This window comes from Papaver somniferum, chromosome 1, assembly GCF_003573695.1.
Source record: "Papaver somniferum cultivar HN1 chromosome 1, ASM357369v1, whole genome shotgun sequence".
NCBI classification, from domain to species: domain Eukaryota; kingdom Viridiplantae; phylum Streptophyta; class Magnoliopsida; order Ranunculales; family Papaveraceae; genus Papaver; species Papaver somniferum.
The window spans coordinates 242,729,436-242,801,524 of record NC_039358.1 but is presented as its reverse complement, the minus strand read 5'-3'; the positions used below and the strand labels follow the sequence as shown (position 1 = coordinate 242,801,524).

General features: G+C 37.5%; 5 protein-coding genes and 1 long non-coding RNA gene across 6 annotated transcripts; 5 read left to right on the top strand and 1 right to left on the bottom strand.

Annotated features, from left to right (window-relative positions):
* Positions 1-9,031: 9,031 nt before the first annotated feature.
* On the top strand, positions 9,032-11,572 carry LOC113274987 (glycine-rich RNA-binding protein-like). The gene is made up of 4 exons (XM_026524413.1): positions 9,032-9,043; positions 9,422-9,577; positions 10,801-10,850; positions 11,392-11,572. The coding sequence occupies exons 1-4, from the start codon at positions 9,032-9,034 to the stop codon at positions 11,570-11,572; spliced, it is 399 nt and encodes a 132-aa protein (XP_026380198.1).
* A 7,424-nt stretch (positions 11,573-18,996) lies between these two features.
* LOC113339593 lies at positions 18,997-19,721 on the top strand. The gene is made up of 2 exons (XM_026584835.1): positions 18,997-19,150; positions 19,295-19,721. Exons 1-2 carry the CDS (start codon positions 19,083-19,085, stop codon positions 19,596-19,598), a joined length of 372 nt encoding a protein of 123 aa, XP_026440620.1. The 5' UTR covers positions 18,997-19,082; the 3' UTR covers positions 19,599-19,721.
* Positions 19,722-29,644: 9,923 nt separating this feature from the next.
* Positions 29,645-30,251, top strand: LOC113339587. The gene is made up of 2 exons (XM_026584829.1): positions 29,645-29,783; positions 29,917-30,251. The coding sequence occupies exons 1-2, from the start codon at positions 29,719-29,721 to the stop codon at positions 30,197-30,199; spliced, it is 348 nt and encodes a 115-aa protein (XP_026440614.1). The 5' UTR covers positions 29,645-29,718; the 3' UTR covers positions 30,200-30,251.
* Positions 30,252-36,052: 5,801 nt separating this feature from the next.
* On the top strand, positions 36,053-38,807 carry LOC113339579. The gene is made up of 6 exons (XR_003355094.1): positions 36,053-36,177; positions 36,328-36,451; positions 36,905-37,001; positions 37,610-37,733; positions 38,266-38,380; positions 38,613-38,807. It is a non-coding gene; the product is annotated as an uncharacterized LOC113339579 (long non-coding RNA).
* Positions 38,808-44,333: 5,526 nt separating this feature from the next.
* Positions 44,334-47,182, bottom strand: LOC113274975. The gene is made up of 4 exons (XM_026524403.1): positions 47,176-47,182; positions 46,725-47,092; positions 45,673-46,418; positions 44,334-45,438 (listed from the first exon to the last, which is right to left on the bottom strand). Exons 1-4 carry the CDS (start codon positions 47,180-47,182, stop codon positions 44,334-44,336), a joined length of 2,226 nt encoding a protein of 741 aa, XP_026380188.1.
* A 16,258-nt stretch (positions 47,183-63,440) lies between these two features.
* Positions 63,441-65,567, top strand: LOC113274951. Its single transcript, XM_026524378.1, has one exon. It carries the CDS (start codon positions 63,441-63,443, stop codon positions 65,565-65,567), a length of 2,127 nt encoding a protein of 708 aa, XP_026380163.1.
* Positions 65,568-72,089: the final 6,522 nt, after the last annotated feature.

The window sequence follows — 72,089 nt, the reverse complement described above, 5'->3', positions numbered from 1 at the left end:
ACCATAAAACAGATTATAATAAATCATGATTAACTTAAAATAAACAGGAATTACTTTAACCATATGGGATTTGTTGCGCAAAACACAAAAATTCTAACATCTCCCACTTGTTTAAGCAACAAAACTTTTGTAAAAAACTTTTATAAATTTTTTTTTATGCTAGCCGCACACTCGAGTCAAGTACGCTCGCCTTCGACTATAGAGACCTACACGTCATATTTAAGAAGCGTAAGCCATTTATACAATTAGAAAATTAGACGGCCTATTATTACCAAGTAAAAAATTTTATTTTCAAAAAATAAATGCATTTTATTGGCTTAGTTTTACGCCAAAACCAAACTAAACTTGAAAACTTTATTTGGCTTAGCCTTATGCCAACTGAATTGCACTTGTAACCTTATTGGCTTAGCTTAAAGCCATACAAGAAGCACTACATATGCTCTTACGCCACCCGCTTTTTCTCTTATTGATATCCCTATTGTCTTGCTCGAATTAAGTACTATGCTCGTATTCATAATGAGACCAAAAACTTTAGGATATTGACGATATCACATGAGAACCATATTTCATACCAGATATTACTTTATGAGCATATAGACCTTACAAAAGTAAGGAAACAAACATGATGATAAAGCCATAAACATCATATTCCCATTGACTTCAAGCACAACACATAACACACATGCTTTATCTTAAAACTAGAGATTATTTTATAAGCATACAAACCTTACAAGAATAAGAGAATGATGATAAACAAGCTACAAGCATCACTCTCACTGAATTTCATATTCAAACACAACATGAAATAAACTTGATGATAAACCATGAACACAATTCCACTGAAATTCAGATTCAAACGACATACACATGCTTATTATTATACAGTTATAACATAAACCAAGTAAATAGCATGTGAATAAGCAAAATAATAACATCTTAAACTCAAAAACAAGACTCCATATCATCGCAAATCACCTTTGGGCAGAAATTATGACATACAATGAGTCCTAATAAGTTTAAAACTAAATTCTCATATGAAAAGCTTCCACACATAGGAGACTTGATTCACATCAAATTTCATAAACACAAAACACCTTTGGGAAAGATTCGTATTTATAATTTCTGAATGAATCATACAAACCACCACAATCACATGTATTCTCATTAAAACACTTCCACATACTCTCAAAGTATCACTTTGGCAAAACTTAGTCGAGTAATGAACGCTACGAACTATTATAAGTTACAATTTCAAAATAGAAAAATTCAGACTTACACTTACGGTAAAACCACCATGTTGAGAAGTCCATATCTAATGCAGATGTGTACATACCTTGATTGTGATACACAAACCTTTTTACAACTGTTCAAATACTTGTTGTCCTGAATTTTCAGTCCCATACCATCAAGCATGAAGTAACAAACCACCATACATGTGAAGAACTACAACCTTATAAAGAAAACAACCCAAAATTTCATCTTTCCAATCAGCATAGCTGCTGAATATGTAATAACTAGGTGAAATAGAAGTTGAATGTTAGAATTTTAGCATCTTAACTATCACTTATTAGACCTAAACACATGATAGAGAAAAACCATATGCCGAAAACAGAACTTAACACTACTATTAGCATACTCAACAACACACAAAAACAGTACCAATGCAGCACGAACACTACATACAGTTCACACTAAAATATATTGTCGTACAAGGAAATAGAACACACAAGACATTTAAACTTTCATGACTTATTATCAACTTTTATTTCCTCACATTACTTTATGATGGATGAAAACAAATTTCCGAAGAATTATTCTTGATTATATTTCTACTTGGCTAATTATACTTTAGATGTCCTGCTACTTGGAGACTCCTTTGAGTAATTATCCATATGTGCATAAAGTGACCGATCATTGAGACGTGCCCACAATAATAAAATTCGATTACCAATTAACTAAACTTAGTCAATTATTTTTTTTATCGGTGAATTGAACCAAATAGTCTTTGGTATTTGGCGTTATAAATATAGCTTACCATCTCCTATGAATCATCACAACTCAAACAAATAAATAGGAGTGAATCATAGCAAAAAGTTCTTCTCTCATTTGCATCTTCTTCTTTGTTGTGCTAGTGGTTCTCCAATTCGCGTAAGTACTGCTTATCAAAAATATCCATGTTTTTATGTCCTCCTTTCCATAGCTTGCTTACGTACATAGAGATGTGGGTTCGTTCAATGAAGTTTCATTGGGAACCACAAGTTAGCACAATAAGCCATTGTATTTTTGGAACAAAATGCAGCTAACTTTTGCTAAAAAAACCTAAACCTTGAATGCAGTTTCGTCAGTGGTGTTGATTCTACATGAGATTCTGGACAATGTGATCCCGGCATGAAAGTATGTGTCTACGTCTCGTCATGTGATAGGTGTGAATCTACATGTGGCGTATTAACTACTTCAATATGTGAATCTGATTCAGCTAAAGGAGCCGTCTGCGAGTGTTTCCCACGAACTAGCCTGGATGAGCACGAGGAGGAGCACAAAAGTGTGGACATAGAAGCAGCAACATCAACAGAAACAGCAGCAGCTGCAGCAGCAGTAACATCAACTTCCCTTCCTTCCCTTTATCTTTCCTTGTTTTTGAGTTTGATATTGAACAAGTTATTTAACTAGTTGGTTTAATCTGGCATTGATTGTTGTTTGAAATAATAAAATAGCAGTAACACTACACCTCGGGGTTAAACCATTTTATTAATATGTGGCTTCCACAACTCACCACATCCGCTAGATCCAGTAAATAATGATATACTATGTCAGCATTTTATTATACATGCAATGATCGACTTACATTCCATTTTAGACTTTCAATAGATTAAAGGAAAAAATTGTATGTGAATTTATTTTGTATGAATATACGTCAAGCAGGCGAATTGAAGTACACAATAACCACCAATAAATCCGATGAGCAACTCCTACCCAGATACAATCTATTACTCTCGAGGAAGGGTAATTTAGACCGGCAACATTGTTGAAGGTTAAACCAAGATACAATGTGAAGCAAATAGTTGAAGTTTATTTGTTTAGGAATTTCTTGAGTTTTGGTTGTTCTAGAAATCAAGTCCAGCCGTTTTTAAACGGAAACTGTCGGGTAAGAAAGTTCAGCCGTTTTATAAAACAAACGGCTGGGTAAATTTAACGTTGTCATCGTCTTAATGTTTAAAAGTTTGAGTTTCTACAAGAGTTCTATTTTTAGAGTTTGGTTTATGTTAGGAAAGTTTGTTTGCTTAGTCGTGAAGATTTTTTATCTACAAGTAGGTTGTTGAGCCATGAGAATATACACATCAATAGAGAGAATTTTTTTGAGTATTCGTTTGTTTCATTAAGTCTTTGATATCATATTTTATACATCTAGTATCAGAGAAATGATATCAAATTCTAGGGCTGTGGGTATGAGCTTTTGAGAATAAGAAGATGACGACAAGTTTGAGTTCAATCAAGGTACCGGTGTTTGAAGGTAAAAACTTTGAACACTGGAGGTTACAGATGAAGAATATTTTTATATATCAAGAAGTATGGGATGTTGTTAATGCAGGTTACGTAGAACCAGCAGCAGGAGCTGTACTTACAGGAGCTCAGCAAACTGTATTAACAGCAACCAGGAAAAATAATTCTAAAGAAACCTATATTCTTCATCAAGGTATTCATGAATCTCTCACGGATAGAGTTATTTATATCAAGAAATCTAAAAGAGAATGGGATGGTTTAATAAACTATTACAAAGGATCTTACAAGGTCAAGAAGGTGAAGTTACATACTTTGAAGTGCAAATATGAATTTTTACAGATGGAATCATCAGAGACAATATCAGAGTTCTTCTTAAAGACGTTAAATCTTGTCAATGAGATGAAAGTTAATGGTGAAACTATAGAAGACTCTGCAATTGTAAAGAAGAATCTTACCTGAGAAGTTTGAATCAAAAGTTACTGCTATAGAAGAGTGTAATACAGTTGCAACTATGACTCTTGATGAGTTGTTAGGTTCTTTACAAGCTTATGAACAAAGACTACTAGAATAAACAGCTGCTGCAAAATCAGTTGAAAAAGCACTACAGAGTCAAGTCAGATGGACTAACAATCAAGGAAGTTCTAACACAGGAGGAAGACCTAATAATTGAGGTTATCAAGGAAGATATAACACTGGAGGAAGATCAAATAATGAAGATTATCAAAGAAGAAGACCAGTAGATAGAACAATACTACAGTGTTATAATTGTGGAGATTTTGGACACTTTGCTACTGAGTATTCAAAACCTAAAAAGATAACTATTAATAACTATAAAGCAAATTTCAAATCAAACATAGCATAGAATCAAGAAGAAAAAGAATAAGAAGAAAAAAAGAAAGCTGAAAACATGCTACTTGAATGTCATACAACAGATTAACAACCTCATCTAAAATGGTACTTAGATACAGGCCGTAGTAATCGTATGTGTGGCAAAAAAGATTTATTTGATAACCTTGATAAGTTTGTGCGTTCAACTGTGAAGTTTGGTAATAATTCTACCATTATAGTTATAAGAAAAGGGAGAATAGGAATTGTTCTCAAGAATGGTTCAAAGACATACATCATGGATGTATTTTATGTACCAGGTTTGCATCAAAATTTATTAAGCATGGGTCAACTGTCTGAAAGAGGATATGCTATAAATATCTACAATGGTGTTCGCTTCATTAGAGATAAAAGAAGAAGACTGATAACAAAGGTACAAATGACTAAAAACATATAATTTCCTTTGAATATTCAGCATAAAAAAGAAATTTGTTTTAGTACTCATGTACATAATGATAGTTGGTTATGGCACAAGAGAATGGGTCATGTAAACTTTAATAGTTTACAAGTTTTATCTAAGAATGAGATGGTGTCAGGTTTATCAATTATAGAGCTTCCAGAATCAAGGTGTGAGAATTGTATCTTTGGCAAGCAACACAGAGATCCATTCCCAGTGAACAAAGCTAGAAGAGCTGAGCAACAGTTGTTGATAGTTTCATGGAAGAACATGGTATTCAACATCAGTTAACTGCTAGATATACACCTCAACTGAATGATGTTGCTGAAAGAAAGAATATGACCATAATGGAGATGGTAAGAACTATAAGAAGAGAAAAAAATCTACCAAAGAATTTTTGGCGTTATGCAGTTGATTGTGCATTTTATTTACTTAACAGATGTCCTACAAATAATTTGAATAATAAGGCAAAAGAATCTTGGAGTGATACAAGACCAAGTATAAGACATTTGAGAATATTTGGATGCATTTCATATGCACATGTGCCTAAATAAATCATAAAGAAATTGGATGATAAGAGTGAGAAGTGTATTCTTGTTGGTTATAGTTCAGTAACCAAAGGATCTAAACTGTTCAATCCAGAAACAGGGAAAGTATTTACAAGTAGAGATGTCATTTTTGATGAAGATTCCCAGTGGATTGGAATGCTACCAGTTCAAGAAGGGAAACTGTCATAAAAGTACCAGTTAAAGTAGAACAAGAAGTAAGAACTCTGGATGATGTTGTAGAACATCATGAAGAAGTAAGAATTTATGCTGCACCACAACGAGAAGAAACCACAAGACCAAGAAGAAATTATGTCATACCAGCACGTATGAATGATTATGTGTTAAAAAGGGATGATGATGATACTGATGATGATGTTATAAATTTTGCACTATTGGAGATTATGATCCTGTAGCTTATGAAGAAGCTTTAAAAAATGATGGATGGGTACAATCTATGGAAGCTGAGATACACTCAATTGAGAAGAATAATACATGGGAACTTACTGAACTTCCACAATGTAAGTAAGGAATATGTGTTAAGTGGGTTTACAAGACAAAGTACAATTTAGATGGTGAAGTAGACAGATTGAAAGCAAGATTAGTTGCTAAGGGATATAGAAAGAAACAAGGAATAGATTATTCAGAAATGTTTGCACCAGTTGCAAGACTTGATACGATACGTATGATTATTGTTTTAGCTGCTCAGAAGCATTGGAAGATTTTTCAGATGGATGTGAAGGGTGCATTCTTGAATGGTGTACTAGAACAAGAAGTTTTTGTTGAACAACCAGCAGGTTATGTTATGGAGGGAAAGGAGAATCAAGTATACAAGGTAAATAATGCTTTGTATGGTTTAAAACAAGCACCACGTGCTTGGCATACAAGAATAGATTCATACTTCATTGAGAAAGGTTTTACAAGATGTCCACATGAGCATACTCTATATTTGAAATATGATTCACTTGACAATCATATTATAGTTTTTTTATATGTGGATGATCTTATATTCACTGGTAATAGCTCAGAAATGAACAAAGAATTCAGGAAGGATACGGTGAAGGAGTTTGAGATGACAGACCTTGGATTAATGTCATATTTTCTTGGCATTGAAGTACAACAAACATAAAGAGGTATCTTTATTAATCAACAGAGATATACAGATGGAATACTTAAGCGTTTCAAGATGTATAATTACAATCCAATTTTAACACCAGTAGAGGAGAGGTTGAAATTGATAAAAGATGGATCAGGAGAACTTGTGAATTCAACACACTTTAAGTGTCTTGTTGGATGTCTCAAATACTTAACTGCTACAAGACCTGATATTATGTATGCAGTTGGATTGGTTAGTAGGTTTATGGAATCACCAAGACAGTCACACTTACAAGCTGCAAAACGTATTTTAAAATATGTTAAAGGAACAACTAGTTTGGGAATTCTTTACACAGTTTCAGAAGATCCAAAGTTAGTTGGATATACAGACAGTGATTGGGCTGGAGATACAGAAGGAAGAAAGAGTACTTCAGGTTATGCATTCCATTTCTTTGTCTACAACAGAAGCTGAATATATTGCTTCTGGAAATTGTGCTACACAAGCTGTATGGTTGAGAATGATGCTGAAATATCTTTTTCGCCCGCCTAAGACGAATACCACAACGCTTTTTATCATTAGCGACAAGATTAACATCATAGTGTTTAAAAAAATTCTCAACTGTATATTCCGCCTTATTGTAAGGTTCAACATATTTCTTATAAAGAAACTCCATACCAGCAGCGCGTCGTGAATACTCTACCATGATCCTGATAGCATCTCCACTCAACTGATATATCGCGCGGTGAATCTCGAGATTTGAAAAAATCTCATAAAAGAGAGGATCTCTGAGTTAAAAATAGGAATAGGAAGACCAGCAAAAAGTTGTCCAAGCGTAATAATCACCTTTCTATCGCTCCATTGCTTAAGAGCGAACCAGTCAGGATCAAGCTCACAACGTGGGTCGATTGAGGAACTTTCGGAGTAATTCCTTTAAAGATGAGTTAATTCGTAAGCCTTTTGATCTCCTCAAGTTGTTTCTTACCTGTTGTTGGAGCCATTATAGTATGAGAATAGAGATTGAAGAAAACCCAAGCAGAGGGGAAGAGCCAATCAGAAATACAGGTCAAAATTTCTGAAAATTAAGATGATCAAGATTTTGATCAGAACAATGAGAAGAAAAAATATAAGAAAGAGAAAGATGATGTCGGAATCAGGAAGCAAATTGACAAGTCTGAGAAGAAAGACGATAATCAGAGAGGTGAAAAAATCAACAGTAGAAGACAAAAAAAATTATAGAGGATGAAAGAGAAGACAGTAAAAGAAAAAGAGAAAACTGAAGGGGTGATAAAACAGATAAAAGATATTATTCCTATTCCCGAAAAATGTTATTCCTCAGGTGCATTTATTAGGATACCAACAGGAAGAAACGGTTATCGGTAAAAAGGGAAAAGAATCAAAGGCGTGTTAATCAGTAAATAGCAGGGTCAACACGTGTAGACGGTCATGCGTAAAATCCGGAATAATGTCGGTACATATGGAGAATATGAGAAGACGAGGTTAATGCGATAGATCAAGACTTATCTTATCGCCCTTTCTCCGAAAGATCAATGCGAGAAGAAGCAAAATGTGGATACAAAATACCGCTCAACCAATAAGAACGCGAGAAGATCAATGCTCAAAGGCGAAAATAACAAGTCTACTACGTCACTACTGACGAATGCAATGACGTCACAAGAATCACATTTAACATGTGAAGTCCAATGCGATAATAATACAGGCGCGATAGTATCGCCCTCTCATATCCGAATTAAGGGGTTTTATTATCTGTCCTCCAGTATGCAACCTGCTATAAAAGGGGCCAGAAGCCATTGTAAGAGAGAGACCTCTTTGAGAGTTTATGCGAGGAATTCAAGAGAGAAAAAGTTATTTGTTCTCCAAATTAGGGTTTTCTCATATTACATTTGTATTTGTTCATGTTCTTAATAAAATTAACTTAGAGATTTATTCACCATGTCTTAGATTCATTTGATAGTATAACTTGGGTGTAGCTTGTAGGGTTTCCTGCAACTACGGTCTATTTGGTAAAAAACACAAAGGCCTGTTGGTAAAGAATTTCACCCTTCCATTATTGGTTTTGGTATTTCCACGAGGCTTTATCTTCTTTTAAGATATACATAACTAGTCATAAAACACCAAGGTGAACAAACTTGTGGTACAAAAACTCCATCCATATGTTAAGAGTTATAAGAGCTCCATTTCCCCCAAAAGTGATACAAAAACCCCAAATTCAAAATTAATCTAATTTTTTTTCCTGTTTCAGAAATACCAATCTTACCCTTTCTTTGTATGAGATATTAATTCCCCAATCTCTCTTGAACTCTCAAACTCCCACCGAAACCAGTACCACATCTAGATCTGTCATTAAAACCATCGCCACCTGCTTCACCAGCAGCAACACCTCATCCTCCTACTCTCGCACCACCACTAAACCCACTATAATATCCGGGTCCTCCATTAAAAGCACCTACACAACTCCTCTTCCTACCATTACACCTCAATCAAACCCACTTCCATGGCCTTATCCTCAACCAAATTCGAAATAGAAATCTTGATTCAACGGAGATTGGGTATTAATGTTTTGAGTTAAATCAATTTGTATCAATGATGATGGCGACGGTGGTACTTGAAATCATATAATTTTACTAAACCTCCTACTCCTCCTTTTCCGATCCAACCTTTAATTCCTGAGTATGTCCGAGAATCACTGTAAAAAAAGTTGAATTACAATGATGATATATCATTATCATCATCATCTATTGTTTGATTTGAAGAAATTTCACCTCAACCTCAATTATTACAAGAGGTGTGTGTTTCATATTAGGGTTTTTTGTATAATTAGAATATGATTTCTAAAGAATTTGTTTTTAATTTTATGAATATCAGTTTTCAAAAGATTAACAGAAATGGAAGTTTTGAATAATCCGTCTTTTTATGTTTTTGCTGAACCTCAGTTCTTATGTAATTGTTATTCATGGATGTAAAGTGCTATTGTGGTAGCTTTTGCTGGTCTTTCATGGAAAGAAAACAGTAAGGTGGAGGATATTTTCTTTGAAGGAATCACATTCAGCTGCAAACAATTTTAATTATGATAATAAGCTTGGTGAAGGTGGATTTGGTAGTGTTTATTGGAGACAATTATGGGATGGATCTCAGGTATTTTTTTGTGCAAATTTTCTCTATTTATTAAATGCTTTTGGAAATTACTGATTATTGATTACAATAGGAATTAAGTGTACAATAGGAAATTCTAGTTACCCTTATGGAGGTGTATCATGTGTAGTGCGTCAAAGGTAGCAGTACTGTCATTATCCACCCTTGCAATGTGATATATACCTCACAAAGAAATGAGATCGAGTGGTCCTAGTATTGTTTGTACGCAATCACTATTTACAGAAAATGATGCTTCACATTTGTGTTTGTGTGGGAAATTGTGTTTGAATATAGGTGAAAATGAAAATAGTAGGGGCATGTGGTGATGTAGTGCATGTGCCCAGCAACTGTTTCACTAGGACAACTAGCATATTGATGTACTTGATTAGATAACGTACGATGGCTGATTACATATTTGTTTTCTTACTGCGATGGTTAAAAGACGTAATTAAGAGTTGAAGCATGGAAGGTGTAACTTACATTAGTTGAGAAAATAATAATAATTTTCAATACCTTTATTCTTTATGTGACTTGAGTATAAGAGTTCATCATGTCAATGGTCTAAATATGAAATTACCAAGTTCTTCTATTTAATTAGCTTTGTACTGGAGACGTATTAGCGATTTACTTCTTATTGTGTAGCTTCTTATGTGTGCAACATTTTAAATCAGAGTTCTGATTATGTTTTACGAGCAAAGTGAATAGAACTACTGGTAGGCATTTAATTGTGGGCATCATTTGGCCGCCTTTGTGCTGGTTAAAGTAATAATCGAGTTTTATGTCATCATCTATCTTTCTAGAAGGACTTTGCTTGCACATTGCCACAGAAGCATTGATTCGAGGGTTCTAGTCTAGTCCTTTTTAGTGTCTTTTAGCTGTTTAATATAATTGCATTCAGGCCAGGTAGAGATCTTAGTGTGTAAAGTCTTCTTAGAAGTATTGTCAGAATGGGGAAGTGATAGATTAGTCATCGACGGCTTTGATGGCAAAACCGGTTTGGACCTTCAAGATTATTTACGTTCATGATACCTTATGAACAACAACATAAGTGGTCTTGTAGCACGTGTTTCATTTGTTTAACTTAAACCAATTTTGGTTTCATCTGTTTTTTCCTTTGTTTTGCTGAAACCAATTTTGGTTTCATCTAATTTTTGGTAATTTTTTTAGTTTATGTCAATGAAACCAATCTTGTTGGTCATATGATAAATTTTCTTTTGTTGAAACAGGTGGTGGTCGGCGACGGCGGCGCTGGTGATGGTGGTCGTTGGCGGAGGTGGTAATTTTAATTTACTTTTGAGTAAGAATATTATAAGTCTGTGATGGAAATGTATACACCATCACAATAGTTTTAGAAAAAAAAATTGAGCCCAGAAAGTGTTGGAAAAGGAATATTAAAACAGTCAAGAGGAAATTCGTGATGAAACCAATTTCAGTTTCATCTAATTTGGTGAAACCGATTTTGGTTTCATCTAATTTTGCCTTATTTTTTTTGAAATTTTTCGGTGAAACCAACTTCGTTGGTGATAAATAGTATTCTATTGAAACAAGTATTGGTTTCATATGCATTTGATCAATATTTTGAGTTTTTATCGACCAATCTAAACTCAGATGAAACCAAAAGCAGTTAAACCAGTTTTAGTTTCATTAATTACCTTTTTTTTAGTGATATAGAGATAGATTGTTTTTTGATGAAATCAAACCGTTTTTTGATGAAACCAAAAAACAATCCATCTCTATATCAGAAAAACAATCCATCTCTATATCACTAATTTTTTTTTTTTTTTGATGAAACCAGTTTAAGTTTCATCAATTTTTAGTTACGAAGGTGATGGTATTGATGGTTATGGTGCTACTAGGGGTGGTAATGGCGGCGGTGGTTGGGGTTGGTGGCGGCTAATGGTGGTTGGATTTGTTGGAGGCGGAGGCGGTGGTGGTTTTATGAATATTTCGTGGTGGTGGGTGGTGGATGATGTTGCTTTAAGTTGCTGGTTGTGGTAGTGGCTTTGGGTGCTGGTTGGTGGTGTGGTGGTATGTGTGTTGGTTGGTGGTGGTGGTGGTGGCGGTGATGGCGACGGTGGGGGTCGACGGTGCTGGTTGGTGGTGGTCGACGGTGCTGGTTGGTGGTGGTGGTGGTCGGCGGTGTTGGGTTCTGGCTGGTGGCGGTGGTGGTCGGAGACAGTGGTGGCAACGACGGTGGTGGCGCGTCAGTGGTGGTGGTAGGAGGCGGCGACAGTGGTGGGTGGTGGTTGGTGGTGGTGGGAGGCGGCGACGGTGGTGGGTGGTGGTTGGTGGTGGTGGGAGGCGGCGGCAGTGGTGGTGGTAGGAGGCGGCGACGGTGGTGGGTGGCGGTGGTGGTTGCCGACGATGGTCGGTGGTGTTGCTAGTTGATGGTGGTGGGTTGTTGTTGGTGATAATATAATAAAAATTAAAAGTGGGGTTGATTTTTGTTTCTGTTGGGGTGATTTAAAACCAAAAGGATAATATAGACAGTTTATGTTAAATGAGGTTTTTGTGAACAATTTATTTTGTTGGAGTTTTTATATTTGGATAGTGACATCTTTGGGGTTGTAACTCGCCGACTATAAAATATATGCAATTAGGACTTGAGTCTATATATTTACACTTCCCTACAGTCGTATATCTTCATGGAAATCTTGAAATAGACAATCTTTTTTTTCCGAATGACATATCGGTTGGTTTGTTGGAGAACAAAAGGCGTTCCTTAAAATGTACCGGATATATTTGTACTTCTAAACAGTAGTGTCCTTCAGGCTAATCTCGGACATACATTTATTTCTCCAAAAGACATACTGGTTGGTATATTGGTCAACAGAAACTGTCTGTTGAAATGGATGCTTATGTGGCGCTCAAACTTGTCAGGTTTTTCTGAAAATGAACAATGATGCACAACTACATGAAATTAGTTTACATTGATACAGTTGTTGTTCACAGCACCACAATAACAATAATGTTATTTTCATATCATAACAATACTACTGTTTGTCCCCATTTTTGCATTTAGAAATGGTGGTGTGAGTATTGACTTATTTTTACTGGCAATAAGCTAAAAATATGACCAAAAGAAACTCTCAAAATTGACAGTCTACTCCACCAATAGGACCTTTGTAAAACCTGGTAGACCCTACAATATTTTTGCGAAGTCAATAAGGTTTCTCGTGGTTGGAGATACTGAACCTTCGTTAGCTCTTGCTTGGCAAGAAATTTCTCGTGGTTGGAGATACTGAACCTTCGTTAGCTCTTGCTTGGCAAGAGAATGGCAGTGGCGTTCATTGATCTCTCTGTCCACAGGACCACAGATGATTGCTATGAAGAACCCATACAACAACGCCAAAAGGATGGCTAAACCTGAAGAAATTACCAAAAAAAAAGTTAGGATTCCAGATAAGTGATAAGTATCAAAGAACATGACATGCATGCTTATCAGAGGTCTTTCTGAGTTCCTACTGGATAAAATATTTCCTACTGCGGTCACGTCAGAATCCATCCTCTTCTTTCTACATTGCCAAAACTCATACCTTAACGATAATAAGCAATGCAGTATCTCTTTTTGAGTTGTTGCAAAGAAGAGTAGTAAGATAACATTTTCAGCTGAGGAGATTAATACCTGGGTGTAGAGAAAGAGTTTCCTAATGGTTGTGATGTCCAAACATTTTCTATCCAGCACCAAAGCAAATTTACATATAAGATGAGCACCTTGATGTAACAATAAAGTACAAACAGCAAATGATGTTGATTCCCTTACTTAAAACATGTTGGATAAATTTTTCCAAATCATTTGACCCATCCACTGGAGCTATCATGCCAGGAACTAGGTAACCAAAATTGGCCAGTTATGGAGTGTCAGGCTAGCTCCAGCTAAGCGATCCCCATTGAATCCAGGTTGTGAGGAATTGACAGGCATTGGGATCCCACCCCTTGACTTGACTGCAGCAGCAACCATTATAAGAGATTGTTGATGCGCTATCATAGCAAGTTGCTGCTGATAAAGGGAAATGGTAACACCATATATTCTGTATAAGTACATGAGTTTCTCTTTGATAATGTTTACACAATTAGGCATTATTGAGTTGTTGTTTGATTATAGGATTGCACAATTACGCATTTACACAAACAGTGAGGGGTCAGAAACTTCACTCAAACTGAAACTTTATTTAAGCCCAAAAACTTAAACTGAAATAAATATCGGGCAAGTTCCTAACTTTCAGCATTAGAGTTCACCAACTGTAATTTAATCACGGATTGAAGCTCATCTAAAATTAAAAATCAAGAGGAACAAAAAATAAACGAAATAATTACCTAAATTTATTATTATCATTGTTGAATGATGGTTTCATAATTGAGAAGCACAGATAGAGTTCTACGAAGAAGAAGAGAAAATAAGAATGTGTTTTGCGAGGTTAACGAATGGGTTTATGATGTTTTGATGTCTCGCTACTTTGTCAACAACAGAGACTGAAGAAGAGAAATGAAGAATAAACTCACGGAAAGGAAGTGGGTAAAGTTAAAAACTTGGGTTGAAGTTTTCTCTACTTTGATTCAATAATACTCTCATTATGGTTGTCCACGTCAAATTATCGTGGGGTTAGAATGAAAGATGATTGAGATTTACGACTCAATTAGGTCATAAGTAGATAGATAGATTAGTATGTTAGCAAAAACGCGGGTAAGCTCAAACTTGGAGAAAACTAATTTTATTTTAAGCTTAAATTATGTTTAATCATGCTGCTGCTTGGCGACTCCTTTGGGTAAGTATCCATACGTGCTAGCACACTACTTATGACCTAATTATGTATTCGGTATAAATATCGCTAAAACCATCTGATTAGATGTATATCTTCGCAAACCAAACTACTGTCCATATCAAATAAATATAGGAAGTTAATTAATCATGGCGAAAAATTCTTTACGTGTGATTGGTCTTCTTGTAAGTACTGCCTATAAATATTCCAAGTGTAAGTTGAAGATCAAGAGGGTTTATGATTTTTCGTTTCTAACCATTAGTTAGCTGATTTGTGAAGGTTATCGAAGAGAACGACTTACGGGTTGGAGGAAAATAAGCCAGTATTCGTTAGTGCTGATAAATTCTCTGATTTTGGTAACTTTGTAAAACAATACAAGATACGGTACGTAAACTTTTGGTTGTTTTTCTTTTTGAAGCATAATTTGATTGTTCAGTCCGATGCTTGGATAAATTTTTTTCTACTTGAGTTTGTATTCAAGATTTAATTTTAAACCGAACCAATTAACAATGTCCTGTTTTCCAATTTGCTTGTTTTTTGTTGGGTTCATTTGCATGTGGTTGATGAGACTCGTGTAATAAAGTCTCCTTGGTTGTTTCTTTCTCATAATGGCATGCAGTTATCTCAGTAGGGGAGTTGATACAGGCACGAACAGGGATTATAATGATTATGGACCGGGTAATGTTGTGATAGACGGCGTTAAAATGTCATCCTGTTATCATTGTATGGTTGCTTGGGCCAGCATATTTACTAAGCCATTGTGCGTGTATGATATAGTCAATAGAGGAGCATACCTCTGTTCATGTTGCAGATGATATATATAATTGATGGTAACAGGGCCGGCAACACCACCACATGCGTGTTGCAGTAGCAATAAATTCCCTTCCTTTGGTATTCGATTTGCTTGTTTTTGAATTAGATGTTGGACAAATTGTACCCTCTTCTCAATTCTCGATGATTCCGTACGTGAAGTTAACTGAGGAACTACTCAATCTGGATTGTGAGACAAAGTAGTAAAACTGCCTCTCCCCAGTAATGCTGAAAGAAAGATTCTTCGGGTCACATACCCCCGTGGAAGGAAATCAATTAGTTCATGAGATGTTTGTTTTTTTGTTTGTAAAATGAGACAACTCATGCTTCACATTTAAAAAAAAAATGGTTCCAGACCCAAACTTTTTTTTTTTTGGGTACATTCCTCATAAAAAAAAGAAAAAAACTGAAACAGGGGTTGTACTATAAATATGACCAGGTTGTTGCTGCTAGTCTAGATCCAGAGAATTGATTTCAAGGCCCTCTATAGCCCCAATTCCTCCCCATCTTCACTTGTCTGCGCTCTTTAGCCCTTAGTCCTGACTTCTCAACACAAGCCAATGTCATTTCTTAGAATCAACCAGACTTAAATCAAAACAATGCGACAGTGGGAGGGTCCAAGTTGTTCTTCCTTTTCAGATATTCTGACTTTACATACCGGAATTTGACGTAATTTTTACCCATGAGATATTCTAGGTGTTTATTGAAAAATGCATAATTGCCACATCATATGTTTGACAAATGCCGGCCGACCCAGTTTACTGTACGACTAAGTACCAACCACCAACAAATAAAAAAAAATTATATGACAACTAAATTATTGCAATAGGCGCATGATGTGGGAGTTATCAGGTTTGGACTTTGCACATCGCCGGGGAGATGGATGATATTTTATGTAGTTCGTGTATGCATGTATGATGATGCGACAGATATTTATCCTATTGGCCCGGCCGGGTATCACAGGAGCAACAAATTGATCCAAGAGAATAAAATACCTGTACAGATACTTTGGGTAAACTCAAACTCGTAAACGACCAAGTTGATTTTAAGCTTAAATATGATGCTACTTGGTGACTCCTTTGAGTAAGCACCCCATACGTGCATGCTATTACCGGAACTAAACAATCGAAATAAAAGCAAATTGGTATATTAGTATGTTTTCAATCGTCATAAATAATAAGTACCGGCTTCACAAATCAAACCAACCTATTCATATCAAATCAATCAATCATGGAAAAAAGTTCTGTTGTAGTTGTTGGTTTACTCTGTGTTATGCTGGTGGTTATCCAATCCGGGTAAGTACTACTAATCCAAACAACATCCACCGCTTATAGCTTTCTTATATTTAATAGCTTGCGGGCATATGGTAAATGTTTCTTCTCATGTAGTAATGCTACATTTCTAGATAGGTTTACATATCGTTACATTTAACACAATTTTGGATGCTGATTTGTGAAGCTTATTTAGGAGGACGCCATATGGATTGAGGAAAATCAAACCAGAATTTGTTAAGGTTAATAATGGTGGTGATGAATTCTATGATATCGGTAGCTTTATACAAAAATACAGAAAACAGTATGTACCATTCTAATTAAGCTTTTTACTTCCATATAAGTCGACTCAAGAAGGGGTTTTGATCATATGTTTTATTTTTCTTTTTATTAATCATTGACTGGTGATCTGTGAAGGTTATCGAGAAGATTTTTGAAGAAGGGGACATATGAATCGAACAAAAATAAAGCAGAGTTCATTAGTGATGCTTTCTTTGACAATGGTAACTTTATAGAAGAAGAGAAACAACAGCGGTATGTACAACTTTGGTTTCAGTGCTTGATATTTGGTTCATCTTTCTTTACGGGCACAACGAAAACCAAAATGTAACCTTCATATAATTGAAATTTTGAATTTTCTTTAATATTTCTTATAATTGCATATATGTGCAGTTACGCCCGTGGTACTGGAGGAGGTAGTGCAGGTGCGAATGGGGATTATTATGATTATGGATCGTGTATTGGCGTGAGAGACAACGTTCCAATGACGTCCTGTGATCAGTGTATTGCTGCTTGCGCTAACATTTTTACTAAGCCTTTGTGCACATATGATTCTGTCAATAAAGGAGCATATGTCTGCACATGTTGCATATGAAATTTACAGAATTAATGGAAGGCCACACCACACAAAGTGTCATATATAGCAACACAAAGTGTCATATATAGCAACAACAGAACATCCACAACTTCCTTCCCTTTTCTCTTCAGTTGCTTAGATTAGAAGAAAATTTATTTGCGTATGGAGTGAATTGTACAACGAAGATGTTTTCAAAGGAACAACTGAAGGTAACAAAGCCGACGAGCAACTCCTGCGCAAGACAATCTACAACACTCATGCAAGGGGAATCTATAGCGCACCGTTTGGAGCGGGGAGCACCCTTTTATCACATTTACTGATCTATCGATCAGATCAAAAAAAAAAAAATGTAAATGTTTCTTTAGTTGAGTGATAAAATCGTTCAAACTAATAACACCTCCAAGATTCAAAAATCTTCTGCATTTTGATTTACACAGATCGATCAAAGAAAAACAAACCAAAAATGCTATTTATCACTGCACCCTATATATGCATCACTCAAAATTCTATTAACTTTTAGATTTGACATTCAAAAGAGCCCAAGAATCTTCATAACTTGGGACTTCATACATGTGGATGATATTACTTAGATGGTAAGTTAGACAGTGGCTAAGACGGACAATAGCATCAGACTTGGAGAACTAATTAAGCAGATACAGGTGATTTCCAGACTAACATGGCTCAAATCCAAAGCATGGCCTGCTTATCCAGAAAACAAACAACTTAAAAGAAAATGGCCGAAAATGTCAAACTTCTAGTATGTTTCAAGCTTAGTTATGCTCCACTTTGTAGAATTTTCTGGGTAAACATTGAGACGTGCGATCCAAAATGCAACTTCATGTTCAAAAGGTCGACTTACTACTTCGGTATGGCTTTCCCTTATCATCAATTGTTTTTGCCACACTCTTTCCGTATTGTTATTACATTTTTATGGCAACTGTTTCATTTCGCAGCAGTAAGTTATGTTTTTTAGCTGCCCTTGAGAATTATCGCGACAATGTTTTTTCTTTTGCAACATATATATATCGAAGATGTGACAATATATTGGAATCACTTCAATTAGCGCTTTTATATGTGACTATATCTATTATTCCAATCTCTGACTTCCACAACTCACCATGGGTGCTTATACCATCAAAACTGCTGATATATTAGTTGTTATCCTAACCAACGATTTGACTTCCATCCATTCCATGTAGGCTTTCTTTTCTATAGTTGACAGAAAAATTTAGGTGAAGTTATTTTCCACGAATTTAAGCTCGAGTACTTGACCATTTGATCTGAAAATTTCTAAGTATGCTTTCACATTATTGATATGTATTCTTCAATTGCTACCTAATTAATAATTCCATATTGTAACTATGGGTGTTGAAGGGATTCTAATACCTGGTGTACCTGGAATCTGTCCAAAGAGATTGTTTTGGCTTGTACGACCAGGAAAACAACCCGACGGGCATGAGTCAAATTTCTGAAATATAAAAGCATATCTCACAGTAATTGAGACGTACACGCAATAAAGCAAATCAACCGATAAATAACGATAGTCAATTTTAAGAAATAAATTAATGGTGATTAAATTTAGGAAAATGATAGAAATAAAACCAGATCACTAGAACAGGTCACTGGACCACCTCAGCATGCGGGTAATAAGCGAGCAACTAGCGATGCGCCAAGCGCGACCGTTTTTTAAATTTAACCAAAAATATATCGGTATTTGTCGCTATAAATGTAGCTTACCATCTAACATGAATCTTCACAAATCAAACCACAAATTATATTAATCAAATCAATAAAAGCAATAGAATTTCATCATGGCAAAAAGTTCTCCTTCAGTTTTCGGTAGCTTCTGCTTTGTTGTGTTGGTGGTTCTACAAACCACGTAAGTACTGCTTATCGAAAATCCCATAGTTTTTATCTCTGGTTTTCTTTCTCATTTTCCTAGTTTGCTCCAGAAAATAATGAGCTACTGTACTTCTTTCTTCTTTTATTTAAGTGTTTTTACTCATTTTTTTGTTGAATACAGTTATGTCAGTGGTGAAGGACCTGCAAGTTCTCCAAGAGATTATGGAGAGTGTGATCCTAGACGACAAGTAGATATAGGAAACTTCACGTCATGTGAGATGTGCTTTGCTGGTTGCAGGAGTTCATACACTGCTTCATTGTGCTTGAATTCTAACACCACAGGACCACATCCTTGTAGATGTTGCGCACCAAAGAAACCGATAGGCCAGCCGAGTGTCGGAGGAACAACAGCAACATCAACTTCTCTTCCTTTTCTCTACTTATCCTTGTTTTCATGTTTCGTGTTGATCGGGTTGTTTATCTAGTTTAATCGGCCCTGATAACCGACTGTTGTTTGAACAGATAAAAAAGCATCAACACTACTGGTGTTTCGATAATTTATTGATCTTAATTAAGTTTAAAAGTAATAATTTAGTTTCAGAACTGAATATCATGATGGCAAAAGCAAGAAAAGTAAACAATCTTTCCTCCTGACTCCTATGTATGATTACTGCCTCTGGTTACCAAACAAGTTCTACAGCTCGTGTTTAAGTCATTTTGCAAATTCCTGACTTGCATACCTGTCTGTAACACCAGTAAAAATATTGATATCTAGGTTGTAAAAACCGCCCTGGGCGCTCACCTAAGAGCAACTGCAGTGGACGACTAAACCCAAATTTGGTGTCGAGTGGGCTGGCGTAGTGGGACGGACCATCGATCAAAATTTGATCAAAGAGTAAAACTCGGACCAAATTTGGTCGGCGATTAAGACCAAATCCAAATATAGTCGGGCGTTTATATAATGTCCGCCTACCCGACGGGCGTTGGTATAATGTCCGCCTGTAGCCGCGCGTTCGTAAAGTTAACGCCTGATGCAGGGCGTTGGTATAATGTCCGCCTGCATGGGGCGTTGGTATAATCAACGCCTGGCATGGGGCGTTGGTATAATGTCCGCCTGGATGGGGCGTTGGTATAATCAACACCGGACACCAAATTTGAATGGGGCGTTGATATAGTCATGAACCCAAATTTGAAAAGTTTTGAAAACTTTGCTTGGGGCGTTGTCTTTATCAACGCCCCATTTTTTGTTTTTTTTTTTAATTTTTGAACCCGGGCGAACGTATAATCTCCGTCCCACACACCAGGCGTTGCTATAGTTCACGCCCCATACAGGCGTTGTCTTTATCAACGCCCCATACCAGGCGTTATCTTTATCAACGCCCCATGCCAGGCGTAATCTTTATCTACGCTGGACGATGAAGCGGACTTTATATCAACGCGCGACCAAATTTACTCGTCACCCGCTACGCCACAGGACGGACTAAACCCAAATTTGATCTTTTTTTTTAGTCTTTGGTCTTTAGTTATGCTCGCACCACTGTGGACGCTCTAAGGCGCCAAAGTGTGACCAAAGTTTGTATTTTCTAATTTTTCCTTAGGCATCGGGTTTGGTGCCTCGCCTCGTATAGCGCCTAATACAACATAGGTTGATATACTACTATGTTGTAATTTCTTGTTGGGGCGGAAAATTGCCCAATCTTTTTTTTTTCTTTTTTTTTTTGACGACAATGACCACTGTCGCTAATGTATGCCAACTAGCCCCAAACAAGAAAAACTAACCAATAAATGCTGATATGCTATGTCGTTATGGCATCTTAAACAGAGATTAACTTCCACTTTTTTTCTTCTTCTTTTTTTATCATCAAATCACAAGTATTTCATTCTATAAGAAACGTTTACATGATGGTTTAAAAAAAAAAAGTACATCATAACATGAAAAAAATACAAAGAAAGATACAAAACGTAAATAAATCGCGAAGAGAAAGAGCGATCTACCACGATAGTACCCAAATCTTGTACTATGAGATTGGAGAAGGAATGGTATACGAAACTATAATTCGACCATTTTGATAGATTTTTCTTCTTAGAAAAGAGTTGCTCCCATGACAGAGGAGTGATATGCTCAAAAATTCTTCATGTGCAACTAACCCGAACTCAAGATCTATTTTTCTGATGAAGAAGAAATTGATCTTCCCCCTTGCTGAATCGCCGATATACTTTTATCAAAAAACCAAACATGAACAAATCGTTAGAAAGAAACACTATAAAAGTGTATATAAAATCGCCCAAATGGCGAAGATAAAAATCGCTCTAATAGCGAATAAATTATTGAAAACAACAAAAATAACTAAAAACAAGAAAGCTTTGCTCAGATCTAGCCCTTAAGGACTAAATCTGAGTAAAGAAAGAAGAAGAAGAAGTTAATGGGTTTTTCTCTAGTTTTTTTTGAGAGGTGAGAGATGAGAGTTTTTATAGTTTTGCGGCTTTTTATCATTTTTAATTTTTCTATGGTTCAAAGTAAAATTTACGTGAAGTTATTTTGTATGAATTACATTACAGAGGAGTATTAAAGCGTATTAAGGTGGGCATTGGCCACTAATTAATAAAGCCAGTAAACAGTCTATAACACATTGGCAAAAAAAAAAAAACACTGAAAGATTAGTCACCAACTTCTACGAATAAAACATGTACCATTTCAATTTGCAAAGATTAAAATTAATCAAAACATTATTCACGTGGTCTCAACTGAGTTACGTACAAAAATAATCACTAATTGCTAGGATTAACGCTTTACATATTTGGAATTCACTAGGATTAACTCGTTACATATTTGTGCACTTTAGAGACTCGTTCTATCTTGTACTAATATCTCAAGCAATCCATATGTCAAATTATATATATATATATACCTGTTATACGTATAACAAAAGCAAGCTTAGCAATGGGATATCTGAAGCAATACTTAATTCTAATATTTCTCATTTGGAACAAAAATATATATATCCGTAACATATTCAACATAGGATGAAGGAATATTAATAAGTCGTCGTGAAACATTCAACAACGAATTAAGTAGGCTTGCGGAAGATACAAAGAAAGTATGGCAGGTTAAAGACATTAGCGTACGAAAACAAAGATTATGCATATGGCAATGCTGAAATATTGACTAAAGAATTTTGGATAAGGTAAAAACACCGGAAGATATTGACAGAGATTGAACTATGCCCATAAAATCCTTGTATAATCTTTGTATAGCTAGTTGATTTATTCATGTCTTCAATCTTTTTATATTGTTAAGCTTGAGTGCTTGACCATATTGATCTGAAAATTTCTAAGTTTGCATACTTTATTAAGCTATATTTGCAGCAACCTTAACATCTGGCTTGTTCAATGCAGAAAAAAAACTGTCGTATGTCAGATTTCTGAAATATGCATATCTCACAGAGTTTTAGCTAAGAGGCAATGGTGGCCTACACGCAAAAAGAAAATTCGCCGACAAATATTTTAAAAAAAGATAATGACAGTGTAAGTTTTGACCATAAAATCATGAGTAGTTGTCGCTATAAATATAGCTCAATTACCATTGTAGGAATGAAATATCGCATATATCAATAAGTATGCGAAGTGAAGATTATCTAACATGAGCGAGAGCTATCGCACATGGCAAAGTTGAGGTGACGTATTGGATAATGTCAGCAAAGTCACGAGTAAAGTATGATGTTCTATGTGAAATATAGTTTGTGCGAGAATGAGTGAGTATACATGAGCGAATGTAACGCACAGTGATTCCGAAAATAATGGGTATCTTAACTGTCATCCACTATAAGGAATCCTATATAAAGGAAAGAAGTCATCACATAGAGGGAAAGATCTTTTAGTGTGTTAGACAAGAAACTAGGAGTGAGAAATTTTATTTGGAGAGCAAGTAAAGTCATTGTAATCCTTTGTATCCAATTAAAACCTTGATAATTAATAAAAGAATTCATTATGATTACTTAGGTTATTGTTTAGATACATTGGGGTGTGGTTGTAGGTTTTCCTGCAACTACAACCATCTAATATGTAACTTTTGAAATCAAACAACTAACTATATCAATCAAATCAATAGGAGTTGATCATGGAAAAAGGTTCTTCTTTAGTTTCTGGCGTCGCCTTTGTTACGTTGGTGGTTCTCCAATTCGTGTAAGTACTGCTTATCGAAAATCCTAGGGTTTTTTCCCCGTAGAGCTGAAGTTTAATAACAGTTTTGTTAAATGCAGTTATGTCAATGGCATAGATCCTCCAGAAGGTTTTCGACAGTGTGATGCCAAACAGCAGGTAGATATTGGAAGCATGTCGTCCTGTGCTACATGTGAGGCTGCTTGCAGGAGCGCATCATTTACTTCAATATGCATAACTAATTCTACCAACACAGGTGCATTGGCCTGCAAATGTTGCTTACCAGATCATTTGAAACCTATCAGCAAAAGTGCCGCAGCAACAACAACGACGTCCCTTCCATTCCTTTTCTTCTCCTTGTTTTTGAGTTTCATGGTGAACAGGTTAATTAACTAGTTTAATTGGCAATCTTTGGTCATCATTTGTTGGTTCAACGAATAAAAAACAATTGACACTGCACTTCGGGTTCAAAACATGTTGATATACTATGTTGTTATTTAAACGTATACTATGTTGTTATTCTAAACTTCTATTCCATTTTAAGCTTTATGTAGATTGAAAGTGTGTTAATTTATTTTTGTATGAACTACATTGCAAGGGCTTATCAAGTGCCTGCAACAAAGCCGATCATTTGTCCCCGCACCTGCCAGACAGCCGGTAAGCATAATCTGAAACAAAATAACACCATTATCTATCACTTTGAAAATCAACCATAAAAAATTAATGGTTGATTTTTACACTGATAGATTATGAGGTTTGCTATTTCGGGATGTGCTAATTTTTAGCATTAATGTAAAGTTTTGTAAGAGGAATATATAACTAAACTAACCTCTAAACTCATTATCATTTGATGGTATGAGAAAATTATCATGTCAACGGATCCTCTCCTTTCTAAATTGAGCTGGTAAAACTGAAAAATTAGTTGAGAGTCTGTAATCCAAGGGTGGGCAATTGACCATCCATACCTAGTACATGGGAGAAAAAACACTAAATGATCAATCAGCAACCAATGATGAAGTGGCTCACCCTTAACTCTAGTTGCATTTATGTCAACCCAAAATACGATTTGCATCCAAATTTACAGCCCAAAAAGGTACTCCATACATCTGATATCTGGCAAAGCAGCAGCTAACAGAACCCCTAGAAAGACCCCCCCCCCCCCCCCCCCTTTTTTTTTTTGCTTGGAATTCGAGGAGGAATTGCCGCTGTTCTTCACACACCCATGTTAAAATGTTGCTTATCTGAACAGTAAGGTGTAGAAAGCGCCATCAATATCATTCATCGTTGAACAATAATATTAAATAATGGGTCATGTTATCCTATGCACCCATGCATAGGATATGACCTAATTATTAATTATACCTTATATAGAGTTCGGTGGAGTTTGTATTGGAATTTTAACAAAACACGTTTTTGATTTCATAAATAAACAGGTTCCATTTCTACCCTTCATTCTACTAAATCCTACGATTAACTTTTTATCTTCCTTCTTCGTTTTTATAATCTTGTTGGTTCACGTGAAATTTAGAATTTTAAAACCAGAAACAAATCTAACTGTCATATTTTTATTTGTTTTAATCTTTTCTCCTATTCGATTTTAAAACTCTTTGATGTTTTTTTTTTTGGTAAAAATCTCCATTGTAGAGATTAAAAGCAGAGATTTAAACAGCGTGAGAATGTCGAATCATTTTTATTGTTCGTCTAATGGAGGGGGAAACTTCGGAGTATACAGGGTTTAAAATTTCAAAAGGAAATTAACAGAGCTAAAAAAATCAAGAAATATAAATTATAATACCAGTTCAAAAAGATACGGATGGAAACTTTAGACTGAAACAAAATTTATGTTTAAAAGAAAAAATAATAAAAGCAAATATTTAGACAGAGAAATAAAATCAAAATGTATTAAATGTAAGGGCAATAAAAATGTTTAGAGAGAGAAATAAAAATGTTAATTAGCCATAAATTTTCTCAAACACCAAAGCGAATGATGGGCATTAACTGCTCCTTAACCTTTGCATATACGCAGAGGTTAACATTTGCCTTAAATAATTAATAATAAAAAGTTGGGGCTCCCAAGATAAGCTCAAATTTGTAGACGACCAAGCAAGTTTTGTTTAGTTTAACAACGATTCTATACAGACCGCCATTTGATAATCTTTAAGGCAATTCAGAAGCGCACATAATAATGCAAATTCACCAATAAACAACCTTAGTCAAATAATAACTTTTAATTGATAAATTTAACCAAATAATCATGGTACCTGTCATTATTTATAAATATAGCTTACCATCTAGTTTGAATCAAATCAAACTACTAATTATATCCATCAAATAAATAGGAGTTCTTCATCATGGAAAAAAGTTACTTTCTAGATTTCAGCAGCTTCTTCTTTGTTGTGTTGGTGGTTCTTCATTCTGCGTAAGTACTTCTTACCGAAGTTTTTTTCTTTCTTTCTTTCACACGCGCTGTTGGGTACGTTCAATGCGTCTCACCACCGCAAATCAATAAATCTAAAACAGAGTTGTAGTTTGATGAATTTTCTGTTGAATACAATTATATGTCAGTGGTACAGGTTTCCCAGGAGATTATGGACTGTGCTATGCCAACCAGCAGGTTGAAACCAGAAACTTTTCATCCTGTGATATTTGTCGTGATGCTTGCAAATCTTCTTCAGAATACATACATGATTCTAAAAACACGAGCATACTTTTGCAATGGTTGCGTTAAAAAATATTAGGCCACACAAGTGGCACATGCATCAGCAACAACAAAAACAACAACTTCGTTTCCTTTTCCTTGTTTGTGAGTTTGATGTTGAGCATGTTGTTTATCTAGTTTAATCGGCCTGATCATCAGTTGTTGTTTGAACAAAATAAGAAAATATTAATACCATGTGCATTTGGATATCATGTAAATAGTAACTTTTTGATTTAACCAAGTCGGAATGTCTATATACTTGAAACACATATTTGCGTTTCTAAAATATTAGCAACACATATTTTCCACCAATTTAGGAACGCCTATACTTGCAGTGGATACAGTATTTTGGCCACGGTGCAGCAACATCTATAGGCGTCGTATTTTTAAAAGTATGTCTAACGGAAATGTTCCTGTAATTGAAGAGGCGGGACGCTGATCTTTCAAAATTCAGGTAATCTTAATTAATGTTTTCCTCGTATATAGGAAAAAAGTCAGCGTCAAATACTCAACCACTAAGTAAGGAATGCTAAATCGTCGTTAGATATTTAACAACGAATTAAATAAGGTTGCGGAAGGTACAAAGAAATTACATGTTAAAGACATTAGCGTACAAAAACAAAGGTTATGCATGTCGTCGTTGCTGAAATACACGCCTAATAATAAATTATGCACTTTGGACAAGGTAGATGCCGGCAGCCATTGACAGTGATTACTGATTGAACTAAGCCCACGAAGAATCCTTGTATATAATGTCGATCTTCAATCTTTTTATATTATTAAGCTTGTGTGCTTGACCATCTTGTTTTACCAATTGCCACCTAATTAATAAACACGTATGACAGTTGTGGGTGTTGAAGTGATTTTAATACCCGGTGTACACACAAGTTCACCTATAAATAACCTTAGTCAATTATAATTTTCTTAATGATATTAATGTAATTTAACCAAAAAACATCGGTGTTTGTCACTATAAATATAACTTACAATCTAACGTGAATGTTCACAAATCAAACCACTAATTATATCAATCAAATCTATATTTAGGAGTTAATGGCAAAAAGTTCTTCACTGGTTTTTGGCTCTGCTTTGTTGTGTTGATGGTTCTCCGATCAGCGTAAGTAGAGGTGTAAATTGGGACGGACCAGCACGTTAAAGGCACAACAGAGCACGTTAAAATTTGAGCACAGCACGTGACCGGTCCAGCACGGACACATCACGTTTGTTTAATGTGTTGTGTTGTGCCTGACAAATAGGCACATCGGCATAGCACAACACGCGGCACAGCACAGCACAACACGCGAAGAAATCACGCCACGTCATGCGTAAAATACTACACAATACATCACATTTGATGCATATTTCACAAAAAAATCATTATTTTAGTCAATTTATGACATTTTATTTTCGTTATGCTAATTTATTTTAATAATAACACATATAGTAACTAAAATATCTCAAAAATATTTATTTTGGAGAACATAAAATAAGTGTGCTAGCACAGCCAGCACGGCACAACACGTTTATTTTTCTGGCACAGCACAGCACGGCACACCATTTAGCACAGCACAGCACGTCTGAATCTCTGGCACAGCACGCAGCACGCTAAGCACGTGACTTCGTGGGCCGACACGTTTTACACCTCTACGCGTAAGTACTATTTATCGAAAACCCGAGAGGTTGTTTAACTTTATTTTTACATAAACTTGAAGTTTAAGTACATTTTTGGTTAAATGCAGCTATGTCAATGGCATAGATTCCTCAGGACTGTGTGCTGCCGACCAGCAGGTACCTATCGGAAAATATTTGTCTTGTAAATCCTGCGAATTTGCTTGCAAGAGCGCATCATTTACTCTTACTTCAATATGCGTATCTGATACTACCAACACAACATTATACACCTGCAAATGTTGCGTATCTGGCCGCAGAAATGCCGCAGCAGCAACAAGAAGTTCCCTTATTCTTGTATCCTTCTCCTTGTTTTTGAGTTTCATGATGAACAGGTTGATTTATTAGTTTAATTGCTCGTCCCAGATCATCGATTGTTATTTGAACCAATAAAACCCCATTAACACTCCACCTCGGGTTTAATTTAATTTATATAAACCATGTTTTTGCTATACTATGTTGTTGTTGTTTATGTAAATTAGAATCATGTCGGTATACTTTGTTGTAATCCTAACAAAAGGCTGTATTCCATTCCATTTAAGGCTTTGAGTAGATATGTGAATTTATTTTTGAATGAATTAGATCACAAGGGCATGTCAAAGTGCCAACAAAAAAACCCGATGAACAGTCGTCGTACACCGCACACTCTCAACCGGTGCCGACCTAGGATTTCACGGAATAGTGGACAAAAAGAACCAACTTATTTTGAGCTTGAGCTTTTTATGGAGATACTACATGAGCATTTTTAATCTAGTTAGTATAACTAGACCGACAGAACGAAGCGAGGGAGGACTCCATATATGGTGATTTTGTATCCAAAGGCGGGAATTGACCATCCATGCCTAACATACGTAAAAAAAACACTGATTGATTAATCATCAACGAGTATGAACTCTATGTATTCACAAACCGAAATAGACGTCAGAAACTGAAATTTAGAAACCGTTGGCATTAAAACATTGAATGATTAATCATCAACAAATGATGAACTCTTGGCTCTAGTTAAATAGACGTCAACACAAAATACCAGAAATTCGAAAAGCGTTTGCATTAATACTGAATACTCCACAAATATTTACAAAGAACAAAGCTAAAAGAACGACAAATTAATAATATTCACAACTTTATTCACGGTCTACATACTATTAACCTTTAGTTCTTCTGTTCACTACTTGAGTAATGAAATGCGTATCATTCAGATGGATGGCCAGCTCTACTTCGACCCCAAGGCCAAGAGAGTAAGCCTCTGCCTCTCATTCATCGTAAAAGTAGTCTGAGAACAAGAAGAGTTACGGCCCAAAAAGGTTCCATATGTGTGATCTCTGGCAGTAGCAGAAGCAAGCAGAACCCTTACAAAGTGAGGAAGCCACCTCTACATTAAACTTAATTGACACTTGAAGATTGACGAGGAACTTGCCGCTGCTCTTCACTTATTCTTATCGAATTCTGTGTTATATATAGATGTATTGATTGAAGGTTTTAATCTTATCAAAATCACACCTTTCTTTTGGCAGCACCCTTAGGCTAGTAAACGTAGGTAACACAGCCACGCAAAATGTTGCTTGTCTGCAGGATAGGTGTTCAACCACACATCCATGCTCTAAGCTGGCTTCGCCTCTCCTTGTCCGTGGATAATAGATATCATTGATTATCCAAAGAAAGTTAGCTCGGCATATCAACATTCAAAGAATAAATGTTTTACATTACTACTATCTTTTGACAAAGATCGTTACCGGCGGACTATTGCGAAGATGGCGCCCATCAGTATCATTGATCGTTGAATGGTGGTATTAAAGAATAAATTTAATAAAAAATTGGGGCGCCTAAGATAAGGTAAAATTTGTGGAAGGCCAAGTATATATGTTTTTAGTTTAATCATGTTGTTCTTTGGGGAATCTTTAAGGCCATTGGAGACGGTAATGCAAATTCACCAATAAAATAGTCAATTAAATTTTGTTGAATGGTAAAGTTAACCAAAATAGTTGTTGATGTTTGCCGCTATGAATATAGCTAACTTTCTTATATCAATCTTCACAAATCAAACCACTATATTGTACCAATCAAATCAATAGGATTTAATCATGGCAAAGAGTTGTTATCTAGTTATCAACTTCTTCTTTGTTGTGTCGGTGGTTCTCCAATCTGCGTAAGTATTGCTTATCGAAGCTCCATTTTCTTTCGTTTTACACACGCTGATGGGTACGTTCTATGGCGTCTCACCACCATAACCTAACAAGTTTGAAACAGAAGTGTAATTTTCATTTTTCTGTTGAATGCAGTTATGTCAGTGCTGCAGATCCACCATCAGGTTATGGACTGTGTAATGCTGACCAGCGGGTAGAAACTGGAAACTTTTCGTCTTGTGAAAGATGTCATGCTGTTTGCAAATCTTCTTCAGAATGCATATCTGAATCTACAAACACAAGAGCATACATTTGCAATTGCTGCGTTAAAATAAAAGGCCACCCGAGTGGCACAGGAGCAACAACAACAACAACTTCCTTTGCTTTGCTTTCTTGTTTCCTGATTTTTAGTTTCATGTTGAACAATTTGTTCATCTAGCTTAGCCCCTTGATAGGTCCGTCAGTCTCAGACAATATTTTGGCAATTACATAATTTACATTCCAGTCCAACTGCCAGACCATTGTAAAGAAAGCGCCATATGAATGTCATCCTACATTGACCGTTGAAGGATAATGTTAAACAAAAATAATATTGAAAACTGGAGAGCCCAAGATAAGCTCAAATTTGTATATTTTAAGGTTACGTATGCTGTTCTTTGGGGAATATTTAAAGTAATTGAGAAGTGCACACAATGATGCAAATTCATCAATTAAATAACGTTAGTCAATCTAATTTTGTTTATTGATAAATTTGACCAAATAATCGTTGGTACTATCTAACATGAATCTTCACAAATCAAACCGCTAATTATATTAATCAAATCAAATCAGTAGGAACTAATAATGGCAAGAAGTTCTTTTCCAGTTTTCCGCTTCTTCTTTGTTGTGTTGGTAGTTCCCAAATCCGCGTAAGTATTGCTCATGAATAATCCCAATAAGCCACTGTACTTTTTGAAACAAAAATGAATTAGTCTAATTAATTTTTTGGTTGAATGCAGTTATGTCAGTGGTGCAGGACCTGCGGCTTCTCCAGAAGATCATGGACTGTGTGATGCCGACCGGCAGTTAGATATCGGTACCTTTTCGTCGTGTGAGATGTGCCATGCTGCTTGCCCATCAACTATACTTTCAATATGCTTATCTGATTCTGTAAACACATGACCATACACTTGCAAATGCTGTGTGCGAAATAAAATAAAAGGCCGCACGAGTGTCCCAGCAACAGCAACAAAGCTTTCAATAGCTTTGCTTCCTTTCTTTTCTTTTTCCTTGTTTCTGAGTTTCATTTAAATATATGTTGTTTGTCTTGTTTAATTAATCGGCCATGATCACCAATTGTTTTTTTTTTTTTTTTTTATGAAACCAATTGTTGTTGAACAAACAAAAAAAAAACAATGATACTACGTACGAGTGTTTAAATACCATAAAAGAAGTAAGTTTTTGAATTAAAGGCCATTTACAAACCTGCGTTTTTAGGGGCCACTCAAAAGGAATTAGGGGTCACCTTTTTATTCTCATTCATTGAAGGAGGTTAAGGGATGTCTTAAAAATAAAAAAATTGTCTATATTGTCCTTCACCTTTATACTAAATCTAAACCTATATCCTTTATTTTCATAATCATATCATTTCACTTCTTCTTCTCTTTTCCACCCATTGGAATTTTTTTCCATCATTTTAATTTTGATTGAAAACAAAGATCATCGATCAAACAAATGTTATGATTGATTGTTTAAAATTAAAACCCAAAATTCATTAACCTTAAAATTGAAACTTAGAACATCAAAAAAAAGGAGTTCAATAAACAAAACGAATAGATGATAGTAGTTGTGATTCAAAATTAGGATTTGATTACTTGAAATCAAAAATTTGATCCGAAAATTTTCTTGGATTTACAGTAGCAGAAACATAATCGGTAGATAACTATCTATTTTACCTACCGATTATGGTTGATGTTCTTGGATTTACACTAGCAGAAACATAATCGGTAGATAATAATCTACTATACCTACCGATTATGGTTGATGTTCTTCGTTTCTTAAGAACATCAACCATAATCGGTAGGTAAATTGATCGATATCTACCGATTATTCTTGATTCTAAAAATTAAATTTCCCTGTACAAAAAGTTACGCACAATCGATAGATAATGAACACCATTAACTACCGATTGTGAAAGTAGAAAATTTTGAAATTTTTGTTAAGTTTTGAAAATTTGAATTTGAGGCCATGAACACAACCGGTAGATAATAAGCATCACTTATTAACACAATTCACTTCCGATTATGGTAGTACTAAAATTCGAAAATTTAGTATATTCGGAGGTTAAAGTAATACACTTTACTACCGATTATGGTAGTACCAAAGTTCGAAAATTTTAGGATTTTTGCAAAATCATATTTTGGGGCCAATATACATTCGGAAGTCAAATTTACTACCGATTATGGTAGTACTAATATTCGAAAATTGAATATATTCGGAGGTTAAAGTAACACACTTTACTACCGATTATGGTAATACCAAAATTCGAAAATTTTAAGATTTTGCAAAATCACATTTTGGGGCCAATATACATTCGGAAATCAAATTTACTACCGATTATGGTAGTGCTAAAAGTTCGAAAATTGAGTATACTCGGAGGTTAAAGTAACACACTTTACTACCGATTATGGTAGTACCAAAGTTCGAAAATTTTAGGATTTTGGCAAAATCTCATTTTGGGGCCAATATACGTTCGGAAGTTAAATTTACTACCGATTATAGTAGTGCTAAAATTCGAAAATTTAGTATATTTGGAGGTTAAAGTAACACACTTTACTACCGATTATGGTAGTACCAAAGTTCAAAAATTTTAGAATTTTGACAAAATCTCATTTTGGGGACAATAAACATTCGGAAGTTAAATTTACTACCGATTATGGTAGTACTAAGATTCAAAAAATGAATATATTCGGAGGCTAAAGTAACACAATTTACTACCGATTATGGTTGTACCAAAGTTCGAAAATTTAAGGATTTTGGCAAAATATCATTTTAGGGAAAATATACATTCGGAAGTTAAAGTAACACACTTTACTACCGATTATGGTTGTACCAAAGTCGAAAATTAAAGGATTTTGGAAAAATCTCATTTTGGGACCAATATACATTCGGAAGTTAAAGTAACACACTTTACTACCGATTATGGTTGTACCAAAGTTCGAAAAAGCAAAAAAAAAAAAAATCCCTCAAATTTTTTTATCACCCGAATCCTGCTCAAACTACCGAATATCGAAGGGTAATTTTGTCATTATGAAATATGGGAGATAAGGGGTGAACACAATTTAGGATTGGGTGACCTTTTTTGTTTTATTGTTGGCCCCTAATTTCGTTTGAGTGGCCCCTAAAAATGCCAGGATTTACAAAGGTAGGCCTTTTTTTTTTTCGTTTTCAAATCCAATTTTTTTGTTAGAGGTAGAGCAAAAACGATTATGAGGAGAGCGAAAATTATAATCGACTCGTTAAGTTAGACCTTTTCATTATAATTTTTAAACTTAGACCAAATTAACCCTATTATACACCTCCACCACCACGGTCAACTCCACCACCACCCTTAAAGATTATCTGCAGATATCACAAAGCATAGGAACGCGAGAAAGTCATTTATCAACAAAGAATTAAGAGCGAAGATAATCAAAGCCATTAGCCACAGGCGAATAAAGGAAGTCTACTATGTCACTCCTGACGCACACGATGACATCACGAGAATCACACGAAACATGTGAAGATCAGTGCGATAAGAACGCGACAACAACAAGATAGGGTGATGGAATCGCCCTTACAGATCCGATTTAAGGGACTTTATTAGCTGTTCTCCACTATGTATAACCCCTATAAAAGGCTCCATAGGCCATTGTAAAAGAGAAAGACCTTTTTTGAGAATTTGTATAAGGAATTTAGGAGAGAGAAAGTTGATTGCTTCCCAAGTTAGGGTTTTCTTCTATTTGACTTGGTTTGTGTTCATGTTCTTAATGAAAATAACTTGGAAGATTTATTCTCATGTCTTAGTTTCTCATCAAATTATTATTAGGTTGTGACTATCAGTTTTTTGATAGTTACATTTTGGCGCATCGAAACAGCTCGGATGAGTAAGAGGGATGTTCCTCACCTGTGAAGTTTTCAAGATGGTTTAGATTCGTTTGTTTTGATTTTCAAAATGCAAAGTTTATTCTTCCTTTTGAGAGAGTAGATGATTTTCTAGATATAGAAGAGATTTTTGAGTTTGAGTTTTTGCTTAAAAAGATTTTCAGAAGTTGTATTCTTAGATTTCAAATGAATTTCTTATAATTTGTCAAAAATAAAGTTAGTGTTTCAGGTAGAGAGATGGCAAGAATAGCATATAGAGTAGAGAATGTAACACCCACAGGGAGGAGCAGAAGGATTCACTACAAGAAAATTTAGCTATTGCTACACCATATATTGCCACACCTTCAATATACATGTTGCAAAAGCAAATTTCTAGTTACAATACTTTTCAGTTGCAGCTAAAAGTAATAATTTACTGCTGCAAAATGAAACTTTTGCCACACAACTGTAGCAAACAATATGAAAAGAGTGTGGCAAAAAAATATAATTTCTTGCTGCAGCAATAAAGATTAGGTGCAGTAATAGACTTCTTGCTACATAGGTTATCGCGATACTAATAGGGGCTAATGCAATAACCATTGGATGTTGCAATATATTAAGTTTTTTGTAGTGATTGCAAGACGGAGAGGAGGAGAAGTCGGTGAAACATCGGTCATGGGTGAAAGGAACCATCAAGCTCAACATGACCAGCCGCAGATCCAACGAGTACAGGAAGGAAGCAACATCAACAGATATGTTTATGATGAGGTAAGTGTGCATACTGCAGATACAGATACAGATACGACGGACGAAGGCGGAGAAAGTACTCCTGAGCAAGGACCAATCACAGCGAATGAAGAGGAGATGACTATTGAAGAACTAAGGCAAAGGATGGTAGAATAAAGGCGAAGAGAAGAAGAAGAGAGGACAATCCTTACGGGACAAAATGCTGCCCTAAGAGAGGAAAACCACAGGCTCAACAAACAAAGATCGTGAACAACATCAAGAACCACTTGCGCGGCATCCGAGTCAAGAACAAGCAGAATTTCATCAAGGCCAAACCGATCGCATAGAGATGATCGCACAAGGAATCAGATTAACAACAATCATGTAGGACATGCCAACGTGAGAGACAACATACAAGAGCCACGCGATCATAACCACACCGTACGTCATCACAGAGAAAACCAAAACGAGCAAGGGAGTGAATATGTGGGCGGAATGACAGGACTAGGAGAAAGAAGAAGGATCCCATATCGGAATAACCATCACCAACGCATCGAAACAATCGCAGAGGGCAATGAGACGGAGGACTTAGCAAATGACGACGCAAGGAGAGAAAATTGATTGCTTCCCAAGTTAGGGTTTTCTTGTATTTCATTTGGTTTATGTTCATGTTCTTAATGAAAATAACTTAGAAGATTTATTATCATGTCTTAGTTTCTCATCAAATTATTATTAGGGTGTGACTATCAGTTTTTTTGGTAGTTACAGGAGAAAGAGGGGGGTCTAGGTATACAGATTCCTTGGCAAATATAAGTGGCCAAGCGAAGGTGATAAAGCAAAATTTTTGAGAGAGAGGAAGGAATGGTTGAATACGGAACTGTTTACGGCTTTGGTAGTAACGGAGTAATCTGGCAATTTAGCTAAGACAAGTGGACATAAGAACACTAATTAATGGAGACATGAGATGTAACGCCACTGTCATATTGGTAAAACCAACGGAATTAAATAAATCTTTTACGTTTTAGTCACATTAGTGGTGGTGAAGTTGAATTCCAATACTGCTCTAGATTAGGTTAATAGATGTTTTGTGTCGTGGGCGTGTGAAGGAAATATGTGTAAGTAAAGGTATTTTGGTCCTAGTCAAAAAAGAAATATCGAACAGGTTTTAATTACCGAGTATGATACGATTTTTTTCATTTTTTTTTTGGATCTATTTTTGCTCTCCTTCTAACAAAATCCAGAGCCAGAACAATATCTAACTCCTTTAAAATCCAAAGCTCCTTAGGCTCCACGTTGAACGGTGACCGTCACCCACTCACAGAATTGTTCCGTTTCACTTTTCCTCATAGGAGAGAAAAACTCACAAAATTAACAAATTTATCCGAGAAAAATAAAAACAAAATTCAAGAAAAAAAATCGGCAGACCAAAAAAAAAAAAAAACCTAAATACAATTATTCTCTTCCTCGCGTCTTTCCTTCCCCGTTCTCCTTCGATTTATTTTATCTTAATTTCTCATTGTGTTATTGATTAACATGATCGAACAAATAAGGGACATACATATAACATCTTGAATCAATCCTTTTCTATTGGTAAACTCTAACTCTTTTCTTTTCCGTCTTTTTGTTTCTCTGAATCAATGAATCCTAATCCTTTCGTTTGCTCTTAAGTTGTTGTTTTTTTATTTACTGAGTATAGATTGATCTTTAGGATTCCAAATATACATTTTTCTCTGCTTGCAGGTAACAATGGATACTGGTAATTAATCATCCAAAAGAAAAAAGAATTCTTCCCATAAGAAGAAATCCAGGATTGTTTCAATTTGCAGGGATGGTTTTCACTTTTCCACGATTTTCACTGAAAAAGGTATGACATTTACTACAAAACTCTAACCCTATTTCCCATTTCTCTATTTCCTTCTCACAATTAAAAGAAGAAGCCGGGAAGATTATTATGTTTTTTTTTTATAATCAATGGTTTTCTTGTATTTTTTCCTGTATGATTTAGGTCTATAAGTATAGGCAGATCTCCATCAAGTAAGAAAATCATTATATCTGAATTGCAGTAATATCTAATTTGTAGCTTTCGATAAACAACATCGATTTGTGTTTAGGTTGTATCATTGCGAAGGTTTCTTTTACCCTAATTCCATTATTCTCAAAGTTTTTACTTTTCTTAGAGTTTCCTAAAGATTTGTATTTCAATAATTTAGTTGTTTATGTTTTGTTCTGGAATATCTTCTCTATAATCTTATGCTTATTCATGATGTGTAAATGAATCTTTGATCTCAATACTATGCTCTAATATCTTCGTCGACAGGGTGTTGAATGATTTAGTTGGTGCAAAAACCAAAAGTCTTTTGGTCTCAACAGAACAAAACAATAGATGCTGAAACGATATTCACACTATTTTTCCGGTAAGAGTTTCTTATGATAGAAAAAAATTACCCTCTCCGTTGAACTGAAAGAATGGTAAAATACATTGTTTTTTTATTTCTTTTCGTTGCACATTATTATATATATGTACATATGGTTCATGGATTAATAACCTAACTTATGGTTTGCGAGACAAAGACAGTAGATTTCTTGGTAACTCACAGAATTGCTCCGTTTCACTTTTCCTCAAAGGAGAGAAAAACTATTTTTACTCACAAAATTAACAAATTTATCTAAGAAAAAAAAATCGGAATACCAAAAAAAAAAAAAAAAAAAAACCCTTTGAACGAAACCTAAAAACAATTATTCTCTTCCTCGCGTCTTTCCTTCCTTGTTCTGCTTCGATTATTTTATCTTAAGTTCTCATTGTGTTATTGATTAACATGGTCGAAGAAATAAGGAACATATATGTAACATCTTGAACCAATCCTTTTCTATTGGTAAACTATAACTCTTTTATTTTCCGTCTCTTTGTTTCTCTGAATCAATGAACCCTAATCCTTTCGTTTGCTCTTAAGTTTTTTTTTTTGATTTATTGAGTATAGGTTGATCTTTAGGATTCTAAATATACATTTTTCTCTCCTTGCAGGTAACAGTGGATACTGGTAATTAATCATCCAAAAGAAAAAAGAATTATTCCCATAAAAAGAAATCCAGGATTGTTTAAATTTACAGGGATGGTTTTCACTTTTCCACGATTTTCACTGAAAAAGGTATGACCTTTACTACAAAACCCTAACCCTATTTTCCATTTCTCTATTTCCTTCTCACGATTAAAAGGAGAAGCCGGGAAGATTATTATGTTTTTTTTAATAATCAATGGTTTTCTTGTATTTTTTCCTGTATGATTTAGGGCTATAAGTATAGGCAGATCTCCATCAAGTAAGAAAATCATGACATCTGAATTGCAGTAATCATCTAATTTGTAGATTTCGATAAACAACATCGATTTGTGTTTAGGTTGTATCATTGCGAAGGTTTCTTTTACTCTAATTTCATTATTCTCAAAGTTTTTACTTTTCTTAGAGTTTCTTCACATGAATTCTACATGGGTAACGACAATCCATGGTTAGGTAACTTACTACCAAAACGAGTAATGCAGAGATGTAAATCTCTGCATCAAGAAAATTTAGCATCGCTTCAAGTCCTACGTTATATTTCTTGGGGTTTTGGTGGATTTTTTTCTTGAAAATTACAACAGTTTATGATGTTGATTCTTATTATTTTTTACCTTGCTATCTGCAGGATATTTCTACATATGTTCACTTCATCCTAGGAATGATAGCTCGACTTGAGTTGGCTGCATGAGAGAAAGAAATGTAGTAATCTCGACTATCTTGGGATACTTCATGTCAGTCAGGTACTATAAATTTATATTTTTTTCGTTAACGAATTTTACTGTTGCAATCTGGAATGATATAATAGTTGGGTACTTGAACATTTTAATTATCTATATGATATTCTCAATATACTTAAGTAGAGCATCTTAAGATATCAACTCTAACTGATATTGTGTTTAGCTGAATGGTCCTTAACTATACATGGATCATTCTCGAGGCTTTATGTGACGCTTCTTACTATTAAATTATCAGGGTCAAAGGTAGCTATATTATGACATTTCTCATGATAGGGCGAGGCGAAGCCAAGCTTTACCAAATAAAATGGGGACTAGGGCGAGGCGAAGCCGAGCTTTACCAAATCAAATGGGAAATTGGACGAGGCGAAGCCGAGCTTTACCAAATCAAATGGGGACTTGGGCGAGGCGAAGCCGAGCTTTACCAAATCAAAGAAAGCGGCAGTGATGCATTGTATTTGTAGTTTGTAATTGTAGATTGAATTGGTGAACCAAGTTTGCGAAGCTGCCCAGGCGTAGCACGGGCACAAAATCTAGTTTTCGTTTTATAAAAAGTAGGCCTCTTTTGACCGTATTTTTTTAAAAAAAAAAAGTAAACATATGTTATCTGCCTTTTTATCATCGTTAGGGTGCTTGAAAAATACTTATGAGTCTCAACCTTGTAACTCACCGATTTATTCAAACTTTTAACTCACCTACTAAACTTAACAGGTTTGTAGTGTTCCCCGTGCATTTTATACCCATCATCAAAGTTGAACATGTTGCCAAAACAGCGGACACATCACTCAACGATAATTTTATCTTCTCAATAACATATCTTCCTTCACATATTTTCTTCACCTTGTTTTCATCTTTGAGTGGTGGTGCTGGTATTTCATCAACTTCCAGCAATAGCAACCATCAAGATGATGTGTCTAATTTGTGATGAAGAAGGCCATGAAGCAAAGGGTTTTCCATGGGCTTATTCGAGTTGCAACACTGATAGAGTGAGAGCATTATTGAGATTTAACCAAACAAATGAAAGAACCTTATACAAATGATTGAATTAAATACTTTGAGTGGTTTGATCTTGCTTTTGGACTTCTAATAAAGCTTCCATCACTACAACGTTGCATTGCATGTGGAGAAAAAAAAATCATTGTTTTAATACGTGTTTATGAGACAATAAACTAGGCTTCAAATAAAACTGCAATTCTCAATGAGAACTAAAGATGCGTAAAAATCAACATAGTTTACCCTGTGTGTAAGAACAAAGACTTTGAATCTTTCAGACGGTTTCAGATGCTATTGTAATTAAAACAAAGGAAACATTGAAGGAAAAAGTAAATGAAATATGTAAGGAATTTAAGAAAAATATTCAAGTGTAATACAATAATATTTAATGATAATATTGTTTTTCAATTTGAGAAATTACTCTACAGAAGAAACTGCACACATTCAGAGTTTTTTATGTATATAAATTTCGGAAATTTCTTTCAATTTAATATATCATAAACAAACCCAAGAATTTAAAACCAAAAGATAAGAAAATTAAATAAAAAGAAACTCATATCTCCATAAACTTATTTGGTTTTTTCTTTCCCTTTAGATCTGATACTGTAAATGCGATTTTATTGTAACAGAAACAAACATGTTTGAAATTTTGACTAAAACTGGGCTAATTAAGGAGATCCACTAATGAAGTCTTGCTCCTTTCCCTTAACATATTTTCCATATCTTGTTGCAGCTGGCTGAGAAGATTCACTAACACTACTATGTGTCTTGGAGTTGATATTCATTCCATCCCTAGCACTGGTACTTTCAACTGCATCTTTAATCTTCCTCTTTGACAGAGCTGATGCTTTAGTTATGGACTTTGAGATATCAACACAGGTTCTTCACCCTTTGGGTTAGATCCAACTGCTCCTCCATAACATGCTTTCTCATAGTGGCCTGAACATCTTACTAATTCTAGTCTTCTTTTCACTTTAAGATTCATCATAAGATCTGATTCTCTTAGCCCTTGGTATTTATGTTTTTTTTATGTTTACTGGAGCCTTACTATGAAACCCTAAAAGAATAAAAGTTTGATACTTTATATTTATTGCACAACCACCAATGAAGATGTAAAAAATACAATAAATAATAAGGGAAAAATATAATTAAATATACCTCTACCCAATCATATGGACCTTCTAATGGGTAAAAGTCTAGAGCATATGTTTCTTATAGTAGTCCCTTATTTCTATGATGAATATATGGGAATCAGGACAATAAATGAATATGTCAAAAGCAAACTTACTTATGCCAGTTAGGTCTCAAGGGCTTTAAAGGCAGAGACAACATGCTGGCAAGTAAACCTTCTTAACTACCATTACAAACAACTACATGCCTTCTTCGGCAGATTGATAAGAAAGATGTCTCTATGAACACTAGTAACCTTATATACTTTACCCCTGATTATCACCATCCAATTTAAAATTAGTGGTCAAATATATCATCTTCTTAACTAGATCAATTTCCTTTGGAACTAACTCACCATCCTTTCATTTCAAAGAATCATTCATTCTCTTGTAGAAAAGCCTCATTACCAGTTCTCCATACATCAAACCGAACATCCAAATTATCTTATCTCTCAACTTCTAGATTATTTTATTGAGGATTCAGAAAAATAGTTGTTCATGTGCTCAAATTTCCTAGTATTTGGAAAATGGGACCTGGACTGCCATTCAGGTCTTTCACTCAGGAAATAGTTAGCAGCATTTAAATCTTCCTAAATATGTTGCTGAATTTATGACGGGGATTTAATATATATTTACGAGGAAACATTACGATTTCCTGATATTTGCACCCTTACAAGAATGCTTTATAAACTAACTTCCCTTTCATGAATAGGATTATAGATTATCCCTGCATTGGATTTGTTAATCAACAAAACATCCTCCATTAATATCTTATGTTTTTGTATGATCAATGGTGTTCTTCTGTTTGTAAGGTAAAATATCTTTACCTCCAACACAAATCTGATGATGGTTTGGATGATGATCGAACTGCTGCTTTTCTCTCCACGTGACCACCTGCAAAAAAAACCTCTGATGCTTAAGTTAGCTAGAGTTTTTCACAGGATATTGTGTAGAGAAGATTGCGTCCCTTTTAGAGTTGAGAACTCATATATTTATATCTTTCATATTAGGGTTTAGCCCTAATTTCGAGATAAGATTGAGTTGTATTAACTTTCCCAGCAAATCTTTCGGAATATTCCAGAATATTCCCTGCGTGATTTGGCCAACAATCCTTCTAGATGTTTTCAGAAACTTCTTCTAGGGTTATGGAATTAGCTAAGAAAAAGGGGGAAAAAGACCAAGCCCAAGAATTGGCACAATTGGCTAAGCCCACCCAATGGGGCGGAGAAATCCGCAAGCTGAATGAGGATGGGCTGAAATATCAATGAGTCAATGGTTCAACTCGGCTGCAACTCGGTGAGCCGACTCGGTACAACCAGGAGGGCGTAAACATCCTCCAATGTAAATATGTGTGGGGTGGAAACAACCGAGGAGTATTTTAATTGGATGCATCGTGAAGCATAGGATCAAAGCCAACTGCCGCCGGCATGGCCGTGGGGGTTCGCCGTCGGGAACTGTTATCGTCGTTTTGCTGAGGAAGATGACTGTTGACGCTATAGACGGTGACTCTAACGGCGTCATGACGTCGTTAAGTAGAATGAACCTGATTCGCTGCATGCTAACGGCGTTAGACGGTAACGGTATATCCGACGGAATATACTCTTCTTAACAGAGTACGCTGACGTCATCACAGTGTGATGACTCATGCTGAGGTCACCACACATTGGACCGACGACTGTACTTTTCCGTCAACGTGGCGTCCTCTGGCTGGTCTGCTCTGCTGAAGTGGCACATCATCGTTGATGTGGCACTGCTGACGTGGCTCATTATCGCTGACGCGACATTCTCCGATAGGTTTGATGTGCTGACGTGGCAGTTGTTGATGTCGTGCCATGTTGACGTGTCAATTGAGTTGTGGCACCTCCTTTTTTGGTGTAAAATATTAGGGTACCAACATCGCCCCGTCTTAATCCATAACTTCGGGTTCCCTAAATTCGTTTGCAACTGAACTTTGCGTTTTGGTGTGCTACATAACTCTCCCCCAAGCGTGTGGTTAGAGTGTTATGTAGCTCTCCCCCAATTAATAGTACGTTTGTGCTGAGGTGTTACATATCTCGCCCCCAAGTGACTGAGGTGATATGTAACCCGCTTCAGTAGAGTGTTATGTAGTTTGTGTCATGCTGCTCAATGCTCGCGCATGGGTGCACTTCTTAACTTCATTTTGCTCGCACATGGAATGAGAATTTGTGTTCTTCTGCTATCTTGAATTCGCGCAGGGGGTCAATCCTACTATTCAAGATGCGCGCAGAGTTGAAATTTATACACTTTCCCATGCCTGGACAGGAGAAAATGTTCGCCACATTTGTTGACATCCCATATGATGGGGATATGCTTGGAATAGGGTAAAAATGCTTGAACTGTGCATTCACCCTATCTGCGAGGTGTTGGAGATGCTGATGACAGCGGACTCGAACTGTACTGCTTTGCCATTTACGACTGACTGCGGATTCGAACCATCCGCAACCACTTATAATTAAACACGAACAATCTTGATGAGTGTGGAGTACCAAAATAATATTGAATTAAATATGTGAATAAGAATCACAACATAAGTACCTACTGCCCAACAACAACTGCCTCGTTAAAACCTTTGCATAGAAAACCCAGTAGGATAAAACCATCATAAAGGAAAAAGATTGCAGTGCAGCAGGATTTGAACGAAACTACTCCCATGCGAATTTAGATAATGATAAACTTATTCAAGTGGAACGAATTCCACGTCTTCCACGGTTTTGAATCTTGAGTTCCATTGAGGTTCCTTAGGTAGTAGAAGCCGCGAGATGCTGGCCTGTCCACTATGTATGGACCTTCCCAGTTTGCTCCGAGCTTTCCACAGTTTGGTTCCATTGTGGCTACTCGGGTTTTCTTCAAGACATATTCCCCTGGTTTGAATGACCGTTCTCTGACCTTAAGCTCATAGCTCAACTTGATTGCTTGCTGGTATCGAACCAACCGCTGCAAGGTTGTTTCTCTTTGGTCTTCCAGCAACTCTTTATCTTAAGACATTATGATGTCGTTGCTTCCAGATTTGACAGCACGAGTCTTGGTAGTCTTAAGGTGTACCTCGGTGGGTATAACTGCCTCTGTTCCATAAGCCAGTATGAATGGGGGAATCCAGTGGATGTTTTTGGGGTTGTTCGGTAAGATCATAATACTCATGGGAACTCTTCTGTCTATTTTCCCTTCGCCTTCTCCGGCCTTTTCTTGAGATTGTCCATAATAACACGATTCGTTGATTCTTCCTGCCCATTTCTCTAAGTATAATATGGAGCAGAGAAATTATGTCGAATGCTCAGGTTCTTGCAGAATTCTTTGATCACTCCAGAGTCGAACTGCTTGCCATTTTCTGATACTAACTCGTGTGGGATTCTGAATCTGCAGACGATGTTCTCCCATAAACTTTTTTACATCATGTCTGGTAACATGTACCAGTGTCACTGTCTCGACCCATTTGGCAAAATAATCAGTAGCAGCCAATATGTATTTCACTTCTCCAGGAGCTCGGGGGAGTGGTCCGACGACGTCTAGGACCCACTTAGCGAATGGCCAGGGACTTAAAACTAGATGCAATTCGCTGGAGGGCCTTTTAGGAATTGGAGCGTGCTCTTGGCATGGCACACACTTTTGTGCGTACTCTTTAGCGTCTTTATGCATGTATGGCCAGAAGTACCCCTGGGTAAGTATCAAGTGTGCGAGACTGCGTCCTCCAGAATGGTTGCCACATATTCCTTCATGAGCCTCGACCAGTATCTGTTGTCCTTCCTCGGCTGATATGCATCGCAAAAATGGCTCTAAATCTACAGGTTCAGTAAATGTCCCTCGATCATTGAATATCTCCATACATTATTTTTCACTTTTGAAGCGAGATTCTCATCTTCTGGGAGTTCACTGGTTGTCAAATACCGAATATAAGGTTCAAACCAGTCTGAAGAGTTTTCAACAGGATTGTCTGAATTGTCTATCACTGGATTGTCAACATCCATATTGTTGTCAATGTTGTTGATATCTTCCTGTACTGATGTAGTTACCTTCTCTCCTCCACTAGCGTGTTCGAGATCCAGAACAAAGTGGCTGTTGGAGATGCTAGGTAACTCATGGAAATCCACTACAATGAAAAGAGTGGCGTCAGTATCAACTGCGGAAGACAAATATGTTAAAGCGTCTGTGTGCCTGTTTTCCAACCGTGGTCGCTGCCCAATAGACAACTGATCAAATTCGTTTACCAGCTCTCTCATACGATCCAAATATAAGGCCATCGTTTCTTCCTTCGCTCTGTAAGTGCCCAAAAACTGATTAACTACTAGCATGGAATCAGCGATCAGCTTCACGTTTTTTTCCTCCAACTGCTTGACAGCTTTTAACCCGATAATCGCTGCTTCATACTCGGCTTCATTATTGGATGCAAGAAAACCCAATCTAGTCGCTTTCTCGATCATTGATCCTTCAGGAGTAAGGATGACACATCCAACTCCAGATCCACCAACGTTTGATGATCCATCAATAAAAACAGTCCGCAGTGGCTTAGGCGTATCAACCTCCATTCTGGACTCGCCCCCGGCCTGATTAGTGGTTGACTCTTCGGGTTTGTAGAACAACTCTTCTTCTTCGGTAACTGTTTCTATGTCGTCCACATGGAAATCTGCTAACAATGCATCCAATGCTTGTCCCTTCTCTGCAGTTCTGGTTTCGTACTTGATTTCATACGCCCCCATAAAATTTGACCGTATTGCTAGTCGGATGGAATCATCAGCACGCTCCAGGATTCTCTTCAGCGGATATTCAGAATAGACTACGATCTGCCTTCCTTGGAAATACGGCTTGAGGCGACGTGATGCATGCAACAGTGCCAGTGATATTTTCACAATCTCTTTATACCGTGTTTTGGCCCCTGTCAGTGATTTACTGAAGAAGTAAACCGGCTTTTCATGTGGGTCATTAACAAATAATACTGCACTTACAACGCTCTTTGTTGTAACTAGATAGACTCTGATAGGTTGTCCAGTTTTTGGGATCACCAATACTGGGGAGTGGACAAATATTGTTTGATTTCATCGAACGCTCTTTCGCACTCATCCGTCCAGCCAAAATTCACTGCTTTCTTCAAAACGTAAAAAAAAAGGTTTGAATCGGTCTGACGAGCGTGAAATGAATCGACTTAAAGCTGCTAATCGCTCTACTAGCTTCTGGACCTGCTTCTTCGTTCTTGGGGATGGCGTATCTCTAATGGATCTGATTTGCTCCGGATTCGCCTCGATTCCTATGTGGGTCATCAAGTATCCAAGGAAGTTTTCTGAGGATAACCCGAATGAACATTTTGCTGGGTTGAGCTTCATGCGATATCGCCTCAAGATATTGAACGTCTTCTGTATATCGAGAAACTGAGACTCCTTTTGATCAGATTTCACTACCATATCGTTGATGTATACCTCCATCGTCTTCCCAATCAGATCTTTGAACATATCGTCTACCAAATGTTGGTAGGTTGCTCCTGCGTTCTTTAGCCCGAACGGCATCACAGTATAGCAGTAGACTCCTTTGTCAGTTACAAAGGCAGTATGATCTTGATATTCCTCGAATAAAGGTATTTGGTTATACCCTGAAAAACCGTCCATGAATGACAGTCTCCAATACCCTGAGGTTGCATCCACCAAATCTCTTATCCGCGGAAGTGGGTACGGATCACTCAGACATGCTTTATTTAAATCAGTAAAATCGATACAGACACGAATTTTACCATTCTTCTTTGGAACTGGCACGACATTGGACAGCCAGTGAGGATATTGTACCGGCCGAATGAAGCCCGCTTCTAACAGTTTCTCGACTTCTGCAGCAACTCCATCTTTTTTGCTTTGCGCTATATTCTTGAATTTCTGACGAACTGGCTGGAACTTCTAATCGATATTTAGCTTATGACAGGCTACATTCGGATTTATCCCAGGCATTTCAGCAAAACTCCATGCGAAAACGTCAACGTTTTCCCTTAACAATGTAATCAAACCACCACGTTCGTTGCGCGGGTATATCTACTCTACGAACGTGGTTTTGTGCTTCTCATCCCCAATCTGGACCTCGATCAGTTTCTCGACTGTTGGGGGTTCATCCGCATCCTCTCCCATATATGATTCTGAAGGGAGAGGATTATGTAATTTTTATTTTTGTTCCACTCGCAAGATATGGTTCCCGCTAACTTCTGATTTCTGGTATTCTTCCATGGCGTGCTCGTGACATTTGTGAGCTTCCATCTGGTCGCTCCTCACTTTCAGGACCCCTTCAGGTGTAATAAACTTCAGGAATTGATGATACGAGGATGTGACTGCACCGATCGCATGCATCCAGTCTCGTCCTACGATCGCATTATATGGAGCTCGACAATCCATCAACAAGAAGTTGCCTAGAACGGACTTGTAAGCTACAGTTATTGGCATCTTTACTTTCCCAATCTCCTTTGTAACTTCGCCACTGAAGCCGATAATTGGATTTTCATCCTCCTCGATCAACTCATGCGAGAGACTCATAGAGGAATAGGCTCCTGAAAATAGCACGCTCACAGAGCTTCCTGTATCTACCAGAATACGGTGTACAGTAAACATGCCAATCCAGGCTGTTATGATGATAAAATCATTGTGGGGACGTGTATACCTCTCATGTCTACTTCAGAGAACTCGATCTTTGTGCACCCAAGATCCAGAATTTCTTCTCCGTTTTCACTGAAAAATCAATGTGATTTGTCACATACCATTCTTTTAATTGACTAAGCTTTCTCCTGGGCTCATCTTCCGATGCCCGTATGGTCATTGAATGGATCCTTGCGTGACTGACATTAATCACATGTGTTGTGCCCAATTGTACCGAACCTTTCCCGAAATCGTACTCTTGTAGTTTTCCAGCGTCGATCATTCGCTGGACTTCGATCTGTAAGGAGCGACAATTCTCGGTTTTGTGACCAACATCTTTATGATAATTGCATGGAATGCGTGCATGATTTCTTCCGCAATTTTCTCAATGGTAAAACACGATCGTTTTACACGAATCCCCTTAGTCGGAACCAATGTTTGTAAGGTAAAATATTTTTACCTCCAACACGAATCTGATAATGGTTTGGATGATGATCGAACTGCTGCTTTTCTCTCCACGTGAACGGTGATTGGCGGGGTACCTGCAAAAAACCCTTTGATGATTAAGTTAGCTAAATTTTTTCACAGGAGATTGTGTAGAGAAGATTGCGTCCCCTTTAGGGTTGAGAACTCATCTATTTATATCTTTCATATTAGGGGTTAGCCCTAATTTCGAGATAAGCTTGAGTTGTATTAACTTTCCAAGCACGTCTTCCGGAATATTCGAGAATATTCCCTGCGTGACTTGGCCAACAATCCTTCTAGATGTTTCCAAAAACTTCCTCAAGAGTTATGGAATTAGCTAAGCTAAAGGGTGCAAAAGACCAATCCCAAGAATTGGCACAATTGGCTAAGCCGACCCAATGGGGCGGAGAAATCCGCAAGCTGAATGAGGATGGGCTGATACATCATTGAGTCAGTGGATCAACTCGGCTGTAACTCGTTGAGCCGACTCTGTACAACCAGGTGGGCGTAAACATCCTCCAAAGTAAATGTGTGGAGTGGAAACAACCGAGGAGTATTTTAATTGGATGCATCGCGAAGCATAGGATCAAATCCAACTGCCGTCGGGCACGGGCGTCGGGGTTCGCCGTCGTGAACTGTTGCCGTCGTCGTTGCCGGGGAAGATGACTGTTGACGCTATAGACGGTGACTCTAACGGCGTCATGACGTCGTTAAGTATAATGAACCTGATTCGCTGCATGCTAACGGTAACGGTATATCCGACGGAATATTCTCTTCTTAACAGAGTATGCTGACATCACCACACATTAGATCGCTGACTGTACTTTTCCGTCAATGTGGCGTCCTCTGGCTGGTCTGCTCTGCTGCCGTGGCACATCATCGCTGACATGTCACTGATGGCGTGGCTCATTATCGCTGACGTGACACTCTCCGACTGGTTTGTTGTGCTGATGCTGCATTGCTGACGTGTCAGTTGTTGATGACGTGTCATGCTGATGTGTCAGTTGAGTTGTGGCACCTCCTTAGCTTGAGTTGGATCTATGCTCATGGGCTTCTACGTACAATGCTTGTGAGGCCTAGTTAGCCATGTTTGGCTAATAAAGAACTATAATTTTCGGCATACCAAAATCTTCCAAGGCATACTGAATGAAGACAAAAAAGGTTGTGAAATAGCAAAATCAGATAACCCCTTAACCCAAAAAAAATTTTAATGGCAAATCTGCCCTTTACGTATTAGTGTTAATAATCTTGATTATTGATTAAATATTTTGTTTAGTGATTAAAATAATTTTCAGAATTATAAGAGTTGTTTAGATGAAAAATTTGAGGAAAAAAAAATCTAAGTTTTGGTTTGGTTAAGAATGAGAGAAAGAGAAGGAGAAAATGAGAAAATTTTAATTCTTGATTCAATGGAGGATGAGGAGGGTCATCATTCATCTAAAAAACCTAGGAAAATAAATATCAACTACAACAATGATCCAGAAATGGCTGATTTCTTAGATTATGAGAATGATTTTACACCCACTCAAACTCAAGCTCAAACTCAAACACAAACTCAAGATGATGATTTTTATGAGCCAAATCCTGATGATGAAGACATTGATGAGGAACCCAATGCTTCTAATACACAGGTACACTTATATCCTATACTTAATCTCACTTCTATAGCTCTCAATTATCAAAAGTTAGGTTTTTTGAATCATGGTTCGGCGAAACAGGTTGAGGTTCGGCTCACATCTATGAGTCGAATCTACCAATTGATGAACGGTTCGGCTTACTGAATCTTTTTACGGCATGCGTCAAACCTATAATTTCCAATTCCAACCCTTTTGCTAGACACTAGTTCGGCTTATATGAAAGTTTCATAGTAAGCCGAACAACATCCTGAATAGTCCGGAATAGAATCATTACTAATTCGTCTTATATATCCAAAATTGTATGTGCCGAACATAATTTTTTAATTTCTGGGTTGAAATATTGTTACTAGTTCGGCACATATGGAGAATATCGTATCAGCCGAAACCTCTTATGTTCAAGGTTCGGCACATAATATGATTATCGTCTAAGACGAACATGAATTTCTTAATTTTTGGGTTAAAATATTGTTCGTGGTTCGGCACATATTGAGGATATCGTATAAGCCGAAACCTGTAAATGTTTATAGTTCGGCACATAATGTGATTATCGAATGCGCCGAACCTTGTTATTATACTCCCTTTCTAGTGTTTAACCTTGTAATATTCTTTGTAGATCGTGCTTGAACCCATGGAAAATCAACCTGATCCAGTAGACATACTTCACGAGGATACCAAGGATCACTTCCAAAATGATTTGGTATGTAAGAACCTTTTTTTACCTTAATGTTGTCAGAATATTCCAAAGTTTTTCTTACAAATTATTTGTTTTAGAATGAACGTAGATATGGAAAACTAAAACAAAAGTTCTGGATTGGCTTGAGGAACACGCGATGAAGATAAATTGTGTACTAGTTGAAGGACAACAAAGCCGATGGGATCGGTTTGAAATGATTTGTAAGCGTAGTGGAACCGGCGCTAGCAAGGTTAAAAAGGGTACTGTATACTGTATTTGAAATTTTTTCCCTTCCATCGACGCCATTCCTCTAGAGCTCGAACTTCAATCTCAGAGTTTGTTTCACCTTTGATTCGATATCGACTCACAATACGAACTAAAGCTATGAAGTCTGTGACTTTTTTCTTAATACTTATAATTCGGCAAAACAAGGACACACTATCCCGGTTGTGAGGATTACCTGCTTCCATGCTGAAGGCTTCATGAATTCTAACCAAGTCGTACATACTCATCAGACCATTTACTCGTCGTTCTTCACCCTTCTTTGGATAGTATGCTACATAATTAGTGCAAAGAGATAAATCTTCTTCTAGAGTAAACTTAGGAGTTGGGGGTGCCAATTTTTGAGCATATGTGGTTAAGAATATGAAAAAACATGTAGGTATATCTAGAATATAGTTTTACGACGGCTATATCTTTCAAAAAAAGAGACGTTCCTAGATTTTCGTGAAAAAAAGTAAAGGTTAGGCTTATAGAAATTTTAGAACATAATCCGAACCTATATAAGTAACGACTATTTTTTTTAAAAAAAAATTGAAAATTTTTACAGATTCGGCTCACCATATTGGTGAGATTTAAGCCGAACTATATACTAGATTACACCAATAATGATTTTTAAGGCTCGACTTATAACTCAAATTATAGAAAAAGCCGAACCTGAAGGACAAATGATTCGGCGCGTAATTAACATTAGAGGATAAGCCGAACTCTATAAATTCGGCGCATAACTGTTAATCTATTCATTAAAACATGAAATTGAAGGTGTCCATAACCCAATCCCAACACCATTAAAAACAAAGTTCAGCACCTAAAAGAAAAGGTGTTTGCAACATCATAAAAGTGTACTTAAAACTTAAGAAAAACATTAAAAGGAAGTTGGAAACATAAAAGGGCATTTAACCACGACCCCTCTTCTTAGTTGCACGACCATCTCTTCTTCCACCTTGGTCTTCATCTTCCGACGCATCATTACCGGGATGGACGGTATCACCACCTTGGATTGTACCTTCACCAACTTGTCAAGACCTCTTAGTGGTAGGCCTTTGTTCGGGTTCCTCGGGTCCTTGTCCTTTGTTGATTATTGCATCCCACTTATTGATGAGGTATTTTTGTTCCTCCACGGTCATTGGTGTTTTGCAACCAATTTTGGACTTCATTTTTTTCATCATCTCCCTACCCGCGGCAACTTATTTTTTCATTTGTCAACAACTTATAACCGTGAGGTTGAAGACATTTTTACCATAACTAATATATGAAAATAGTATAAAGTGAAGTCATTCTTACCATAATCTTGAAAGCCTTGACTACATCTTCGGAAGTAGACTTGTTGGTGATCTTGATTGGCTTCGCCTTCCCCTTATCAGCTATCTTTTGCCTTTTCTTATTGATAATGAAGGGATGAGAAATTTGGTTATACCAATCCTTATAGCCCGGATCCTCTTCACATGGATCATCAAGTAAAGGTGTTAACTTGGACGCATCTAATGTGTGATTGTCTAAATTATTCCAAAACTCAACGGTGGGATCAGGATCACACTTTGGTTCCCAAGATGAAGTGGTGCTTTTAGTTCCCTTACCACTCTTTGGTAACAACCTTAATTTCTCGTCAAACAAAGGAACCTTTTGGACGCATCCTAATTGACGGAGTACTCGGCTAGGATCGTATATAACATAACCACCGGGATACCACAATGGCCCATGATACATACCTACCGGCATATACTCATCTTCAACAACTTCATCTTCTTCATCTTCCTTCTCATATGGTTGAAAAGTGACATCATCAACACCAAGACGTTCTAACGTCTCTCTCAAACTTGCCACCAACTTCTTTTTGTTCCTTTTCTTGGAGTCCTCGTACGCGTACCGTGCTGCAGTTGGCTATGTATCAACATAATCGACATCTTTCTCAAATACTTTGGCCAAGTTGGGAAATGGTCATATATCCACACCTACATCCAAAGAACCACATTAAAAAATCAAAGGAATTGAACTGATAGAAACAAGTTTTACTTGGAAACATCAAAGTAAGAATAAAGTTTGCAAACTCAGAGAATTGTTCGGCTTATATGGATCAAGTATTATAAGCCGAACCAAGTAAGTAAAAACTTCGGCTTAAACGATTTTATGGTTATAAGCCGAACCATACTCTGAACTCCCAAAAGTTACCTGGAGAAAATTGAAGTTCCCTCCGATGTTTGTACTTGTTAACCTAGACGTGGTGGCAAGTTGGTCCAGCAGGTAAGCGAGCGTAGCCGTTCCCCAAGAAAACTTGTTACAAGTTTCAAGATTCTTTACCAATTGGAGATAAATAGCATTTACCTTATTTCTGGTAGTGTCGGGAAAGATGTCTCTACCAAGAGTATAAAGCAAGTAGGAAGTTCCGGTTTGCTTCACTTTGACGGGATCCATTATCAATAAACCTTGTGTTACTCTTTCCTTTGTGTTCTCAAACTCCTTTTTCAAGTTAGTCAACTTGATGTTCTTATTCTTCTTATTTCTGCCACCGGTATGCAAACGGTATCGACATCTTTAACTGATCGACAAAACTCCAACTCAGTTTTCTGTGAACCCCAACCAAGGCATTCCAGGTACGAATTTTATAGCTCATCCCAACTTATCCCATAAAAACCAGCATCCACACTTACACCCCTTGCTTTAAGGCCTGTAATCTTACTAGCCTCATCAGGAGTGATTTTGATGCAGATGAGCAGGCTATAGCCTATTTGGAGGCTAAAAATCCAAGTGTCGTAATTTAGATCCTTAGGGGTCCATTTCGATGGGAAACCAGCCAAAGAACAGGACAAGGGAATCTTTGATTACCTTGGTCTTCAGAATTTAGCCAAATTCCATCGTTTAGGGCATCAAACATACGTTTTTGCTATTTTAGGAAAGTTTTTATTTTGTTAATAACTCTTTCGTTAGGAGTCTGTTTGGGCCGCCGTTTGAGGCGAATTATTTTATTTTATGAGTACTTTCATTATTTTAGGTCGACCAAAATTTTCCAAAAATAGCAAATTAGGGTCTGAGTCGGTTTAGGGGGTTTTTTCATCCTTTCTTGACTAGCAGGTTAGGGTTTTTCCCTAAGTATATAAAAGAGTCCATCATAAATTGTTTAGGGAAACTTTTTTGGAATATATATCTTCTTTATCAAACTTTGTTCAAGTTTAATCGATTTTTATCTAAAGTTGGGAAACCGAAGTCTAGATATTAATCAACGTTCATAGTCGATATTCCTAGGAATATTTGAAGTCTGAACAACACTTCTATTTTCTCTAGTTTCTCTAATATCCGCTGCATCAGTTGGCATCAGAGCCAGTTCGATTCCAGGGTTAGTAATATGCCAAGGTTACCAGTTGGTCGAGGTCGTGTTCGAGGTCGTGTTCGAGGCCAAGAAGTTGATCCAATTGATTATAATACGATGAAGGAAGAATTATTGAATGAAATTCGAGTGATGATGGGTCAGAATAACATTAATCATGAAGAAGGAGACGAGGAAGAAGGGGATAATACCAACGAAGAAGGGGATTATACCAACCCTTTTGGTAGAGGACGCCGTGAAGGTAGGATAATCCAACGTGACGATTCTGAGCGCTGGAAGGCCGGAATAAAAGTGGAGGTTCCAGAATTCTATGGAGGTTTAGAACCGGAGGAGTTTCTTTCGTGGTTGAACACAGCTGAGGAAGTATTGGAATTTAAGGATGTACCAGATAACAAACGAGTTCAGCTGGTAGCAACTATGTTTCGGGGAAGAGGTAATTCGTGGTGGCAACAACACAAACTACAACGCTCTCGTAAAGGGAAGCAGACGTTAGGCTCATGGGAGAAGATGAAGAAACATATGAGAGCAGAATTTTTACCACACAACTATATCAGCTTGATGTACCAGCAACTACAAAACCTACGCAAGGGAACACGTTCTATAGACGAGTACACGAAGGAATTTTATCGATTACTTTCTCTTAACGATTTGTCGGAGTCAGATGAGCAAAGAGTCGCACGTTATGTAGGTGGTCTTCCTCAGCAATATCAGGATACACTTAACATGTTTTACTGTTGTTCTATATCGGATGCACATCATAGAGAAAGGCAGGTAGAGAAACAAGTGGAGCGTAGAAGTTCAAATTGGGGTAACAATGTAGCATCTTCCCCAACAAGTAATCGTAGTACGTCAACAACTAGTACTGTTAACAAACCTAATTCGATTTCGAACCCAAGTAAAACTCCAATCAGCTATTTTGGAGGCAAGTGTAATAAGTGCGGTGAAACTGGGCACAAAGGCACTGACTGTCGCAAAGTAGAACGTGTGAACAAGGTTCTTTTCAATGAAGACAATCGTGAAGAAGATGATTGGGTACCTGAATATGATGAGGATCCAGAGGATGACTCTGAACCTAGTGATGAAGTAGTTACAGGAGATACATGAGTGAACTTTGTAGCAAGAAGAAGTTTTCTCACTCCACGTACAGATGAGGACGACAACTGGTTACGTAATAATATATTCCAGTCGACATGTACGATCGAGGGAAAAGTTTGTCGTTTATTTATTGATCCTGGAAGTTGCGAGAATATTATTGACGAAGAGGTCGTGAAACGGTTTAGGCTGGAAACCAAGGCACATCCGCATCCATATAAACTTTCTTGGCTTAAGAAAGGGAATGAGGTGAAAGTAAACAAACGTTGCTTGGTTTCTTTTTCGATTGGTAACAAATATAAAGATAAAATATGGTGTGACATTACTAGTATGGATGCTTGTCACTTGTTGTTGGGACGACCATGGGAGTTTGACAGGAAAACTAGTCATGACGGGCATAAAAATACCTACAGCTTTTTATGGAACGACGTACGTATAGTACTTGTACCCAGCAAAGAAATTGCACCTAAACCATCTACCGGACAAACTACCAATATCTTGTCGTTTAAGCAGTTTGAAGTTGAGGCAGAAGATGCAGGAGAACTGTATGTGTTTATTAGAAAAGACCAACAGCCGGATGAAAGTAGTATCCCTATTGCAGCTCAACCTTTAATTAAGGAATTTATTGATGTTTTCCCTAACGAGTTGCCAGACGAGCTACCACCTCTCCGGGATATACAACACCATATTGATCTCATCCCTGGATCAAGTTTTCCAAACAAAGCGCATTATAGAATGAGTCCTAAGGATCATGAAGAACTTCTTCGTCAAGTGGAAGAGTTGTTACAGAAAGGTTTGATCCGACAGAGCCTAAGTCCTTGTGCTGTACCGGCCTTGTTGATTCCAAAGAAAGATGGACCGTGGAGAATGTGTGTTGACATTCGAGCCATCAACAAAATCACATTAAAATACCGTTTTCCAATTCCTAGATTGCATGACCTGCTAGATCAGTTGTGTGGAGCGAAGGTGTTTAGCAAACTCGACTTGAAGAGTGGGTACCATCAGATCAGAATTCGAGAAGGTGATGAGTGGAAATCAGCTTTTAAGACTCGAGAAGGGTTATATGAGTGGATGGTTATGCCGTTTGGATTGTCCAATGCACCTAGTACACTCATGCGTATAATGAATCAAGTTCTCAGGTCCTTTATCGGTACTTTTGTGGTCGTTTATTTCGACGATATTCTTATTTATAGTGTTGATATGAACATGCATTTTCAACACGTTCGAGAAGTGCTTTCAACTCTACGTCGGGAAAAATTATTTGCAGCCATCAAGAAGTGTTCATTCATGACTGAACAAATTCTATTTCTCGGCTATGTAGTAACCAAGGATGGAATAAAGGTAGATGATTCCAAGGTTGAAGCTGTAAGAAATTGGACCACACCCACTACACTGCACGAGGTAAGGAGTTTTCATGGTTTCGCTTCTTTTTACCGGCGTTTTATTCATCACTTCAGCACCATTATGGCACCCATTACTGAATGCATGAAAGTAGGAAAGTTCTCATGGTCTGAGGAAGCTGACAAAGCCTTTGAAGCAGTCAAGACAAAACTAATAACCGCACCACTATTGGTGTTACCTGATTTCAGCAAGCCATTTGAATTACACTGTGATGCATCGAAGGTGGGAATTGGAGCTGTTTTGAGTCAGGAAGGACGACCTGTAGCATATATTAGTGAGAAGTTGAATGGTTCTAAGACCAACTACAGTACTTATGATGTGGAGTTTTATGCCATAGTTCAAGCCTTGAAGCATTGGCGACACTATCTAATTCATAACGAATTCATTATGTTTTCTGACCATGATTCTTTAAGGCATATCAATAGGCAAGAGAAGCTTTCATCTAGACATGGTAAGTGGGCTTCTTATTTGCAAGAGTTCACTTTTGTACTGAAGCACAAAGCTGGGTCGCAGAATCAAGATGCTGATGCTTTAAGCCGTCGAAGTATGTTACTCAACACCATGCGAACTGAGGTAATAGATTTTGATTCGTATTCTGAACATATTCTAAACGATCCACACTTTGTGGAGATTGTGGATAATATCAGTCTAGGAAAACGAAGTGATTACCTTATGCATGAAGGATTTCTCTTTAAAAGTAACCAATTGTGTATTCCCGATTCTAGTCTTCGATTGAAGATTATTAAGGAGTTACATGACGAGGGGCACATGGATAGAGATAAAACTTTCCAGCTTGTTTCAAAATCATATTACTGGCCAACAATGAGGCGTGAAGTTGCTAAATTCGTGGACAAATGTCGAATCTGTCAAGTTTCAAAAGGAAAAGCAACCAATGCAGGGTTATATATACCACTAAAAGTTCCAAGCCAACCATGGTCAGATTTGAGCATGGATTTCGTATTGGGTTTACCTCGAACTCAGAGGGGGCATGATTCAGTATTTGTTGTTGTCGACCGTTTTTCAAAAATGTCTCACTTTATTGCTTGCAAGAAGACTACTAATGCACTAAAGGTAGCTGAATTGTTCTTCCATGAAGTGTATCGTCAACATGGATTGCCCTGTTCAATAGTCAGTGATCGAGACACAAGATTCCTTAGTTATTTCTGGAAAACCTTGTGGAAATTGGCTAATACAAGACTTAATTTCAGTAGTGTGTATCATCCTCAAAGTGATGGCCAAACAGAAGTTGTGAATCGTTCTTTGGGTGATATACTACGGTGTATGGTTGGAGACAATCCGAAAAGTTGGGACCAGAAACTTTGCCAAGCTGAATTTGCATTTAATCGTTCAGTCAACCGTAGCCTGGGTATGAGTCCGTTCGAGGTTGTTTATGGATACAATCCACGAGCACCAATAGATTTAGCTCGTGTTCCTGATTTGAAGAGAATTGAAGTTCGTGCTGAACAACGTATCCAACAGCTGCAGCAAGTTCACAAGTTGGCCGAAGAACAGTTGCTTCGAGATAATGAAAGGTACAAGGAGGCGGCAGATAAGAAACGCATAGTTGTCGAGTTTGAAGTAGGGGATTTTGTCTGGGCAATATTGACAAAGGATCGTTTTCCAGTTGGCGAGTACAACAAACTGAAGGCGCGCAAGATTGGTCCCTTGGAAATTGTCGCAAAGATTAATTCCAATGCATACAAGTTGAAGCTTCTAAGTCACATCCGTACTTCTGATGTTTTTAATGTCAAACACTTAGTGCCTTTTTGTGGTGATAATTCTGATGATGATACGACAAATTCGAGGGCAAATTTCTCCCAACCCCGAGAGAATGATGCAGATGAGCAGGCTATAGCCTATTTGGAGGCTAAAAATCCAAGTGTCATAATTTAGATCCTTAGGGGTCCACTTAGATGGGAAACAAGCCAAAGAACAGGACAAGGGAATCTTCGATTGCCTTGGTCTTCATAATTTAGCCAAATTCCATCGTTTAGGGCATCAAACATACGTTTTTGCTATTTTAGGAAAGTTTTTATTTTGTTAATAACTCTTTCGTTAGGAGTCTGTTTGGGCCGCCGTTTGAGGCGAATTGTTTTATTTTATGAGTACTTTTATTATTTTAGGTCGACCAAAATTTGCAAAAATAGCAAATTAGGGTCTGAGTCGGTTTAGGGGGTTTTTTCATCCTTTCTTGACTAGCAAGTTAGGGTTTTTCCCCAAGTCTATAAAAGAGTCCATCATAAATTGTTTAGGGAAACTTTTTTGGAATATATATCTTCTTTATGAAACTTTGTTCAAGTTTAATCGATTTTTATCTAAAGTTGGGAAACCGAAGTCTAGATATTAATCAACGTTCATAGTCGATATTCCTAGGAATATTTGAAGTCTGAACAACACTTCTATTTTCTCTAGTTTCTCTAATATCCTCTGCATCAGTTGGCATCAGAGCCAGTTTGATTCCAGGGTTAGTAATATGCCAAGGTTACCAGTTGGTCGAGGTCGTGGTCGAGGTCGTGTTTGAGGCCAAGAAGTTGATCCAATTGATTATAATACGATGAAGGAAGAATTATTGAATGAAATCCGAGTGATGATGGGTCAGAATAACATTCATCATGAAGAAGGAGACGAGGAAGAAGGGGATAATACTAACGAAGAAGGGGATTATACCAACCCTTTTGGTAGAGGACGCCGTGAAGGTAGGATAATCCAACGTGACGATTCTGAGCGCTGGAAGGCCGGAATAAAAGTGGAGGTTCCAGAATTCTATGGAGGTTTAGAACCGGAGGAGTTTCTTTCGTGGTTGAACACAGCTGAGGAAGTATTGGAATTTAAGGATGTACCAGATAACAAACGAGTTCATCTGGTAGCAACTATGTTTCGGGGAAGAGCTAATTGTGGTGGCAACAACACAAACTACAACGCTCTCGTAAAGGGAAGCAGAAGTTAGTCTCGTGGGAGAAGATGAAGAAACATATGAGAGCAGAATTTTTACCACACAACTATATCAGCTTGATGTACCAGCAACTACAAAACCTACGCAAGGGAACACGTTATATAGACGAGTAAACGAAGGAATTTTATCGATTACTTTCTCTTAACGATTTGTCGGAGTCAGATGAGCAAAGAGTCGCACGTTATGTAGGTGGTCTTCCTCAGCAATATCAGGATACACTTAACATGTTTGACTGTTGTTCTATATCGGATGCACATCATAGAGCAAGGCAGGTAGAGAAATAAGTGGGGCGTAGAAGTTCAAATTGGGGTAACAATGTAGCATCTTACCCAACAAGTAATCGTAGTACGTCAACAACTAGTACTGTTAACAAACCTAATTCGGTTTCGAACCCAAGTAAAACTCCAATCAGCTATTTTGGAGGCAAGTGTAATAAGTGCGGTGAAACTGGGCACAAAGGGACTGACTGTCGCAAAGTAGAATGTGTGAACAAGGTTCTTTTCAATGAATACAATCGTGAAGAAGATGATTGGGTACCTGAATATGATGAGGATCCAGAGGATGACTCTGAACCTAGTGATGAAGTAGTTACAGGAGATACAGTTGTGAACTTTGTAGCAAGAAGAAGTTTTCTCACTCCACGTACAGATGAGGACGACAACTGGTTACGTAATAATATATTCCAGTCGACATGTACGATTGAGGGAAAAGTTTGTCGTTTAGTTATTGATCCTGGAAGTTGCGGGAATATTATTGACGAAGAGGTCGTGAAACGGTTTAGGCTGGAAACCAAGGCACATCCGCATCCATATAAACTTTCTTGGCTTAAAAAAGGGAATGAGGTGAAAGTAAACAGACGTTACTTGGTTTCTTTTTTGATTGGTAACAAATATAAAGATAAAATATGGTGTGACATTACTAGTATGGATGCTTGTCACTTGTTGTTGGGACGACCATGGGAGTTTGACAGGAAAACTAGTCATGACGGGCATAAAAATACCTACAGCTTTTTATGGAACGACGTACGTATAGTACTTGTACCCAGCAAAGAAATTGCACCTAAACCATCTACCGTACAAACTACCAATCTCTTGTCGTTTAACCAGTTTGAAGTTGAGGCAGAAGATGCAGGAGAACTGTATGTGTTGATTAGCAAAGACCAACAGCCGGATGAAAGTAGTATCCCTATTGCAGCTCAACCTTTAATTAAGGAATTTATTGATGTTTTCCCTAACGAGTTGCCAGACGATCTACCACCTCTCCGGGATATACAACACCATATTGATCTCATCCCTAGATCAATCTTGCAAAACAAAGCGCATTATAGAATGAGTCCTAAGGAGCATGAAGAACTTCGTCGTCAAGTGGAAGAGTTGTTACCGAAAGGTTTGATCCGACAGAGCCTAAGTCCTTGTGTTGTACCGGCCTTGTTGATTCCAAAGAAAGATGGAACGTGGAGAATGTGTGTTGACAGTCGATCCATCAACAAAATCACAGTAAAATACCGTTTTCCAATTCCTAGATTGGATGACCTGCTAGATCAGTTGTGTGGAGCGAAGGGGTTTAGCAAACTTGACTTGAAGAGTGGGTACCATCAGATCAGAATTCGAGAAGGTGATGAGTGGAAAACAGCTTTTAAGACTCGAGAAGGGTTATATGAGTGGATGGTTATGCCGTTTGGATTGTCCAATGCGCCTAGTACATTCATGCGTATAATGAATCAAGTTCTCAGGCCCTTTATCGGTACTTTTGTGGTCGTTTATTTCGAAAATATTCTTATTTATAGTGTTGATATGAACATGCATTTTCAACACGTTCGAGAAGTGCTTTCAACTCTACGTCGGGAAAAATTATTTGCAGCCATCAAGAAGTGTTCATTCATGACTGAACAAATTCTATTTCTCGGCTATGTCGTAACCAAGGATGGAATAAAGGTAGATGATTCCAAGGTTGAAGCTGTAAGAAATTGGACCACACCCACTACACTGCACGAGGTAAGGAGTTTTCATGGTTTCGCTTCTTTTTACCGGCGTTTTATTCATCACTTCAGCACCATTATGGCACCCATTACTGAATGCATGAAAGTAGGAAAGTTCTTATGGTCTGAGGAAGCTGACAAAGCCTTTGAAGCAGTCAAGACAAAACTAATAACCGCACCACTATTGGTGTTACCTGATTTCAGCAAGCCATTTGAATTACACTGTGATGCATCGAAGGTGGGAATTGGAGCTGTTTTGAGTCAGGAAGGACGACCTGTAGCATATTTTAGTGAGAAGTTGAATGGTGCTAAGAACAACTACAGTACTTATGATGTGGAGTTTTATGCCATTGTTCAAGCCTTGAAGCATTGGCGACACTATCTAATTCATAACGAATTCATTATGTTTTCTGACCATGATTCTTTAAGGAATATCAATAGTCAAGAAAAGCTTTCATCTAGACATGGTAAGTGGGCTTCTTATTTGCAAGAGTTCACTTTTGTACTGAAGCACAAAGCTGGGTCGAAGAATCAAGTTGCTGATGCTTTAAGCCGTCGAAGTATGTTACTCAACACCATGCGAACTGAGGTAATATATTTTGATTCGTATTCTGAACATATTCTAAACGATCCACACTTTGTGGAGATTGTGGATAATATCAGTCTAGGAAAACGAAGTGATTACCTTATGCATGAAGGATTTCTCTTTAAAGGTAACCAATTGTGTATTCCCGATTCTAGTCTTCGATTGAAGATTATTAAGGAGTTACATGACGAGGGGCACATGGATAGAGATAAAACTTTCCAGCTTGTTTCAAAATCATATTACTGGCCAACAATGAGGCGTGAAGTTGCTAAATTCGTGGACAAATGTCGAATCTGTCAAGTTTCAAAAGGAAAAGCAACCAATGCAGGGTTATATATACCACTAAAAGTTCCAAGCCAACCATGGTCAGATTTGAGCATGGATTTCGTATTGGGTTTACCTCGAACTCAGAGGGGGCATGATTCAGTATTTGTTGTTGTCGACCGTTTTTCAAAAATGTCTCACTTTATTGCTTGCAAGAAGACTACTAATGCACTAAAGGTAGCTGAATTGTTCTTCCATGAAGTGTATCGTCTACATGGATTGCCCTGTTCAATAGTCAGTGATCGAGACACAAGATTCCTTAGTTATTTCTGGAAAACCTTGTGGAAATTGGCTAATACAAGACTTAATTTCAGTAGTGCGTATCATCCTCAAAGTGATGGCCAAACAGAAGTTGTGAATCGTTCTTTGGGTGATATACTACGGTGTATGGTTGGAGACAATCCGAAAAGTTGGGACCAGAAACTTTGCCAAGCTGAATTTGCATTTAATCGTTCAGTCAACCGTAGCCTGGGTATGAGTCCGTTCGAGGTTGTTTATGGATACAATCCACGAGCACCAATAGATTTAGCTCGTGTTCCTGATTTGAAGAGAATTGAAGTTCGTGCTGAAGAACGTATCCAACAGCTGCAGCAAGTTCACAAGTTGGCCGAAGAACAGTTGCTTCGAGCTAATGAAAGGTACAAGGAGGCGGCAGATAAGAAACGCAGAGTTGTCGAGTTTGAAGTAGGGGATTTTGTCTGGGCAATATTGACAAAGGATCGTTTTCCAGTTGGCTAGTACAACAAACTGAAGGCGCGCAAGATTGGTCCCTTGGAAATTGTCGCAAAGATTAATTCCAATGCATACAAGTTGAAGCCTCCAAGTCACATCCGTACTTCTGATGTTTTTAATGTCAAACACTTAGTGCCTTTTTGTGGTGATAATTCTGATGATGATACGACAAATTCGAGGGCAAATTTCTCCCAACCCCGAGAGAATGATGCAGATGAGCAGGCTATAGCCTATTTGGAGGCTAAAAATCCAAGTGTCGTAATTTAGATCCTTAGGGGTCCATTTCGATGGGAAACAAGCCAAAGAACAGGACAAGGGAATCTTTGATTGCCTTGGTCTTCATAATTTAGCCAAATTCCATCGTTTAGGGCATCAAACATACGTTTTTGCTATTTTAGGAAAGTTTTTATTTTGTTAATAACTCTTTCGTTAGGAGTCTGTTTGGGCCGCCGTTTGAGGCGAATTGTTTTATTTTATGAGTACTTTCATTATTTTAGGTCGACCAAAATTTGCCAAAAATAGCAAATTAGGGTCTGAGTCGGTTTAGGGGGTTTTTTCATCCTTTCTTGACTAGCAAGTTAGGGTTTTTCCCCAAGTCTATAAAAGAGTCCATCATAAATTTTTTAGGGAAACTTACTTGGAATATATATCTTCTTTATGAAACTTTGTTCAAGTTTAATCGATTTTTATCTAAAGTTGGGAAACCGAAGTCTAGATATTAATCAACGTTCATAGTCGATATTCCTAGGAATATTTGAAGTCTGAACAACACTTCTAGTTTCTCTAGTTTCTCTAATATCCTCTGCATCAGTTGGCATCAGAGCCAGTTTGATTCCAGGGTTAGTAATATGCCAAGGTTACCAGTTGGTCGAGGTCGTGGTCGAGGTCGTGTTCGAGGCCAAGAAGTTGATCCAATTGATTATAATACGATGAAGGAAGAATTATTGAATGAAATCCGAGTGATGATGGGTCAGAATAACATTCATCATGAAGAAAGAGACGAGGAAGAAGGGGATAATACTAACGAAGAAGGGGATTATACCAACCCTTTTGGTAGAGGACGCCGTGAAGGTAGGATAATCCAACGTGACGATTCTGAGCGCTGGAAGGCCGAAATAAAAGTGGAGGTTCCAGAATTCTATGGAGGTTTAGAACCGGAGGAGTTTCTTTCGTGGTTGAACACAGCTGAGAAAGTATTGGAATTTAAGGATGTACCAGATAACAAACGAGTTCAGCTGGTAGCAACTATGTTTCGGGGAAGAGCTAATTCGTGGTGGCAACAACACAAACTACAACGCTCTCGTAAAGGGAAGCAGAAGTTAGTCTCGTGGGAGAAGATGAAGAAACATATGAGAGCAGAATTTTTACCACACAACTATATCAGCTTGATGTACCAGCAACTACAAAACCTACGCAAGGGAACACGTTCTATAGACGAGTACACGAAGGAATTTTATCGATTACTTTCTCTTAACGATTTGTCGGAGTCAGATGAGCAAAGAGTCGCACGTTATGTAGGTGGTATTCCTCAGCAATATCAGGATACACTTAACATGTTTGACTGTTGTTCTATATCGGATGCACATCATAGAGCAAGGCAGGTAGAGAAACAAGTGGGGCGTAGAAGTTCAAATTGGGGTAACAATGTAGCATCTTCCACAACAAGTAATCGTAGTACGTCAACAACTAGTACTGTTAACAAACCTAATTCGGTTTCGAACCCAAGTAAAACTCCAATCAGCTATTTTGGAGGCAAGTGTAATAAGTGCGGTGAAACTGGGCACAAAGGCACTGACTGTCGCAAAGTAGAATGTGTGAACAAGGTTCTTTTCAATGAAGACAATCATGAAGAAGATTATTGGGTACCTGAATATGATGAGGATCCAGAGGATGACTCTGAACCTAGTGATGAAGTAGTTACAGGAGATACAGTTGTGAACTTTGTAGCAAGAAGAAGTTTTCTCACTCCACGTACAGATGAGGACGACAACTGGTTACGTAATAATATATTCCAGTCGACATGTACGATCGAGGGAAAAGTTTGTCGTTTAGTTATTGATCCTGGAAGTTGCGAGAATATTATTGACGAAGAGGTCGTGAAACGGTTTAGGCTGGAAACCAAGGCACATCCGCATCCATATAAACTTTCTTGGCTTAAAAAAGGGAATGAGGTGAAAGTAAACAAACGTTGCTTGGTTTCTTTTTCGATTGGTAACAAATATAAAGATAAAATATGGTGTGACATTACTAGTATGGATGCTTGTCACTTGTTGTTGGGACGACCATGGGAGTTTGACAGGAAAACTAGTCATGACGGGCATAAAATTACCTACATCTTTTTATGGAACGACGTACGTATAGTACTTGTACCCAGCAAAGAAATTGCACCTAAACCATCTACCGTACAAACTACCAATCTCTTGTCGTTTAAGCAGTTTGAAGTTGAGGCAGAAGATGCAGGAGAACTGTATGTGTTGATTAGCAAAGACCAACAGCCGGATGAAAGTAGTATCCCTATTGCAGCTCAACCTTTAATTAAGGAATTTATTGATGTTTTCCCTAACGAGTTGCCAGACGAGCTACCACCTCTCCGGGATATAAAACACCATATTGATCTCATCCATGGATCAAGCTTGCAAAACAAAGCGCATTATAGAATGAGTCCTAAGGAGCATGAAGAACTTCGTCGTCAAGTGGAAGAGTTGTTACCGAAAGGTTTGATCCGGCAGAGCCTAAGTCCTTGTGCTGTACCGGCCTTGTTGATTCCAAAGAAAGATGGAACGTGGAGAATGTGTGTTGACAGTCGATCCATCAACAAAATCACAGTAAAATACCGTTTTCCAATTCCTAGATTGGATGACCTGCTAGATCAGTTGTGTGGAGCGAAGGTGTTTAGCAAACTCGACTTGAAGAGTGGGTACCATCAGATCAGAATTCGAGAAGGTGATGAGTGGAAAACAGCTTTTAAGACTTGAGAAGGGTTATATGAGTGGATGGTTATGCCGTTTGGATTGTCCAATGCGCATAGTACATTCATGCGTATAATGAATCAAGTTCTCAGGCCCTTTATCGGTACTTTTGTGGTCGTTTATTTCGACGATATTCTTATTTATAGTGTTGATATGAACATGCATTTTCAACACGTTCGAGAAGTGATTTCAACTCTACGTCGGGAAAAATTATTTGCAGCCATCAAGAAGTGTTCATTCATGACTGAACAAATTCTATTTCTCGGATATGTCGTAACCAAGGATGGAATAAAGGTAGATGATTCCAAGGTTGAAGCTGTAAGAAATTGGACCACACCCACTACACTGCACGAGGTAAGGAGTTTTCATGGTTTCGCTTCTTTTTACCGGCGTTTTATTCATCACTTCAGCACCATTATGGCACCCATTACTGAATGCATGAAAGTAGGAAAGTTCTTATGGTCTGAGGAAGCTGACAAAGCCTTTGAAGCACTCAAGACAAAACTAATAACCGCACCACTATTGGTGTTACCTGATTTCAGCAAGCCATTTGAATTACACTGTGATGCATCGAAGGTGGGAATTGGAGCTGTTTTGAGTCAGGAAGGACGACCTGTAGCATATTTTAGTGAGAAGTTGAATGGTGCTAAGAACAACTACAGTACTTATGATGTGGAGTTTTATGCCATTGTTCAAGCCTTGAAGCATTGGCGACACTATCTAATTCATAACGAATTCATTATGTTTTCTGACCATGATTCTTTAAGGAATATCAATAGTCAAGAAAAGCTTTCATCTAGACATGGTAAGTGGGCTTCTTATTTGCAAGAGTTCACTTTTGTACTGAAGCACAAAGCTGGGTCGCAGAATCAAGATGCTGATGCTTTAAGCCGTCGAAGTATGTTACTCAACACCATGCGAACTGAGGTAATATATTTTGATTCGTATTCTGAACATATTCTAAACGATCCACACTTTCTGGAGATTGTGGATAATATCAGTCTAGGAAAACGAAGTGATTACCTTATGCATGAAGGATTTCTCTTTAAAGGTAACCAATTGTGTATTCCCGATTATAGTCTTCGATTGAAGATTATTAAGGAGTTACATGACGAGGGGCACATGGGTAGAGATAAAACTTTCCAGCTTGTTTCAAAATCATATTACTGGCCAACAATGAGGCGTGAAGTTTCTAAATTCGTGGACAGATGTCGAATCTGTCAAGTTTCAAAAGGAAAAGAAACCAATGCAGGGTTATATATACCACTAAAAGTTCCAAGCCAACCATGGTCATATTTGAGCATGGATTTCGTATTGGGTTTACCTCGAACTCAGAGGGGGCATGATTCAGTATTTGTTGTTGTCGACCGTTTTTCAAAAATGTCTCACTTTATTTCTTGCAATAAGACTACTAATGCACTGATGGTAGCTGAATTGTTCTTCCAAGAAGTGTATCGTCTACATGGATTGCCCTGTTCAATAGTCAGTGATCGAGACACAAGATTCCTTAGTTATTTCTGGAAAACCTTTTGGAAATTGGCTAATACAAGACTTAATTTCAGTAGTGCGTATCATCCTCAAAGTGATGGCCAAACAGAAGTTGTGAATCGTTCTTTGGGTGATATACTACGGTGTATGGTTGGAGACAATCCGAAAAGTTGGGACCAGAAACTTTGCCAAGCTGAATTTGCATTTAATCGTTCAGTCAACCGTAGCCTGGGTATGAGTCCGTTCGAGGTTGTTTATGGATACAATCCACGAGCACCAATAGATTTAGCTCGTGTTCCTGATTTGAAGAGAATTGAAGTTCGTGCTGAAGAACGTATCCAACAGCTGCAGCAAGTTCACAAGTTGGCCGAAGAACAGTTGCTTCGAGCTAATGAAAGGTACAAGGAGGCGGCAGATAAGAAACGCAGAGTTGTCGAGTTTGAAGTAGGGGATTTTTTCTGGGCAATATTGACAAAGGATCGTTTTCCAGTTGGCGAGTACAACAAACTGAAGGCGCGCAAGATTGGTCCCTTGGAAATTGTCGCAAAGATTAATTCCAATGCATACAAGTTGAAGCCTCCAAGTCACATCCGTACTTCTGATGTTTTTAATGTCAAACACTTAGTGCCTTTTTGTGGTGATAATTCTGATGATGATACGACAAATTCGAGGGCAAATTTCTCCCAACCCCGAGAGAATGATGCAGATGAGCAGGCTATAGCCTATTTGGAGGCTAAAAATCCAAGTGTCGTAATTTAGATCCTTAGGGGTCCATTTCGATGGGAAACAAGCCAAAGAACAGGACAAGGGAATCTTTTATTGCCTTGGTCTTCATAATTTAGCCAAATTCCATCGTTTAGGGCATCAAACATACGTTTTTGCTATTTTAGGAAAGTTTTTATTTTGTTAATAACTCTTTCGTTAGGAGTCTGTTTGGGCCGCCATTTGAGGCGAATTGTTTTATTTTATGAGTACTTTCATTATTTTAGGTCGACCAAAATTTGCCAAAAATAGCAAATTAGGGTCTGAGTCGGTTTAGGGGGTTTTTTCATCCTTTCTTGACTAGCAAGTTAGGGTTTTTCCCCAAGTCTATAAAAGAGTCCATCATAAATTGTTTAGGGAAACTTTTTTGGAATATATATCTTCTTTATGAAACTTTGTTCAAGTTTAATCGATTTTTATCTAAAGTTGGGAAACCGAAGTCTAGATATTAATCAACGTTCATAGTCGATATTCCTAGGAATATTTGAAGTCTGAACAACACTTCTAGTTTCTCTAGTTTCTCTAATATCCTCTGCATCAGTTGGCATCAGAGCCAGTTTGATTCCAGGGTTAGTAATATGCCAAGGTTACCAGTTGGTCGAGGTCGTGGTCGAGGTCGTGTTCGAGGCCAAGAAGTTGATCCAATTGATTATAATACGATGAAGGAAGAATTATTGAATGAAATCCGAGTGATGATGGGTCAGAATAACATTCATCATGAAGAAGGAGACGAGGAAGAAGGGGATAATACTAACGAAGAAGGGGATTATACCAACCCTTTTGGTAGAGGACGCCGTGAAGGTAGGATAATCCAACGTGACGATTCTGAGCGCTGGAAGGCCGAAATAAAAGTGGAGGTTCCAGAATTATATGGAGGTTTAGAACCGGAGGAGTTTCTTTCGTGGTTGAACACAGCTGAGAAAGTATTGGAATTTAAGGATGTACCAGATAACAAACGAGTTCAGCTGGTAGCAACTATGTTTCGGGGAAGAGCTAATTCGTGGTGGCAACAACACAAACTACAACGCTCTCGTAAAGGGAAGCAGAAGTTAGTCTCGTGGGAGAAGATGAAGAAACATATGAGAGCAGAATTTTTACCACACAACTATATCAGCTTGATGTACCAGCAACTACAAAACCTACGCAAGGGAACACGTTCTATAGACGAGTACACGAAGGAATTTTATCGATTACTTTCTCTTAATTATTTGTCGGAGTCAGATGAGCAAAGAGTCGCACGTTATGTAGGTGGTCTTCCTCAGCAATATCAGGATACACTTAACATGTTTGACTGTTGTTCTATATCGGATGCACATCATAGAGCAAGGCAGGTAGAGAAACAAGTGGTGCGTAGAAGTTCAAATTGGGGTAACAATGTAGCATCTTCCACAACAAGTAATCGTAGTACGTCAACAACTAGTACTGTTAACAAACCTAATTCGGTTTCGAACCCAAGTAAAACTCCAATCAGCTATTTTGGAGGCAAGTGTAATAAGTGCGGTGAAACTGGGCACAAAGGCACTGACTGTCGCAAAGTAGAATGTGTGAACAAGGTTCTTTTCAATGAAGACAATCGTGAAGAAGATGATTGGGTACCTGAATATGATGAGGATCCAGAGGATGACTCTGAACCTAGTGATGAAGTAGTTACAGGAGATACAGTTGTGAACTTTGTAGCAAGAAGAAGTTTTCTCACTCCACGTACAGATGAGGATAACAACTGGTTACGTAATAATATATTCCAGTCGACATGTACGATCGAGGGAAAAGTTTGTCGTTTAGTTATTGATCCTGGAAGTTGCGAGAATATTATTGACGAAGAGGTCGTGAAACGGTTTAGGCTGGAAACCAAGGCACATCCGCATCCATATAAACTTTCTTGGCTTAAAAAAGGGAATGAGGTGAAAGTAAACAGACGTTGCTTGGTTTCTTTTTCTATTGGTAACAAATATAAAGATAAAATATGGTGTGACATTACTAGTATGGATGCTTGTCACTTGTTGTTGGGACGACCATGGGAGTTTGACAGGAAAACTAGTCATGACGGGCATAAAAATACCTACAGCTTTTTATGGAACGACGTACGTATAGTACTTGTACCCAGCAAAGAAATTGCACCTAAACCATCTACCGTACAAACTACCAATCTCTTGTCGTTTAAGCAGTTTGAAGTTGAGGCAGAAGATGCAGGAGAACTGTATGTGTTGATTAGCAAAGACCAACAGCCGGATGAAAGTAGTATCCCTATTGCAGCTCAACCTTTAATTAAGGAATTTATTGATGTTTTCCCTAACGAGTTGCCAGACGAGCTACCACCTCTCCGGGATATACAACACCATATTGATCTCATCCCTGGATCAAGCTTGCAAAACAAAGCGCATTATATAATGAGTCCTAAGGAGCATGAAGAACTTCGTCGTCAAGTGGAAGAGTTGTTACCGAAAGTTTTGATCCGACAGAGCCTAAGTCCTTGTGCTGTACCGGCCTTGTTGATTCCAAAGAAAGATGGAACGTGGAGAATGTGTGTTGACAGTCGATCCATCAACAAAATCACAGTAAAATACCGTTTTCCAATTCCTAGATTGGATGACCTGCTAGATCAGTTGTGTGGAGCGAAGGTGTTTAGCAAACTCGACTTGAAGAGTGGGTACCATCAGATCAGAATTCGAGAAGGTGATGAGTGGAAAACAGCTTTTAAGACTCGAGAAGGGTTATATGAGTGGATGGTTATGCCGTTTGGATTGTCCAATGCGCCTAGTACATTCATGCGTATAATGAATCAAGTTCTCAGGCCCTTTATCGGTACTTTTGTGGTCGTTTATTTCGACGATATTCTTATTTATAGTGTTGATATGAACATGCATTTTCAACACGTTCGAGAAGTGCTTTCAACTCTACGTCGGGAAAAATTATTTGCAGCCATCAAGAAGTGTTCATTCATGACTGAACAAATTCTATTTCTCGGCTATGTCGTAACCAAGGATGGAATAAAGGTAGATGATTCCAAGGTTGAAGCTGTAAGAAATTGGACCACACCCACTACACTGCACGAGGTAAGGAGTTTTCATGGTTTCGCTTCTTTTTACCGGCGTTTTATTCATCACTTCAGCACCATTATGGCACCCATTACTGAATGCATGAAAGTAGGAAAGTTCTTATGGTCTGAGGAAGCTGACAAAGCCTTTGAAGCAGTCAAGACAAAACTAATAACCGCACCACTATTGGTGTTACCTGATTTCAGCAAGCCATTTGAATTACACTGTGATGCATCGAAGGTGGGAATTGGAGCTGTTTTGAGTCAGGAAGGACGACCTGTAGCATATTTTAGTGAGAAGTTGAATGGTGCTAAGACCAACTACAGTACTTATGATGTGGAGTTTTATGCCATAGTTCAAGCCTTGAAGCATTGGCGACACTATCTAATTCATAACGAATTCATTATGTTTTCTGACCATGATTCTTTAAGGAATATCAATAGTCAAGAAAAGCTTTCATCTAGACATGGTAAGTGGGCTTCTTATTTGCAAGAGTTCACTTTTGTACTGAAGCACAAAGCTGGGTCGCAGAATCAAGTTGCTGATGCTTTAAGCCGTCGAAGTATGTTACTCAACACCATGCGAACTGAGGTAATATATTTTGATTCGTATTCTGAACATATTCTAAACGATCCACACTTTGTGGAGATTGTGGATAATATCAGTCTAGGAAAACGAAGTGATTACCTTATGCATGAAGGATTTCTCTTTAAAGGTAACCAATTGTGTATTCCCGATTATAGTCTTCGATTGAAGATTATTAAGGAGTTACATGACGAGGGGCACATGGGTAGAGATAAAACTTTCCAGCTTGTTTCAAAATCATATTACTGGCCAACAATGAGGCGTGAAGTTTCTAAATTCGTGGACAGATGTCGAATCTGTCAAGTTTCAAAAGGAAAAGCAACCAATGCAGGGTTATATATACCACTAAAAGTTCCAAGCCAACCATGGTCATATTTGAGCATGGATTTCGTATTGGGTTTACCTCGAACTCAGAGGGGGCATGATTCAGTATTTGTTGTTGTCGACCGTTTTTCAAAAATGTCTCACTTTATTTCTTGCAAGAAGACTACTAATGCACTGAAGGTAGCTGAATTGTTCTTCCAAGAAGTGTATCGTCTACATGGATTGCCCTGTTCAATAGTCAGTGATCGAGACACAAGATTCCTTAGTTATTTCTGGAAAACCTTGTGGAAATTGGCTAATACAAGACTTAATTTCAGTAGTGCGTATCATCCTC

Bases quoted from the DNA above. Each gene is read 5' to 3' on its own strand.
- LOC113274951 (XM_026524378.1), top strand. From the start codon at position 63,441: ATGCCAAGGTTACCAGTTGGTCGAGGTCGTGGTCGAGGTCGTGTTCGA.
- LOC113274975 (XM_026524403.1), bottom strand. The intron at 46,419-46,724 runs GTTAGCGGGAAC...TAGAAGTTCCAG, and splicing joins AAGAATACCAGAAATCAGAA to CCAGTTCGTCAGAAATTCAA. The intron at 45,439-45,672 runs GTCAGACCGATT...TTACTTCTTCAG, and splicing joins AGTCGATTCATTTCACGCTC to TAAATCACTGACAGGGGCCA.
- LOC113339593 (XM_026584835.1), top strand. From the start codon at position 19,083: ATGGCAAAAAGTTCTCCTTCAGTTTTCGGTAGCTTCTGCTTTGTTGTG. The intron at 19,151-19,294 runs GTAAGTACTGCT...TGTTGAATACAG, and splicing joins TTGGTGGTTCTACAAACCAC to TTATGTCAGTGGTGAAGGAC.
- LOC113274987 (XM_026524413.1), top strand. The intron at 9,578-10,800 runs GTATTTTTTTGT...TTGTTGAAACAG, and splicing joins AATTATGGGATGGATCTCAG to GTGGTGGTCGGCGACGGCGG. The intron at 10,851-11,391 runs GTAATTTTAATT...ATCAATTTTTAG, and splicing joins GGTGGTCGTTGGCGGAGGTG to TTACGAAGGTGATGGTATTG.
- LOC113339587 (XM_026584829.1), top strand. From the start codon at position 29,719: ATGGCAAAGAGTTGTTATCTAGTTATCAACTTCTTCTTTGTTGTGTCG. The intron at 29,784-29,916 runs GTAAGTATTGCT...TGTTGAATGCAG, and splicing joins TCGGTGGTTCTCCAATCTGC to TTATGTCAGTGCTGCAGATC.